We start from the raw sequence: 56,213 nt of genomic DNA, 5'->3' as shown, positions 1-56,213 counted from the left end.
TAAACGAAGTATGGAAGAATCATTACCCGAGTAATGAAACACTGAGCCTCCTCTAATAAAAGAGAAGCGGCACCGATATCGGAACCATCGTCGACTCCAGTAAAACAATCCCCGAAAGGATCCCCTGCACCAGAGCCTGCACCGATATCAGGAGTCTTCAATTCTCGAGCTTTCTTCAGCGCCTCCTCAGAAAAAGATGGAAGAGAAGGCGAATCACCCATTGCCATAGCCCCGAGCAAATTGCTCGGAGTACTCCGGTCGAGATTTTGGTCTTCGGGAACAACCCCGACAGGTACAGCCGCCATCGGCTCGGGAGCTCTGGCAGCCTCGATGGCCTTCGTAGACCGAACTACCAAAGCCGAGGAGCTATTTTCTTCTTCTTCTTCTTCTCTCAATCGTTGGACCGAGTCAATCGAAAGGGCAAATGTTTTTCTCTTCACCCTACGAGTTTTGGACTTGGGGTCCTCTGACCGAGAGGAAGATTTCGCTTCTTATCTTCCCCATGTTTAGGGACCAGGGACTTGTTTCTTTCCTCGCCACTCGAAGGCCTCAAAATGGCATCCCTAGTTACACCTGCACAAGAAAAAATCGGTAACGAATAGAACGCAAAGAATACTTCGAAGGAAACAAGAAGCAAACCTCACCATGGTTCTTGGCCTCCTATCTGCCTTTTGCCAAATCACGCCAAGCGCGCTCGGCGTAAGAGGAGGTCGAGGCCAACTTCCGAACCCAGTCCTCGAGGTCGGGCATCACTTGTGGCATCCAAGAGGCAGCTGAACATCAGGGAAGGACATCAGAAAAAATCGGAAAGCACCTGAAAAGTGAACAAAAATCACTTACGGTCAAAATTCCATTCCTCAGGGAACGACATCTTCTCCTCCGGAATGATATCACGGGTTCTCACTCGGATATAACGACCCATCCAACCTCGATCCTTGTCTTCATCGATGCTCGACATCAATGCCTTCGATGCCCGACGATAAAGTCTGATTAGTCCTCGAAAGATCTGAGGCTGATACAGTCGGATGAGGTGGTTCAGAGAAAAATCCAACCCTCCGGCTTTGATAGAGAAGAAGCACAATAAGATCACTATACGCTATAAAGAGGGATCGATTTGGCCAAGGGTGACTTGATACCTTTTGCAGAAATCAATAATCACCGGGTCGATGGGTCCCAGTGTGAAGGGATAAGTGTAAACACTTAAAAACCCCTCCACATAAGTGGTAACATCCTCGTCGGAAGACGGAATTTGCAGCACGACCTCGGAAGCCCAGTTGCAGTCTCTTCGGAAGGCCTCGAGGTGATCCTCCGTTATAGAGCATGTATACATCGATACGTGTTCACATCGATCCGGAACGGAGGAAGGGTTCTCCACCTTAAAATCGGTTTTCAAAATGCACGGGCCAGGAACATAGTCATGAACTGATGGCTCCACCGGCGCCTTATCATCAGACGACCGTGAGGAATAGGCTTTTTCCTTCTGAGGTACAGTTTTGGAAGTTTTTGCCATTGATTTGAAAGGAAAGAGTGCAAGGGAAGAAATAAACAACATCAAAATTCTGGTATGAACGGCCCTGTAGCAGCAAAGTAGAGAGGATAAATAGGAAAGTCTGGAGGAAGAGAAGGTGCAAAAATGGTAAAAGTTATGCGGAAAGATTATTTATAGACTAAGGCCTGACGATTCGGTATCAGCGGTGGCCGACCACCGTCTGACACACATTAAATGCCTCGGTAAAACCGAGCCGATGGGACAGCCATCACAAACGTCGAGATCGGATTCGATAGAAACGTCGGCATAAATTTGATCGAACCGCAGGAAAATCATATCGTTCCTCGCCACATCCTTTCCGAGAAACGAGGGACTATCTGTGTACAGTCAAAACCGATTCTCAGTCATAAAGAGCGGTTGAGACAATAACGTTTCAATCGAAGGGTATCCGCATGGTGAGCTCGGACGAATTCCAAAGTAGAGATGTCGAGCTTCGAGCCATAAGACCAATTAACCGCAAAACTCGATATCATTATCGAACCCGCATCCGGATCGGACTACAGGGTAACGACGACCGACATAGGCCCCGAATATCGATGCTCCAAGGCAGAACCGAGCTCGAACTAAGACTGGGGATTCGATCTAGCACCAAGCTTGAGTCAGTGCCAAGCTCGCAAGACAAGAGCCGTTACAACCGCACCAAGGGAGAGAATCTTGGCGAGAATCAAGGGAGAGACAAACCATCATGGGTTCTCCACTATATGTATTATTTTATGTTGTTACAAATAAAGTAGTGACCCTCTACTATAAAAGGGGAGATAGACTGCAATAGGGAGAGAGATTAAGATTTCATTGTGCTTGTTCTTCTAATATTTTCTAGTCTTCCCTTCCATCATTTTTCATTCTCACAGCAAAAATACCTGTATTGTCATTTTATATCAAAGAAATTTGCATACCCTTAGAACCATATCTAAATTTAATGTTATCCGAATTTTTGGGTAAACATTGAGTAATACTGCATTGCTTTTGCCAAGTCAAGGAACAGTTTTACTTTTGGCCTAAAAAACTTCAACTTGCTAAAATTTTATGTAGTTGAAAATAAGGTGTATATTTGTTTTGTGCCAAAAGAAGAAAGATAAAATAAGACTATAAATTTGAAAAATGGGAAGCTTATGCTTAAAGATATTTTCACAATGGATCCAACGCCAGAATATATCCTATTTGGTGTGACTAAGAGGGTGTTTGTTAAACTTATAAGGTGGTCAAATTAACTTATAAGCATTTTTTAGTTTATTTACGTGTTTGGTAAACACCCGAAGTGCTTATTTAAGTTATAAGTTGATTACCCCCAACTTATGATTTTTCAGCTTATAAGCACTTTTAGTTTGACCAAGACTTTTACTAGTTTATCCTTAATAATATTTTTTAATTCACATAATATTTTTGCCAAAATAAATTTTTTAATTTTCTTTTCATTCCATATTCGTTGTTCATCCTTTTTTTACAAAGAAACTTTTTAATTTATAATCTTTTGTAAAGTTTTTAAGGATATTTTAGTCGTTTTAACAAATGAATAACTTATCAGCACTTTTCTACCAAACATATCATCTGCTAATAATCAATTTCAACACATCTATCCAAACACATAAATGGTTATTTTAAAAATAAGTTTCAGCACTCCGTGCTTATCAGCTATGTACAATCAACTAATCCAAACATGCTCTAATTAGATTAGGGAGACTTAACTGTTTAAAGAAATTACTTATAACCTTTTATTTTATGGTGGAAAGATATAGACGAAGAAAAGAAGAAAAGTTATACGGGGTACATTTTGTTTCTTTATTAAGTTAGTTAACTAGGATTAAAAAAATTTATTTTAAAAAGCTTATACTTTTTAAATTTTATTTTATATAATAATTATGTAACTTTTAAAATATTTTATACTCATAAAAAATGGTACACGCGAAACGCGCGTATCCTAAGACTAGTAACACAAAGGAATGCCCTTTCATTGGAGTTGGGATGGAGAATCCAAGTTGGAATATTGCACAACTAAGGATGGACCTGAAGAATCTCCAAAAATTTGTGGAGCAAGTTAGGATAGAATTGTAGACGTTAAAGTTCAAGTTAGGATAGAATTTGTGGAGCAAGTTAGGATAGAACAGAATCCAAGTTGCTGCATTGGCAATAGAATTTTGTAGCTTTTACCGTATTAACGGCATGCCAAACTTTTACTGCTAACTTCAACTTCTTCTTATTTGCAAAAACCCTCTAAAAGGGTGGCTCAAGCCGATTCAAAACAAAAAATAGAGGTCAATTTTTTGTTCCTTTCATTTGTAATTGTAAGAAAGGAAGAAATAGAAGAGAAGAAAAGGAAAGAGAATAAAAATAAAGCAGAAAAAGAAAATATTAAGAAAAAATAAATAATTAGAAAAATAACAGCTGTGCAATCTCCCAATTTGTTTTAACTTACTTTGTATTACTCACGCGTTTGTGTAAATAGTATTTCTGCCACATCACCTCTGGGGGCATAATCAATATTATTTGAACAAGAATAAGAAGTTAAGAGGATGCCGGGTAACTGATTTTTTGGAATAAGTTTAGGGTAAAACTCATGTATTTCTACTTTATATTATACCATTAAAAATAACAATAAATGCGACCAAAGTTCCTATTTTTTCTTGGATAAGGAAATGGAAAAGTTGTCCACATCCCCAAACACAGGACAGGTTGAAATTCAAAAAATTCAAAATAGTAGTGACAGATCAGAACCAAAGTTCTCACCAAACATAGAATTAAGAGCCAAACAGATCATTTCTGCAATCTTCACTTTAAATTAATTTATTAATAAATGCTCCAACCAATAAGTACTCCTATAAAAAACAAGAAAAAAAAGCAATATATCTTCCTCTGTTGGCCCCCTCCTCTCCCAAACTTCAAATTTAGGGTTTTAACCCGACCCGTCAAATCCGGGTTTTGCATATCGTTGCCGGATCGTGCTCAACGCCGGCAATGTCGTCGGTGTCCGACGACTCCCCCTCCGATTCCATATTTCAACCTTTAAATGATCTTCAGGTAATTCGTCCAGTGTCGATTCGTTTTTCTTTTCAACTACATTTCGGTATTTCTTAATGTTGCTCTGATCATAGAAAAGATCGTAACTTTATTTGGTCTCTCTGATTTCTTAACTTGTATAGTGAATTACCAGCTGCATTGTTATTTCTTGGAGCTAGTTTAACTGTTTTAAGTCCCAGGGTTTAGATAATCCCACAATGAGACCAAATAGATAATTCGTATCAGTGGAAAACGTAGCTTGCAACAACAAAAAAACTTTTTTTTTATGACAATTCACTACCTACTACCTCTCACCAGCAGTTACCGTGTAACTCTGTCCACCAAGGCTTAGGCTTCGGTAGATGGGAAGAAATTAACTAGTGTTTGTTGGAAGCATAGTTGGGTAAATTGTACTTTTTCTACTCCTTTGCTTTTTTTCTCAACAAAAAAATGATTTTTGCCAGCTATACTTAATGGAAAGAAGTACTGCCAGCTATGTTTTTGATCTGTACGGGTTAGTTATTCTTTGTTTCACTTGTTGTATAAAGTCTGATGTTTTGACAGAGGCACTGCTACATTAAGAAGTTCATGATGAATTCAGAGTCTTTGTCAGTTCTAGTTTGGACCTGTAGAAGGGCTTGTAGTATAATTGTGAATCTTGCAGGAAAATTTTTAAGTATCTATATTTCTGATAGGAAAAATTGTATTTTTAATTCTTAATTCTTTGTTCATAGAGATAATAATGAGCGTATGGCCCTAATATAATAAATTCAATGGGCTCAACGTACAGCAATTTAATGGATGGTAACTTTTTCCAGTGTTTTAAAAGGCATGGACGCAAGGCGAGACGTTTTACTGATATGAGGCAAGGCATAGGCCTCAAGGCTCTGGGCGTAAGCCTCGTAGATCTTTAATTGTTAATATTTTATAAATTGATATAATAAAGATAAATATTAAAAGAAGGTAAAATTACATTAAAATTATAAAAATATCAAGAAAATATGAAATAAGTGAAAATGTATATAGAACTGCTTCATCTTAAAACGCTAATCATAATCAACAATTGACTAAAAAACTAATCAGAACTGCGTCATCTAAAAAAACTATTCAGACTTTGAAAAAAAATTGAGTAGAAAATTTTAAACTAACTTGAAAGAGCAAAAAAAAATTGAAAAGAGAAAGGCAATGAAAGAGCCTACCATCAGAAGCGTCGAACCGGAGCAAGTGATGGTAGATGATGCCATTTTGCTTTGGAGTTTGCAAATTGATCATTTTTCCTTTTACCCTGTAGAAGACAGAGAAAGGGCAAAAATTATGGCTAACAATAATAAATCTTTTGACTTTTATGTTCTTTTAACGTTTTAGGATTTAATAACAAGCTGACTCTTGTGGTTTTTTGTATTAAATTAAGGACTTATTCAGTAATTTTATGTCTAATTTGAAAGTTTTTCTGTGCTTATGCCCCAACCAAAAAAGAACTCGCCGACGCCTAAGCGTACGCTCGGAATAATGGGGCTTATGCCTCGCTATACTTTCGCCCCAGATCGCCCTGGTGTTTATTTACTACGCCCCGCCCCGGGACTCGCCTCAGAAACGCCTTGTAAAACACTTTTTGTTTGGATAAAGTAATGTCAATTTCATTAGAATTCAGTACCAAGTAGGTACTATAAAGAATACAAAAACAAGGGACTCACAGTCACAGATTTCAACTATGTCTTCATGCCATCCAAAAAATCGTGGGTGAATGGTACTTTAATCACTGATTGCGAAACTAGTTTTGAACACTTTCCTTTTTGGGGGGTCTGTTTTTGGTGGTTCTCTTATTTCATTTTGATTTTCACGCAGCAAAATGCGCATGTTCCTTTTATTGTGCTTCTTTAGTGCATTTACCCCTTTCCTCAGAGTGTTGTGTACTCGAGCACAATACTAGTAGTATGGGTGTGTCTATATATCTTGTTCTCTTAGTCTTTGAGATTTTCCAGAAACATTTAATTAAGACTTCTATTGCACTATTTGTTTGGTTGTGTCTAGAATTACTGCGTTTGGATCGCATAGGGTTTCCATACTTGAGTGCCTCTTAGCTAGTGTCTTGTGCTCGAGTGTTTTTGCTTATGTCGCATGTGGGAGGCTCTCGCCTATTTTGAGGAAGTGAAACCATTTATTGCATGTGCATTCCAATATTTGTTAATTGTTATTTCTCTTCCCGCACTTAATTCCTTTTTCCCTTTTTTTTATATACAAAATTGGAATGGTACATATCCAAATGGAGTGGAATGGTTGTTGAAGATTCATATGGCGAATGGGCTAGTTTGAGTTGAGGCATTGTTGATGTTACTGTAAAATTGAAAGATTATCGTTTAATGGGATCATACTTTCTTGACAGAATGTGCCACCTGAAGAAGCAACTGTAGAACCTGAGGAAGTATTATCAGTTATTAATTCTTTGAAGGAAAAAGTTGCTTCTGAACGTGCTGATTATATAAAGGTGCTCTTTCTTTTTCTTTATTTCAGTTTATTCCGCATTCTGCCCAATAATCAGTTCTGAATTTTGATTATAGGTACTTTACTATATTTGAACTAATGAGACCTGTTTTCTTCTCTTCGCAGAAAAGGGTAGACGGAAATACACAAAAGTTGGAGAATCTGACAAAGGATCTTTACAATTTGGCAACGGAGAGAAAATCTCTTGAAATCTTTGGTGCTGACAGAACAGTTGATCTACTATCGAAAAGGCAGAAGGATGCAATTGATATGCAAAATGGCATTGATACCAGTAATGGAGATGATGATAGCAATAGCTCTGAAGATGACGGATACGCCACTTCTGCAATTCTTTTAGGATCAAGTATTGCAGTCAAGAACGCCGTACGTCCCATTAAACTTCCAGAAGAGAAAAGAATACCTCCATATACTACATGGATTTTCTTGGATAGGTGTGTTAAGTTGTCTTGACAAAGTACACATCTGATGTTTAAGTTTAAACTTTGCTTCCTTAACAGCTTGTGGTTTCATGCATCCCAGCTATATTAATGAGGTTCCTCTAAAACTGTACATGCCTTGAGAATAGCTATTAATCATTATTCCTCGTCTTCGATTAGTTTGTTAACTTTTAATCTCATACCCAGAATAGGACTTTTTATCCAATGCTTGTATTCTGTAATGACAGCAAAGTAGAACCACCTATCCTCTTACTTATAAAAAAAAAAGGAACTGCCTATCCTCTTAATTTGTAGTCTATAGCAGCTTTTATCTTAATCTCTTGTATGATCTTAGATATAACTTTAATATCCTTTACTTCGGGACCATCTTCTTTATATTATTCCCACAGGCTATAGATCAGTGCAGTAGTGGATTTTAGTTGATGCCTGTGTTTCTGGATATGTGAACCTGATCTTAGTATGTCAATACTGATTAAGTGGTTATCTGTTGGATTTCGTTCCTCCCTCTTCACAGAGAACTTTGATATTGTTGTAAGTCAAAGAATTTTATTAACAAACACCAATTCGGTGTCCAAAAATATGTACAAGATGTGCGACTGTCTGAGTGATACACTTTCTTCCACCATGCTTGATCAACTACCCATGGTATTTTCTCTTTACACCAAAAGTACAAGTGAATATTTTAATGCTTCTACATCATTTCCACTATTATGAAACAACCTCCTATCCTGTTCGTTCCATATACTCCAAAAGAGACAAAGTGGTGTCACCTTCCATGTTGCCTTCTGCACAATCAACTTTGTTGATGTATCCTTGTTTTACATAGTAATTTGTACTTTGTATAGTCCCTTTATTCTTCGAAGTTGCCTGCCAGAAGGCAGAAGGCAGAATGGAGAAATTGATGCATGTCTTTTTGTGGGTTATTGCATTGATTTTCAGCTATAGGGCTGTCTCAAATGTCTTTTTCTCTTTTCCTTATTGTTTTATTTTTCTGTCCAAAGGAAGGAAATAACTGGGATTCTAAATGTTAAATTTCAAGTAACGACGTCCTTTCACCATTTTGATAGTTGTAGGTGTCAAAGTGTTCATTGTAGCTATTGGCAGTTACTTCTCTTCCTGATATTTTAATTTTTCTGGTCCTACATTGAGTTTTGCAGAAATCAGAGAATGACTGAGGATCAATCTGTGGTTGGTCGTAGAAGAATTTATTATGACCAGAATGGTGGAGAAACTTTAATTTGTAGTGATAGTGATGAAGAAGTACTTGAAGAAGAAGAAGAAAAGAAGGTGTTTGCAGAGTCCGAAGATTATATGCTGCGGTTGGTATAACTAAGCTACCTGAAGTCAATTGTGCCCTTTAGTAATTTCTTTTTCTTTCTGGTAGATGAAGAATCTTCTTCAGAGAAAACGTTTTCCACATGAAACAATGGTGTCATGTTTCTCTGAAGGATTAAGTATTCTTTAGCTAGGGGATTAGTACTAGATAGTTCCATTAATGTTTTCCTCCACTTTGGTTCAGTAGTATTCCCATAGGAAAGGTTTACCTGTCACATATGTCATAGCTATTTTGTTTTCTTTCTCCACTGTGATGCACTGTTCTTTAGGAAGTTTTCAGCTCCACGAGACATTTTCTGGTACCAGAAAGAGGTTGGAGATAAATTTAACACCCCTTATGTGGTAACCATGCATAAAACACATACTTTTTGATTGAAGTTCTCGAGGAATATTATACCTTGAGGACTAATATTTCCTTATCAAAAAAAAAATACATACTTTCCAGCCGTGTAGAGAAAGTTCAGACATTGGGCCTATGGAGCTTGCTAATTACTTTGAAGACAAGATCATCACAATCTGACTGTACTTAATCTTGAGGTGGCTTCCACCTTTTTAATCTCATGCTATCTCATGACAGTTGTATTAATTACTGTTAATGATGCCAAGTATGGGTGACCGTATTCTCTTAATTTATAAAGGCTGTGCAAAATTCTAAGCTTGTATTCTGTCTAAATCTATTGCAATTGTTTGATAATTCTCCCCAAACTTGAGCTAAGTCTTGTTTTTATGTATCCCTGAATGTAGAACTTGATCTAGATTTTTATGTCACGAATACGATGGTCAAAATAATGTATCTTTGTCTGCTTATTCGCAGAATGACTATCAAAGAAGTTGGCTTGTCCGACAGTGTGTTGGAATTGCTAGGACGGTGCTTGTCAAGAAAACCTAGTGACGTGAAGGTACACACTTGGTTTTGATATTTGTTACACTTTGTCATTAAGCATCCATTATCTAATAGAAACTGGTCATAGTGCGAACTCTGGTCCAGCTGTTTCCCATTTTTTGGTTTTTGCTGGCTTTACAGAGATAAAACACCATCAAACATTTATACAGGCAAGATATGAAGATCTTGTTAAGAGAGATAATGCAGGCACTTCAAAGAATGAGTACATGGAAAGTTCTTTAGATTTATATCTTGCCAAAGATCTTGATGCCGCTCTGGATTCTTTTGATAATCTATTTTGTCGTCGATGTCTTGTAAGTATATCTTTGGTTATTCCTCTTACTTTTTTTTTACCAAACTACCTCATAATATGTTATATCGAATCTTCTCTTCTCGCTGGTTTTTTTGGTTTCGTACTTCTTCCTACTTATAATATGTTTTCCTTCTCATTTTGCCCACACTGGCAGGTCTTTGATTGTAGATTACATGGATGTTCACAGGATCTTATTTTTCCTGTACGTTATTGGTCTTCCGACAGATGTTTCATTACCTTGGAACTGTATGTAATCGAAATGGGATGCTTATGATGTCTTTTTACATTAATTAGGCTGAAAAACAAATACCATGGTACTGCTCTAATGCAGATATGGAGCCCTGTGGTCCAAATTGCTACAGTCTGGTATCTTTCCTCTCTTCTATTGTACAATTTCTAGACATTTGAGAATCAATTTGGCTTCCTGCTTTTTCTTATGTCTTAAAAATCTTGCATTTCATATTAGGTATGCTGGTTTTTGTATCGCTTTTTTGGTCGTACTACCTCCAAATCTTATTTGCTTTTTTATTCACCTCAGGCTATAAAGTGCGAAAGTAATGCTACAGTGATCTGTCCTCAGAGCGCTACTCATGGCGAAAAACCTGTCCTGCCATCTGATGTTGCTAATAATACTCAGATGCCAGGTAGGAAGCATGTGTCAAGAAGATCAAAGTCTTCACAAGGTGAAGGTGCTCCATCAAATGCAAAAAACATCTCAGAGAGCAGTGATTCGGAGATTAGACCCATAAATAATGTCACTCCTAATGAGCACTCTTCACCTCCATTGAAAAGCAAATCTGACAGTAAAGATGGGAGCAACAAAAGGAACAGCAAGCGAATAGCTGAACATGTTCTAGTTGCCATTAAGAAAAGGCAGAAGAAAATGACAGCTTTAGAATCCGACTCTGTTGCAATTGGAAGTCTAGGTTCCAAAGATTCGAATCTTCACTCTATTTCACGGAAGGAAAATGAAGATGTGAGTCCATCTTCACAAAAAACACAATGTAATAGTGCTAAAAGGTCCAGGAGGAAAAACTCTCCAGTTCTGGACAGTAAAAATTCTTTGCAAGGAGAGGCTTTTGGTTGCCAATTGCTGGAAGCTACCAGTGACAAACCTGTGACAAATTGTGATTACTCGTCGAGGAAATATGAATATGTGGGTGAGAATAACTGCAAACAAGAAATAGATGGTGCTAAATCTTGGAGACCCATTGAAAAGGCTCTCTTTGAAAAGGGTCTAGAAATGTTTGGTAGAAGCAGGTTGGTAAACTCCAAAACTATGCTTTGCTATATATATCTCTGCTCTTGCTTATTTTGCTTCCATATAAGTGGGGATCTTTATAAGTTTTTGTGTTTTGTATTATAAGATGTGAAATCGTCACTGACACATTGCCTGCCTTCTGATTAAAAAAGAAAATGATGCTCAGCATATTAGTTAGATGCCTTGTGCTAGCTTTTGAAAAGCAAGCACACAAGTTGGCCTAGATACCACTGTTGTCAAAACAAGGGGAAAAAAGAAAAGCTGGCTTGGATAGCTTTCTTTGATGCTGTGGATTCCAATCCCGTTTTACAGTGCCTCCTAATTAATGAAAATGTAAGGTTTATTTATTTATTGTTACCCATTAGCCATCATACAAGTTCACCTGTCCAACTTGGTCATTTGTCAACTCACAACCTTGATCTGTGTACCAAGATATCAGACTGCTCAAAGCTCGCATAAAGCAAGCTTCTTGTCACTAATTTGCTATCCTTAAATGAGAGATAATGTAAATTTATCCTGGGGTCATTTGTTGTTTGTGCAGCATGAGAAGTATCATATCTACCCATAAGGCAGTGATTTTCTTCACTCTCTGAAATTAGAAACTTAGGGTATGGCGATTGGTCCAAACTTTATGAGATGAACTGCGTCAGCCTAAAATCTTTGACTGAGTCAGCCTAGAATCTTTGTACTAAGCGAACCGCCAGTTGAGTTGTTCAAACATTGAATATGAAAACCTACAGACGAACTCCTTTGTGTTTCATTGGTTGTGAAGATTAAATTTTTTTCCTTTGGGTGATAAATTTGAGTGCCTTTCTCATTTGTATCATTACACCTTTGATTTTAACCTGGACTATCAACTTTATTTGTTATACAGCTGTTTGATTGCTCGGAATCTCATGAATGGTTTGAAGACATGCTGGGAGGTTTTCAAGTATATGAACAATTCCGGGAATAAGCTATTCTCAGGAGCAGGTGATGGAATGAATGGTGGCCTTGAAGGTGGTTCCAACGATGGTCTGGATATCCTGGTCAGTGTTTACTTTTCTCAAAATTGTTCTGCTTAGGTGGGGGAAGTTGAATCATAGCCCACTTAGGTAAATCCTGTTGTGATAATAAATTCATAATATATTTTAGGGTAATGAACCTCGAAGAAGATCCAAATTTTTACGTAGAAGAGGCAGAGTTCGCCGATTAAAATACACATGGAAATCCGCTGGATATCATGCAATTAGGAAGCGGATTTCTGAGAGGAAGGATCAACCCTGTCGGCAGTATAATCCATGTGGCTGCCAAGGCCCTTGTGGAAAAGAATGTCCCTGCATTGTAAATGGGACCTGCTGTGAAAAATACTGTGGGTAAGTCAGCATTGTTCTCTTGAAATTCCTATGAGATTTTCTCATTGAACATTTGCTTCTTACTTATCAAAAAAGAAATTGCTATGACAACTGTGAAGCAGACACTGGGTTACCTTTTTTGAAATTCACAACCTCAGACTTTGTATCTTTTGCCATGCATCTCTTTGTTATTTCAGATTTAATGCTTTGATTAGCTAATGTTGCTTGACTGCTTTGCTAATTTTATTCCTAGATGCCCAAAGAGTTGCAAAAATAGGTTTCGTGGTTGTCATTGTGCCAAAAGTCAATGCAGAAGCCGTCAATGCCCTTGCTTTGCTGCAGGCAGGGAATGTGATCCTGATGTTTGTCGAAATTGTTGGATCAGGTGCGCTCTATCAGCCATGCTGTTATTTTCTGTTGCTTTCTAGTTCCTTTAAGCTGTTAATTTAGATTTGCAATACCATAGCAGAAACTGTTTCTAATCATCTTTAATAGTTTTTCTTCCTTGGTTGGATCGCCCATCTTTTGTATACCTGCCTTGGGTTAGTACTTGCTAATCATCTTGTTCCTTTCTAGAGGAAAGTGGTAGTGGAGTTCTTTTTTGTCCCAAATCTCACTATTTTTTTCCAAAGCCTTAATTCTACTTTTTTGGGTTGTGGGTATGCCAGTTGAAGGACTAAACCTTTTTGCATTAGCAATTATTACAAACTTAGCAGTAACTATTTTCAACTGCCAAGCTAAACCATGCAGATAATGATTGTCTTGTGCGGACTTCAACAATAGTCTTATCTTTCAAAATGAACAAAACTATATGTTTTAGCACTCATCTCTTTTCGCAAATAATTCACGTGCATGTTATTTGGCTTTCCCAGTTGTGGTGATGGAACTCTTGGGGTTCCTCCTCAAAGAGGTGATAGTCATGAATGCAGGAATATGAAGCTGCTTCTCAAACAGCAACAAAAGGTATTTATATTTGTTATTTCTTGAAATTGGTGAAATTTTACCACATAGACAAGTAATTATTACTGGGCTGGGTCTTCCTTTTTCTCCATAAAGAGGGTATCAATTTTTGAGTTGAAGTTTCTTATCCAATGGGTATACATTTTTTTGCTGGGTTCTATTACTGTCCTCTGTCCTCTATCTGGAAAAGATTTTTCTTTTGAGAATTTGTGTGCTCTTGAATTATATGAGTTCTTTCGTACTCTTTTATGTTCAACTTCTTCCCTGGCTAGATTGTTGAGTCAATTTTTAAGGATGTTTCTGGCTTGGTCCTAATTGACAAAAAGGCCCTTTAATTCGTTCTCTAGTAACTTGCTGTGACAGTCCACCCTAAATGAAAAAATCTTGTGGTATTCATTTTGAGGTGGACAATTATATTGCTATATTGCACATTATAGTTTAATGTATCATCTGAGCTTTTGCTGTAATCAGTCATCAAAAGGAAGCTGCTGCTTTCCTTCTCCTTTCCCACCTTCTCCGTGGTGTTCTAAGTTAAGAATGAAAGTTGTCAAATCTCAGTTCTAGGCTGATTGTGATGCCTTATATTCATCTACAGGTTCTTCTTGGTAGATCTGATGTTTCTGGCTGGGGAGCTTTCTTGAAGGTAAGATCTGACAACATGATGGGTTTACATAAAGTAGAAACATGTTTCTTGGGGCCTCATCTTTAAGCATTACTTTCAGAATACTGTTGGAAAGCATGAATACCTTGGGGAGTACACAGGTGAATTAATTTCACACCGTGAAGCTGACAAGCGTGGCAAGATTTATGATCGTGAAAATTCTTCATTTCTATTCAATCTAAATGATCAGGCATGAGACATGACACCCTCTATACTCCGCTATTTGTATTTTAGTCCGTAGAATTAATGGTCTCAGCCACCAACTCATACGAACAACTTATCTTTTTCCTGGTGCAGTTTGTGCTTGATGCTCATCGGAAGGGTGATAAACTAAAATTTGCAAATCATTCTCCTGTTCCAAATTGCTATGCTAAGGTACTTAAATATATATATAAAAACTTCAAGGCCATGATCGAATTCCTGTTTCTGCATTGCTGACTCAACTCTTCGATAGGTCATGATGGTGGCTGGAGATCACAGAGTTGGTATCTTTGCCAATGAAAGAATTTGCGCTGGAGAAGAACTCTTTTACGATTATCGTTATGAACCAGACAGTGCACCCGCGTGGGCAAGGAAGCCTGAGGCATCTGGTACTAGGAAAGAGGATGCTGCTCCTTCCAGTGGTCGTGCGAGGAAGCATACATAATTGAGCGTCTATTTAACTGATTTTTGATCCGTTAATATCATTCTTCTTTCCATAGACCTCGCTGATGACATGAGAATGAGATGGAGCTTCTAATCATTTTATTGCTGGAGAAACCATTGCAATCTCCATGGTAACTAATCATAGACTTTTTTTATTTTTGGACTAGGCCCTTCTCAGCTTTGAGTGTATTCAAGCGGGAAAATAATTACAGGCTTAGTAGTTTCAAAGTACATTGTTTCTCATGTAACATTTGTTCAATTATTTTCCCAAATCTTATTGGAATCTCGTAAAGTCAGGTGTTCCATCAGATTTCTTGCTGCGAAAGTAATTTTTGTTCTATTACATAAAACTTGGTGGCAACAGATTCCATTAAAAGTGGAACCCGTGATAATTAATATTGCCTACTTTCACATCTTATGTCATTGAAGTTCTTACATATCAACCTAACTGCTCTCTGCCTTCTTTTTCATGAGTTCACCCCAAACAGTGCACTTTTGAGTGCTCCATAGCTTAAAGATTGGATTCAGAAGTAGGAAAGCATCCTCCACTTCCAACCAAGAGGTTGTGAGTTCGAGTCACCCCAATAGCAAGGTGGGGAGTTCTTTGGAAATAGCTTCTCTACCCCAAGATAGGGGTAAGGTCTGCGTACACACTACCATCCCCAGACCCCACTAGTGGGATTATACTGGGTTGTTGTTGTTGTGGATTAAAAAAAACAGTTGGCTGATTTCGGAAAGGAGTAGTTTTACTGAATTACTTGGAATAGGTCATAGGTGGAAAGTTGAGTGGAGGCGCAAGTCTGTAAAGTAGAGTTTTCCTCGGTCTACTCTTTCGTATTTTAGAAGCGAGCAAAAGAAGTTGTTCTAATCTAAGCACGAACTACTATACTTATGGTTATGGATACTGATTTTACATTTGTCAGTCTGTTTGTGATAAACTTCTACAACTGAACAGTACAGATACTACACTATATCTTAGACAAAATTGACTTAGCATAAGTTGGTCAGATTTAAGACTCAATGTTATTGTATCCCTGCGTCTGAAGACTCTAAAAATAGGTTTAAGATTGCTTAATGAGAAAATGACACTACGGCTAATGAAATTTATCGAAATATTGAGCTTGCAACATAATTTTTCTGCTCATGAACATAAGAAAACTTGGTGTAGTTTTCATTTTTATCTGTACAATAGACGGGACTAGCCCGTGCTTGTTTGCATTATACCCTTTTTTTTTGTCCGATAAATACAGTTTTTCATCATACGGAGTTATAATATTCAGCTGAAGAACATGTACTTTTTACCATGTTAACAAAATAAAACATAATGTATTTGCCGTTCCAGCATCAAGATTATTGCTATTACTTTTCACAAGTCAACAATGGTTGTGCTGTCAAAGGAATAAAGGAATTCTAGCTCACGAATCCTCCTCCTTTCGTCTATCCACAATATCAACAAAACACGAGCCATTTCATTCTACATCATCAATAAGTTGCCCCAGTGCACACGAAAATAAGTCTAAATTTTATTACAAGAGAAAACACACTATTGGAATAGACTCTTCTCACTTTCAGCAGCGAAATTAAAAGAATTCACATCTAAAAGAAAGAAATTTCAACACAACTCAAAACCAAGTTATCATTATGCCTGATCACTTTTGAAAAATGCAAGTCAACAAATTGTGACAACACATGGAACACTAATTTATCGATTTACATGGCTGCAATTAGATCCACCTGTATTTCAACACCTATGAGAACAATAGCCCTCTTCAATGTCCTAACAAGCCGCTAACAACTATCCTTGCATTTAACATCTTAATACCCTATTAGAATAAGTAGCTATATTTTTTTATTTTTTTATGCAGGATGCCAAAAAAATAGTCATAGAGCAGACTTGAATTTTGCAAAAAGGTAGGTCTAAAAGGATCGCTGAACATGCTCAGTTCACATCAATGTATATATAGACTAACTAACTGGTAACTTGAAACGAGGCGTTGACCACTTTATATAAAAAGATAGACATCAAAAGCACCTATATGCGGCTAACACGGTGAGAAACAAAATCAAAAGAAGGCTTTAACCCCCCGCAATTTAGAACTGTAAAGTTCCTCCAGCTGGTTTACTAATAAAAGCAGAGTCCTTAAAAGTGTGATATATGGCTTCAATATTTTCCGCTTTAATGGAACCAGAAAGCACCTAATTAACTGCAATTCACAAAAGAAAACAATGGAAGCGATTAGGGAAATTTGTAGTAAAGCTATTACTACTAAATAGGAAAGACCGCCTGTGTTACAGTATAACTCAAACATAGGTGGAGGTAAAAATTTGGTTTTTTTTGTTCTTCAGGTAAGGATCAGCCTGACATGCCATATGAGAACGGTATATATGTGGAGCATTCTGGAATACGGGGTTAGGCAAGAATCAAGTTGACAAAGAAGTCACCTTTTTCAGAGTAAGGGGTTATGCAAGCCAAAAAGGACATCTTAATTGGATTAATAGGAAAGACTTTATCAAAATACAAGTCCATGAAGACTCTTGACTCGAGTAATGGAGTCTAACCTTGATTCCGAGACCTCAAAATGAAAAATACTTGTTTTTATCTATCCAACTTCTCAAAATTTGTCATCAGCTAGGAGGAAAAAACAGCCATAACCTGTATATTTTTCAACTTTTCTCTGATGTCCAGCAAAACCAAGCAATATACCACATGTTTTCACTTATCTAGTATCCTTCACTACAAGAGGAGTCGGAATTATCCCTCCAACAACCTCGTAATACCCGTCCTCACTTCCTCCAACCTCATCAAGCACCGACAATCTGAGGAAATATAGTTATTAGTATAGATTAGATTCTTTATTTTTTTTTTTTTGGGGGGGGGGGGGGGGGGGGGGAGAGAATACACAGTATAGTCGCTCCCAAAAATAATAGTAAGTAAAATATATATTTCTGGTACATTAATGTATAATATACATATTTTTTATATATTTGGCTAGCGGATGTAATTATTTTTGGCCGAACGGCCAAATGTGCGTGTTTCTCAAAAAATATTTTTAGCAACCATACTCATCTCGTGTCTTCTTATTTATAGAAGAATTGAGATCAATATGCACTGTGGACTTCTGCTCCTGTAATCTCCGAGAACTTGGTTAGAAATTATCATTATTCCTTTTCTTCTTCTTTCTTTAAATTTAGTCAATTTACTAGGTCTGGCAGTTACTATGACAGGAAAGAAAAGTTAGGAGCAGCATCGAACAGTGTGAGAATGGGATAACTAACCAGTTCCATTCTAATCTATGTAACCACTTCGTGCAGTTATAACCACTGAGCAGTTTACTGTGTAGGAGTAGTAAGAGCAAAAGTTGGACAGGAGCGGCACATACCACAGCTCCACAGACAATATTGTAGAAATCTGTTGGTATCTCGTTTTGAATAACAATGTCCATTTTAGGTGGAAAGTGTTCTGCTTTTATCTCGGAAACCTGTAAGATCAAAAGCCAAAGGACATAGCTTAGTTGTGTGGAGATTACATCACCACCTGGCAAATCTCCTATTACTTCCTCTTGCTGTAGTTCTGCCAACATATCAACTCACCAACCATAAAAGAAAAGCCAACATACTAATACTGACGCTAAAGCATGTCTTATCCTCTTACACATACTTGTTTTCAAGTACACGATCTCATTTTAGTCTAAGCAACTCAACTTTGAAAACAACAAAATACAAGTACCCAATGAGTCCCAATCATTCAGCAATGAACAGTAGTAGTATTATTACAGTAAAAGAATACCCCTAAGGTTTTCATATTCACATTGGATAAGACTTGTAGTTATCATGTAATTGACTACATAAAAGGAGTCACATATAGGCAGCTCAAACACATTATTCTTCTACGCAAACCAAGCAAAATCTAACAAATTGTCAGAACTTAATGCATAAGAGTATCACATAACAGAAATAAGGCAAGAATTTACAATCTTACAGTTAGTAGCTCATGTAAAATCGTAGTATCAGGCTATCAACGATTGAAATATTTTGTTATTTTAACTTTTAGTTTTCTTTCATTAGGCAATAATTTTAGTACAAACTGAATGCCAACTCAAACACAAAAACAAAGCAAGTATCAAAATGAGAATACATGGGCTATTAACACATTTTCTCACTTTCCATTGGGGAGCTTTATTTCTTTCCATAATCAGTAACCAATGAGGTACTGAAGTATTTCCATAAAAGGACAATATGGTACCTCAGAGAAACATTTCTGCTACTGTCTTTGATGCAATAGAAATGCATCTCGATTGTCAAATAACATTCAAACAAGAAAAAGAAAAGCAAGATAAATTTGAAACAGCAAAAACAGCCGTCTCCTGCTTGCCAAGCCTCTTCTATATATTAGTATTATATGAAATTCCGTTTTCCATTTAGAAAATTATTTACTTGAATTAATTTTTAGTTTCTATATGGCCAAGAATTTCTTGTTCAGGATTCTTTCTTCCTATTCTCTCATGAACCTGACTATCAAATCGAAAAACAAGGTGGCGTGATGAGAGAACTCAACAAGATATCACTTTACCAATGATTTGACAGATAGTTGATGTTTTGATATTCATATGAAGGAAAAGGTCATCCAGGAAAGACATTTGCATATTCCCAGAGTTTTAAGTAGCCTGAAGTGTTTCCAAGACTTCAATAATTCCAAGTGAAATTCATGATTGAACCACTAAAAACCTCAAATTTGACTTGGTTGGACAGCTTCTTAAAGTGTTCTATAGATACCACTATCAAAGTATTTCAGTGTACAAATACAGCAAACATCTTCCCTTGTCCTTAAAACAAGGTCCAACAAGGTTTATGTTGCAGCCACAACATTTAGGATTAAGAACAAGCGGAAAAAAAAACAATGAAGAGAAGTGAGAATTTCTTTCCTCATTTAACAATTTAACATAATGACCAAAGTGTAAATAAAGGGGTAAGCACACGAAAGAAAATTCAAATGTAACAGCATAAACTTCTCCAAAACAATATACAAGCGGTACATTTTTCCATGTTTAAATAGGCACCTCGTAAATTTCACAGTTGGAACTGACAAAGCAAAAAGGGGCAAAACAAAGGCAAATAGATAAGAATTAAAGCAATATAAACAGGAATTACTATATTGCTTTCAAGAAAACTCTCGTAGAATCGAGAATGAAGTTCCCTTCTATATATATGCATGATTTTAAGTTCATTCCATATGGGAATAGGCCGAAAGTCATATACATTCTCATTATGAGAAGGGGTCAATCGGTCCTATCTAAGCAGATACCATGTTTACATATGGTTCCTGGATCAAGTTTGATCTTCATAAGGTGTCTTTCACTTTGCATTGCCCTCCCTAACCGCAGTGCCCCCCTCCCAAAAAAAAAAAAAAAAAAAACAAACAACGTAAAGAAAAAAAAAATACAGGAGGAACAGCAAAATCCATACTCAGATATTGTAATGAAATGGAATATAACACAGGACAGTTCCCCACAACCAACACAAGCACACCTTATGAGGGATGATGCACAAAGTGAAGAGGAGTTGGAAAATTGATACGAAAAATGCTCAAAAAAATCAGTTGATCACATATGTAAGACATAAGAAAAACCAATTATGGTATACAAGAAACAAGCGAAACAGCTAAGAGGCAATGAAAAAGTTCAGTATCTAAAGAAACGACAATCAGCCAGTTAAATTGAAAAATTCATCTGCTTTGTGCCATGGTATCAGAAACAAAATTGCAGAGATCTCAAGCTCTGCACTGATCTTAATCTCTGCACCTTCAGCACTGACTATTAAACTGTGTCGCTTCTGTCCAATCTTTGCACTTTAACCTCTATGTGATAAAGAACAGCACCTGCCTCTCAGCTTTGCCCCTCTAATAATATTTGTCTGTCAAACAATGTCATGACTTCAGAATTTTCAGAAAATCTGTACATTTGATAAAAACATGAACTTATTTTCCGTATACATACTTTAAAAAGAAGCATGTCTAATGAAGATACATTTGGAATAAGTGCTACCGTATAAGATTAATTATGCAAAAATTTATTAATAATAACCTAAAGTGATATAGTAATAGCTTGATCTACAACCAAAGAGTTCACTATTGACACAACTCTTCTGGATTGAAAATCTGAGTCACAACATTGGACAGCACCATGTCAATTGGGAGTTCCTGAACTTCATTATGAAGCGGATGGGGTTTGGGGAAAGATGGAGGGGATGGATCAAGTTCTGTATTTCCTCGGTCAGATTCTCTGTCCTGGTTAATGGTAGCCCGTGTGGTTTCTTTGGCAGCTCCAGGGGGCTCAGGCAAGGTGACCCCCTATCCCCAATGCTATTCATTTTAGTGATGGATGCTCTGAGTAAAATGATGGATCGTGCGGCGAGTGGAGGCTTCTTGAGAGGATTCTCAGCTCCGATCGGGGTGCTTAGTGCCCGAAGAGTCTCTCATTTGCTTTTTGCGGATGACACCCTGGTTTTCTGTGATGCAGATATGGATCAGTTGACCTTCCTGAAACAGGTACTACAGTGATTTCAGATAGTATCAGGACTCAAAATCAACCTCGGCAAGTGTGAGATTTTCCCGGCGGGTGAGGTTGCTAACATTGATGCTTTGTCTCATGTTCTCGGATGTAAGTTGGGCTCTCTTCCCACTACTTACCTGGGTCTACCATTGGGCGCTTTGCAAAAGGATACTTCGGTTTGGAATCCAGTCATTGAAAGGGTTGAAAAACAATTAGCAGGCTGGCAGAAATGGTACTTGTCAAAAGGCGGTAAGGAAGTGCTTATCAAAAGCACTTTGTCGAGTATCCCTACCTATTACTTGTCCCTGTTGCAAGCACCTGTGAGCATCACAGAAAAACTGGAGCGGCTTCAAAGGAATTTTCTTTGGGATGCGGCAGATGGAACTAGAAAGTTTCATTTAGTGAATTGGCAGACAGTCACTTCCCCAAAGAAGTGAGGTGGACTTAGAGTAAAAGATCTCAGGGTATTCAACAGAGCTTTGCTGGGGAAGTGGCTGTGGAGATTCGGGGTAGAAGAGCATGCTCTATGGAGGGAGGTCATAGTAGAAAAGTACGATTCCACGGGAGGGGGTTGGAGGACCAAGGCAATCACAGCACCATTCGGGTGTGGCATGTGGAGGAACATCATGAAGAACTGGGAAGCTTTCTATGGCAACATCACTTACAGGGTGGGAGATGGAAGGAGAATCAGCTTTTGGAATCACAGGTCGTGTGGAGAGGACACTCTGAAGGTCTCTTTCCCCCACGTCTTCAGAGTTTCAAACCAGAAGGAATTGATGGTCCAACAGATTCGCAAGGAGCATGAAGGGGATAGTATGGGACCTCTCTTTTAGAAGGAACATGCAAGATTGGGAGATTGCGGAGCTCCAAAATTTGTTGGCACTCCTATACGGGCAAGACATGCCCCATCCATCTTGCGATTCTTAGAGATGGGGGTTGCGTGGCGATAGTTTGTTCACCGTAAAGTCCTTTTACCAGAGTATGTTGGTGAGAGAGGAGGCTACTTATCCATACTCATCGATCTGGATTCCTAAGGCGCCCACGAAGGTGTGCTTTTTTGCATGGCTAGCAGCGAGGGGAGTGATCTTGACAGCTGAAAATCTGCGAAAGAGAGGAATTACACATGTTAGTTGGTGCTACATGTGTAAAAGCTCAGGGGAAGAAGTTGGTCATCTCATGTTGCATTGTCCTGTGTCCTAGGGTTTGTGGAGAGCAATCCTGAATCATTTTGGTGTTCAATGGGTGACTGTAAAGGAAATGCTATATAGTTGGGCCGGTTTCCGTAGAAGAAGCAAGCAAAAGGCGTGGAAGTTCGCCCCGTTAGCTCTCATGTGGATAGTCTGGGGAGAGAGAAATAGGAGAGTTTTTGAGGGGATTGATTCTCCGTTTTCACATCTTAAGAATAGCCTTTTATCTTTGATCGCTTTTTGGTGCACACATATAGCCCCTACTTGTGTAGAAGATTGGGCGTCTTTTGAAGAGAATCATGTTCTGATGTAAATTCTCTACTTTTTTGTATACTTCTTGTATGCGGGAGTTTTTTCTCCCTTTTGATTAATACAATTTACCTTATCAAAAAAATATTAAGAAGAGAAATTTAAAGATCATCCTAATCCCAGCTTAATACAACATCTTATAGAGACCGTGAAGCTGGTTGTTACAGCAAGAATTGCAGTAGAGAAAAGAAAAGGAAAGCACTCAGAAAGAGCGAATGAAAGCTTAACTTTTTTTTATAAGAAGAATGAAAGCTTAACCTTTCCAACTTCTAAAACTTTTTAAATTTTAACCCAAAATTAAATGTCACTACATAATTCTGTTATTCTTTTCAGTTCTTTTAACATATGCAAGAGATTTCCCACAAGAAAAAATTTATGCAATAAACGTAAGTTTCTTTACCCATACCTAAAAGTAACTAGATGGTAGCTTCATTATCATGTTGTGATGCAGACTCGATGAATAGTGCTAGCGGCATACAATCTGTGAGAATGCATGGGAGAAAAATCTATTTATTAACAATGATACAATGAGCCCTATATTAATACATATTCTACTCCTACTACATAAGGGACTAGGACATATTCTACAACGACCTCTGCAAGTATAACTGCAATGAAACATATAAATAGAACAGGCCTTTGAAAGAATTGATTGAAATACGACAGTGGATAAGTCAAAACATAATGCACTCAAAACCAGTCTTTATGCTACATGTTTCTTCATAGTTCCAACAGGGATAGAAACATGACAGAAGAGTTGATAATTAAGTAAAGGAGTTACCTCATGAGCACCATTCTCTGGCATTTTGGAACATGCGCAACCAGGGACTTGGACCTTTCTTTTCAACATCCCAATTTTTAGGATACCATGGGAACTGCCACATCAAGAAACAGCGTTCTGGATGAGGCATTATCGCAAGATGTCGCCCATCTGGAGAACAAATTGCCGCCACACCCAAGGGAGAACCATTAAGATTGAAAGGATATATATCTGTTGGTCTGCCATCATCATCGCAATATTTCACTGGTGCCAAGTTGGAGCCAACAATATGATTGAAAACACTATCATCAGGGAAATAAGCTCTTCCTTCACCATGAGCAGCCCAAACGCCCAGTGTACTACCTTCCATACCTTTGAACATTATGGCCGGTGATTCTTCTATTGTCACACTCGTGAAGCGGCATTCAAATCTTCCAGACTCATTATGTACAAACCTAGGCTGTGATGGGTCCCCGCCGGCACCGAAAACACCTCCCACTTGGGGCCCCGGAACCCAACCCAACAGAGCCATAAGTTGGCACCCATTGCAAACTCCAAGGCTGAAAGTGTCTGGACGGTTATAAAATGCCTGAAATTGGTTTAAAAGAGGTTGATTAAAGCGAATGGACGCTGCCCAGCCTTTTGCAGAATCAAGCACGTCAGCATAACTAAAACCTCCAACAAACACAATTCCTCTAAATTCATCAAGCATGATGACTCCATTGAGAAGGTCTGACATTGCAACATCCCATGGCTCAAATCCAGCAGCATAAAAAGCTGCAGTCATTTCTCTATCACCATTGCTGCCTTCCTCACGAATAATTGCGACCTTTGGCTTTGAAACGGCAGTCATATACTTATCATCAGTAAATGTTGGTGTGAAGGATAGTTTCCAGGATGGTTCATGCCGATTCTTCAATCCTTCTTTTTCTAATTCTACACACGAAGCCAGTCTTTGGAGCTTTTCCAATTGAAAGCTGGTTTCTTCCCACATATCCCTGAGCACAGAAGTTTTGTCATTCAAATGAGTAACCCCGTCAACCCTCAATTCAACTATTGGAGATGAAGTAACTTGACCAATAATATTAGCTGAAACAGCACCACTGCAGAGCTTTTCCAGAACTAAATCCAAGTTCTTCCTGCTAACTTCAATGAGCAGGCCAAGCTCCTCTGCAAAAAGTGTTTGGGGTACACTACTCCCTAAAGAAGTTAAATCCAAGTGAATGCCACAGTTCCCTGCGAATGCCATTTCCAGAGCATTCACTAAAAGTCCCCCATCACTGATATCATGACCAGCAGATATCAGCTCATCAGAGATTAGATTCTGAACCTCATTAAAAACAGTCTTAAGATAAGATACGTCATCCAGATCAGGACTTTCGTCCCCAATTTGATCAAAAACCTGGGCAAGAGCAGATCCACCAAGTCGTCGTTTTCCTTTAGCCAAGTCAATATGAAGCAGTACACCATCATCTCCAAGCTTCAAGTCTGGCGTAACTGTCTTGGTTATATCAGGACACGTCACATAGGTACTGATGACTAGATTCCCTGGGGCTTTAACAACTTCCCCAGACGAGTGGGCTGCCATGGAAAGGCTGTCTTTTCCCCCGTCAATTGCAATTCCAAGTTCAATCATAGCTTCAGAAAGAGCAACAGCAGCGTCATACATTGCAGCTCCTTCACCATCTAGCTTTGCAGCATACATCCAATTCCCACTTGCTTTAACATCAGAAAGAGATGTAACTTTCGCCCAAACAAGATTTGTGAGTGCTTCTCCGACAGCCAGCCGTGCCATTGCTTTTGGATCCAAAAGACCTTTTATTGGCTGCTCCCCGATTGAGCATGCACCTCCAGTTAAGTCTGTATAAGTTTGAGCTATAACAGCAACATCAGCAAGAGGAATCTGCAGGGGACCCACAGTTTGCTGCTGTGCCACAAGGCCTGTGACACACCTGTCAACTTTAGTGGTCAAGAACCTTTTCGAACAAACAGAAGGGAGCCTCAGGACCCTCTTCAATGAATCTAAGACTGTTGTTGCAGGAGCAATATCAAGTGGTTCACGCAGATAGTTCATGCGACGAAATTCAAATGTCTTTTTAGGCATATCGCCAAGCACCTTCTCAAGCTCAAGATCCACTGCAGGTGGAGGAGGAGGCAATCCACTAGACCTGCATTTTTCAATTGTTTTTAGAATAAAAGATGGAGCTAGAATCGCTTACACACAAGTTTTGCATGCTAAAAATCAAAGCCTGAAATAAAAATTTAATCTTTATCCTCAAATTTTCAGCATAAGAAAAAAGATCAAATTTTGGTTCTTTCTCAATAAACAAACAACCAGATGCTTTTTAGCACAAAAATTGGACCAAGAATGCCATACATACCAGCATTGCACTGCAAAAACCAACACTCAGAAATAAATATTAATCTTTCTCCAAAATTTTCAGCATACAAAAAAAATATACAATTTTGACAACAAGAAAATAGCTTTGAGTTACTGCTTTAGCAAAATCAACAAATATCATGGCCAAAAATCAAAACTTGAAATAAATATTTATTCTTTCTTCCACAAATTTTCAGCATCCATAAAAAGATTCAGTTTTGAGCACCGCCAGTGAATGTGTTGGAACTTTTGGACAAAAGCTTAGTAGTGAGATATTCCTTTTTTTTAAAACTTAAATTACTCTTCTAAGAACAAATGCCTGATTAAAAATTTAATATAATTTATTATCATTAGTTTTAGGGCGGAATTGCCCCAGGGAATATACTGGGTATGTTGTTGTTGTTGTTGTTTTAGGGCGGAATTGACAGAGGTTTGTAATTTTGTGATAGATATCTAGTCAACTTAGGTAATAAAATTCATGATTGTTATTCTTTAAGAAATTAATTTTAGTTTTACTTTAAGGATGAGGGCAGTCCACCAGACCTGGTTTTTTCAATTGCCACGCTATCCTCCAGGACAATACGCCCTTCACCATTAATTGTTCCAATAACAGCCATGGAAACTCTTTCCCTCGCACAGATTGCTTGCAAAAGATCACGACTTTCAGGCTTCACTAGTATGGCATCTTGCTCCTGATATTCTGCACCCCAAATTTCCAGAACAGACATCGTGTGATCGCCAACTACAACTGCCCTTATATCAATTTTGGCGCCCTGTGGATGTATTATTTCCTTCACAACATTACAGTTTCCACCAGCACCCTGATCATGAATGCTTATGATCGGGTTGTTGTCCCCCATCTCAATGCAAGCACGAACAACCCGATACAACTTCTGTGCCATCTCAGCATCTCCACGCTGCACGGCGTTGAAGTCAAGCTCGGCATCATTCTGTCCACTGACCATGCTGGATGCAGCGCCACCTCCCATTCCAATACGATATGCTGGTCCTCCAATCTTAACTACCAACATACCAATCTCGGGTTCTCCCTTTGATAAGTGAAGGTGATCTATTTGCCCAATGCCAGCACTAAACATGATCGGCTTCAACCATTCCCTCCTCTCGCCACTTGGCAGTCTCATTCCAAACGTTCGACAATAACCCTGAATCAAAGGCTCCCCGAATTTGTTCCCATAGTCCGATGCTCCATTACTAGCATCAATAAGGATCTGCAGCGGTGAAGCCAAATTTGCTGGGTATGTGAAAGAAGGATCTTCCCAAGGAGCATATGAACCTTCAATATGAAGATTTCCAACACAATATCCGGCTGTAGATGCAACAACAAAAGAACCCCTTCCAGTAGCATGGGTATCCCGGATACGGCCGCCTGCACCTGTCTCGGCACCAGGATAAGGTGCCACCGCACAAGGGAAATTGTGGGTTTCTGCAGTAAACAAGATAGCTAGGTCACTGGTAATCATGACCAAGAAGCATGCCGAACCAGGCTTGATAGGTCGCAATTGCTTCACTCGAAACCCCTTGATAGCGCTGGAATTATCTTTGAAACCAATAACCGAATTGTTTGGATTTGCAAGCAAAGTGCTCTTGACGATCTGCATAAGAGTCTTATCCGCAGGTTGACCATCTATCACAAGTTTCCCTGTAAAGAACCAGTGCCTACTATGCTCGCTATTAGATTGAGCAATATCAAATAATTCCACATTAGTCGGGTTTCGCTTCATGTCATCCCTGAAAAGTTTGATGTAGTACTGTAAGTCTTGCTCATCAAAAGCCAAGCCCATTTTCTCATTAATTTCCTCCAATGCCTTTCGACCCCTTTCTATGACGGGTATATATCGAACCTCCTCTGGAACTATGCTTGTCTTGAAAGAATTAAGCTTCTCAACATAAACACACTCTGTCATCCGATCATGAACCATTGAAGCAAACTCATTAATTTGACTATCCAGAAGTGACCCGTCGACATATAATAAATACCTCCTAGAACGCTCCATTCTATTTATCTCTGTTAATCCGCATGCTTGGCAAATGGACACTGCATTAGCAGACCACGCCGTAGTGAAAGATAACCGTGGACCAACTTCAATGATATATGCATCTGGAATTTTCCTCTTCTCCTCATCGAGGAAACTCTCACTTCCCAAGTTCTCAGGTTCATAAGTTTCTCCTAAAACCCATTTAAGCACAGAAAGTTTCTCACTTGAAATATCTGAATTGAGCCCGATGTTGAAACACTGTTCTGTTTTCAAGCCAATTATCTGATTAGAGACCTTTGTCTGAACCAGCTTGAGAAGCTCAGCAGTGGCACTGTCCTGTAGAAATGGAACACGATATAAATGCATCACCTTCTCGGCAACCACCTGAACATCTTCATTAACGACGCTGCTGATATCCCTCGAAACCACAGCTCTAATCTTCGCCGGAATATGAGACCTTAAACTCAAATTCTTATGTGAATGCTTAACAGGGCTTTGTCTTGGAAGTGTACCCCAAAGCAAACGATTCGTCTGCTTACTGGAATGTCTGGGTAATGCTAGCTTTTGTCTATCAAAACCCTGCAATTTAAATAAATGTCAGAGTTAAAACAATTTACTCAACATCATTATACAGAACATATTCTAGAAAATAAAATCAGTAATAATCATACTTGTAAGAATTCTGTTGCAGTGATGTCCCAAGCAGATGTTGCCATTGCCAAAATTTGCTGCTGCTTCAATAGCAATAAATAAGAGGAAACAAATTATTTTTGAACCAAAAAAAAATAGACAAGAAACAAGTAAGCACGATAAATTTTTGGGATTATAAAAATCTAAACTTCTAAAAAAGTAACAGAATATAGGCGAGCTAAAGAAAACTCAAAATCAAATAACCCCAGAAAAAAATCAATTAAATACCCCACTCTAGAACAATATAAAAAATCAATTAAATACCCCACTCTAGAACAATATTTGTTACAAGGGAGTCCTTTACCCCAGTTTTGGTGTTTCCTTCAACACACGCAAAAAGCTTTTTAGCATAAAAACTGAGCTAGAATTAGAGTACACGCAAATTTGTGTGTGATAAAAATCAAAACTTGAAATACACATAAAATCCTTCTCCACAAATTTTCAGCAAAAAAGAAAAAAGAATCAATGTACCTTTAAGTTACGGTTTTAGCAAAATCAGCTAAAATTATGGCGAACGTGAGAGGGGAAAAGCCAACGTGAGAGAGAGTGTTGGCTAAAGCTTTGGACAAAAACCCTAGTACTGAAATATTCCTTTTTCTTTTTTCATTCTACTTTATTCGAAATATTATTCTAAATTAAAGATTGATATAGAGTCAACTTAAAATTTGATAATTGTTAATCTTTAGAAAAGTAGTAGTAGTTTATATTCTGTATAAAAAAATTATTCAGAAAATACCTTTTTTGCTTTATTTTAGATGATGGGCTAAACTGCAAAACAAAAAGATCCTAGACTTAAAAACTTGTCGGTCAATTCAAAAATTAAAAGACTGATTATTTTATTTCTTTCAATTACTTTTATTAATGGCATGAATTTTTTATTTCTCTTTTTTTTTTTTAAATCTTTTTTGTTCCCTGATCCTCATTAATGAAGTATTATATGATAAACAACATGGCGTAATACTTCTAAGTTCAAATTGTCTTTGTCCGTGGTGTATGCCTTTGTTGCCACAAACAATGAATAGAATTTTATTTTAACATTAACAATGATAACAAAAGATAAACTGAAACATACTTTATTTTATTATCATTTTGTTATTATCTTGTTTGTACAATTTTTGCTACTTAACATCTGGTAGAGAATAGAAAAAGTAGGGTCTTTGCTGAATTTAATTTGTGAGCAAGCCCAGTCTTTGTAATTAATGGAAGGGGAGACCAATCTCATACTGATTAATATTCATGACAAAAATCTAAATTTATTTAGCAATAAATTTAAATTTTATGATATTTTCATTTGCATGAGGTAGTGATAATCACGTTGCAAATTAACAAGTTGAGACTAATGATAGTTAAGTAATAAACTTATGTAGATATAATTTATCTGTACTAAGCAGATAAGATTGTGTTAAACTTATTAATGTAAAGATTCTTTTTAATAAATTTTACTTAAAATAGTATGTTAGTTATTATTTTTATCATATTATTAATTAATATATATCAAGATTTATTTATAATTATCTAATAAGTAACATGAATATATAAGTATATTATATGGATAAAACTTAAGCTCAAGACACTATTACTTTGGTGCAATCATGTCCGAATAAGTAAGAATATCCATGTGTTACAATTATAAAAGTGGGAAATATGAAGTAAGATGTTGATGTGCATTTTTGCCCTTAAAATGCATTATTTTACTTTAATGTACAAAAAGAATTAAAAATATTTTATAATAACTAATTTTTAAAATTTTGCAAGTTAAAAGAAAATATAAGTATTTAATAATAGTACAAAATAAGAAAATATTTTAACAACTATCTATTAGCATGACAGTTAAACTAATCTAAACTTTTAACGCATACAACTTATAACTTAAATAAGGCTCCTAAGTTCTAATAAGAAGTGAAGCTACAATATTAGGTACGAATTCCAACGAATACGGTAATTATTGTTTAGACCCTATATTTATCTTAGAAAATCCATTAAATATGATAAATATTTAATTATGAATCAGTAACTAAAGCACACTATGTATTCGATAGCAAGTAACATGCAAGCATAATTCTTTTGTCTACCAAAACCCTACAATTTAAATAAATATCAAAGTTAAACAATTTTCTCAACATCATTATATAAAACATATTATGAAAAAAAATCAGTAATAATCATATTTGTAAGAATTCTGTTGCAGTGATGCCTCAAGCAGATGTTGCCATTGCCAAAATCTGCTGCTAATAAATAAGAGGAAACAAATTATATTAGAACCAAAAAATAAAAAGACAAGATACAAGTTAGCACGATAAATTTTCGGAATTAGAAAAAAACCTTAACTTCTAATAATGTAACAGAATATATGCGAGCTAAAGAAAACTCAAAACCCCTAAGGAATTTTCCATTAAATAACCCAAGAATCAGTTTTGACAACGAGTACCTAGCCAATGTGAGAGAGGAGAAAATGGGAGAGAAGTTAAGGAGGAAGAGGAGTGATAGTTTGGCGAGGCTTTTGGACAAAAACCCTACTAGTGAGATATTGCCTTATCTTTTTATTTTTATTTTCCACTTTACCTTTTTTTTACTTTAATTATCCTAAGAATAAGTGCTCATTTTCTCACTCTTATAAATGAGTGATTGATATAGAGTCAACTAAGGTAACTTTAAGAGTAAAATTTGATGATTATTAATCTCTAGAAAACTTTAATTTTGTAATAATTATATCGAAATATTATTTGAAAATAATATTTTGCTTTCATTTTAGATGATGGGCAAAACAAAAAGATTGTAGACTTAGTAGGCGTTTGAACGTAAAAATTGTAATTTTTGAAAAAAAATAGTATTTGGAGTTAAGTTGAAAATAGTATTTGGAATTTGAAATTATGTTTGGACATGCATTTTACTTGAAAAACTATTGCAGTTTTATGAGTGAGAAAATAAATGTTTTTGAAAAAGTGGTCAAAACCTTTTTTCCAAGATTTTTTTAAAACTTGCTAAATTTCATGGACAAACACTTTTTTGAAAAAAAAATCGAAAAAAAAAAAAAAAAATCTATGGACAAACAGGTCCTTAAATACTTGTCTGTCAATTCAGAATTGAAAAACTGCTTATTTTATTTCTTCCAATTAATTTTATTAGAACTATTTTATTTAAAGAGAATTACATATAAGTACAACTCATACACATACATTGCGACCGGGTAGCCTATATACAGCTTTGCAAAACTGTAGCCCAGAAAAATAGGCCAAGATTCAAGTTCAACTTCAAATAGGTTCTCAAAGTCCCTCCTCAGTATTTTTTATTTATTTATCAAACTTCTAACTCAATTTCTAAATCAATAATTGTGACTCAACCATTATTTTAACAAATTAAATCTATTTGGGTGGTGAAAATTAGATTTTTAGATAATCCATCGTTGTTGCACAAGCTTAAATAAGTGAATTTAAAATTTGATTATGATTTTGTGAGAATTTGGAGTGGGTATTGTTTAGATTTGTTATAATTAATCTAAAAGACTGTCTACAAAATTTGAAGTCATTTAATAGAGATTTAGATTGATTTTGAACAAGAATTGCAACGGAAAGTTATAAAAGTTCATCGCAGATACATTTTGTAAGTGTATAAAAGTGTATAATAGTGTATAAGAGCTGTCAATACACACATACACACTAGTATATAACATTATACATTGTTATAAAAAAAAACTGACTTCGTCTTCTTTCTTGAGTCTTTGCGAAATTTAATTCAAATGTAGCTTAACTCTACTTCAATTCACTTCAAATTGAGATTTTGAACTCCTCTTAATATTTCCAACCGAATAGAATAACATCCAATGATGTTTTCAAACAAACCCAACAATACCTATTTCGAACTTAACCTCAAATTTCAGATCTAAGTTTTACGTTCAAATTTAAAATCTCATATATGATTCAAACATAAAGTTTTCAGTAATTTACTGTTTTTAAAAAAAAATCAATCAAGTGTTATATCTAACAATCTTGAACACCAACTATGGTGGTTTTCTAATTGTCTCCCTAAATACTTAATTATTAAGAAGAATTGTAAATATTAAATTTTTACATATCCTAGAATAAATATGCAAATGCTAAAATGAAAAAATTACGGGTTAATACAATTGAAAGAATAATGCTAGTAAAAATAGCCCATGTTTTACCTTCTCATTTGGTTTGACCCATCTTGTATATAACTTCAAATTTTATTTTCATCTTTTAGTCTAACATTAAAGACCCAATTCTTTCACACTCCATAACCCACGTAAGCTTCTTCATATATGAAAAAAATCCTCTTTATTCTTCTCGTTTTGCTTCTTTGATATTTACCTTCCCTTTTTCCCATTTACTTTCTAAATTTTTTGGTACAATCGTGTCCGAGTAAGTAAAGAATATCCATATGTTAAAATTATAAAAGTGGGAGGATATCAAGTAAAAGGTTGATATATCAAAATTCTCATATAAAGTTGATGTATGCATTTTTGCTCTTAAAATGCATTATTTGACTTTAATGTACACAAAGAATTAAAAATAATTTATGATAACTATTTGTCTAAATCTTGCAAGTTAAAAGAAAATATTTAGTAATTGATAATAATACAAAATAAAAAAATATTTTAACAACTATCTATTAGCATGATAATTAACCTAATCTAAACTTTTAACGCATACAACTTATAACGTAAATAAGACTCCTAAGTTCTAATAAGAGACGAAGCTACAATATTAGGTATGAATTCGAACAAATAATATAATAACTGCTTCGATAGCAAGTAACAACCAAATATAATTCTTTATTTCTAAACAACGAGGTTTCGAATTCCATATTCCCATATAAGTTTTTATTTTTTTATTTTTATTTTTTTCACGAGACTCTATCATGGATATCATGTGCGATAGACGAGATCCTAGTGCTATGATATCAAGTTGTCATGACCCAAATCCCATTATAGGCCGTGATGGCGCCCAACGCCATCATTAGGCAAGCCAAAAAATAAACCAACACAACAATATTTTATCCAAAATGCATTTAGAAACAATTGAGGAAATAAGGAGTAGAAATTGTTCGTTTTTATAGAAAGTATACATATTATTATTTTAAACGTTTGAATAAGGCAATAATTTAAACCAGAAGATCATAGCGGAATACAATCAAGAGTAAAATCTAAATCTCTCAAACCCGGTGTTACAAGTGCATGAGCATCTACTAGAACAAAACTAATACAACATCTGCCTGGAATGCAAAATAGACACGACAAAACAAATGAATATAATGGAGACTCTGTATGCTGCATATCGTAACATGGAATACAACTCACCGTAAAGTCCCCTCAACAATTGTGCACATGCGCCCAAATGACTACCAAAAGTATCTGTCTGAGTACCTGCACAATCAGTGCAGAAGTGTAGCATGAGTACTTAAATCAACGCGTACCCAATAAATATCTAGCCTAACCCTGGAGAAGTAGTGATGAGGGGTAGACATCGACACTTACTACTAGTCCAATAAATCTGTATAATAAATTATAAATAGATATAAAATACAACGGTAATGATGACGTAAGAAACTGTAACTAACATAATCCTCCAACATAATGACAATATAAATTCCTTAATTTAATGTGCTATCTCAAACAGATAAGAAATATCAAGTGTTGCCTCAAGCAGATAAGGAATATCATGTAAATGCAAAGTCTTAAATCAAAAGGGAAATCTCATGAATATTCGGACCCCTAGCAATATTACACACGAATTATGCCGAGGTCGTACGACCCGATCCATAATAGTCGTGTACATACACTACCGAGGTCGTACGGCATGATCCATAGATGCATCTCAAATATGTTGCCGAGGTCGTATGGCTCGATCCATAATGCTATTCAATAGCACTGTCAAGACGTTCGGTCTGATCCACAAGAAGAGAGGAAACTTATTGAATTACGAGCCACATATTTGCAATATCAGGACAAGAACATAAAGTAAGCATGACTTTTACCAACAATCAAGTATCCCACCAAACAACTCAAGGTAATGAGGTTCGACGTAACATGATCTTTAATCAAATTTCAATTACAAGTTTTAGGTAATTAAACTAACAAATTGAGTTCAAGTAATACAAATATTGTATGGTAAAGTCCCAAGTCTACCCGGACATAAACATGATTCTAGATACGTACGGACTCTCGTCACCAAGTGCATACATAGCTCCCACAAGAAGTAACACATAACAAATATAACACCTACGAAGTAGTTTTCCCCTCACAAGGTTAGACATGAGACTTACCTTGCTCCGAAATCCGATAACCGGCTCAAACATCTCAAACCAATGCCAAACGATCCGAAACTAGCCAAATAACGTGCAAACCAATCAAAATATACATAAATACTCGTAATTTAACAATTTATAAAAAAAATCAACTTCAATCTAAAAGTAAACAAAGTCAACCCCCAGGCCCACGCGTCCGAATTTCGAAATGTTTTGAAGATAAATACTATCCATAACACCACAAATTCAAATATATATTTTATTCCTAATTCCATGACCAATTTTGTAGTCAAAATCCAAGATTACCATTTCTAGGTTTTTCTTAAAAAATCCCCTTCAAAATCTCCCCAAAACAAGCTATAATGGAAGAAATAAGATGAAATGAGCCAAATCTCGATTTTGTAAACTTATACACTGCCCAGGCGACCCTTCATCGCGAACGCGGCGTGTCCCTCACGTTCACGAAGCACACCCAGCTCCAGCTCCAAAATCCATCTTCGCGAACGCGAGAAAAGGCTCGCGAACGCGATGCTCTACCAGGCGACCCTTCGCGAACGCGACCACGCCTACGCGAATGCGAAGGCCAGAATCTCCAGGCCCAACTTCCCTTCGCGAACACGATCCCTATATCGCGAATGCGTAGCACCACTGCCTAGACCTCCGCGGACGCGATTAATCTGAGAGTCGAATCCACTAGAACCATTATTGAGAGTCGCCCACTCTAATACAATCCAGATTATATAACCAAACAACTAGTGCTCCATTAGCACATGAACACTACAAAGAAGCAACCATATTAATTCTTTCCTTTGTACATCACATCCATAAGAAGTATAAAATCTAAGAAATTCCACAACTTTCACATAAGCCAATACGGTAAAATGTAGTGCATATTCAACAAATTCCCTGTTCGAATTACCCCTGACGTTCTCTTCCTCGGTCATAACTTGTCCACCAATGTACCGATAACCAGAAACTGCAAAGGTTCATAACCATGTGATCCAATCATAGACGGTAGGCTCCCTCACTTAGATTTTAGCCACACTCGCAAACTCCAAGGACCAACAATGACATCTCCTCCTAGCTACCATGATTCCACACCGTTACCCAGCCAAATTTCTCGCAAGCTCTTATTAAAATTTTGATAACATATCCCAAATTATCATCCCCAATGCACATTCGACCTCATAACAGCCGCACCATCTTCTTCAAGCGATCCAAGCCCACATCACAGTACTTTCCTCATGTTGGAATAGAAAGTAGAAATATTCATAGGAACTTTATCAAGAATCACGTGATCCCTAACCTTCTCACAGTAGATAGTTAACCTATGTAACCTCATACCGACATCCCCTAACGACATTGCCATAGTCACATCTACTATGAAATCAGTTAATTCTCATGGGTCCACACTTACCTGCCAATCGTAAGAATCCGTTCATTCCATTAACATCAACTGATGGTCCAACAATACGTTTGAAACTCGAAGTTGTATTGCATCCCAAAATGATAACCAAGCATTCCCATCCCTCTATATTCCAAGTAAACTCCTTTCCATCATATTCAAACTTCCTAAGTATAGAAACCACCATCTCAAATAAAATACATAGACTTAGTCTACTGCCCACCATGTTCCTTCTCATTCTTCGTTGCTAAAAATGCTGCCTCGAATTATGATCCATCTCTGTAACGCACGAACGAATAAAATACCACAACCTTCGAGCCTATTCGAGGATCATCTCCCTCGAATCATCGTCAATGAAGACACCGGTTCGACCCTGAGGCTGCCACATACCGCTATCTCTGATAAGCGCTTCTTAGGTACTACTTCACAACACCATGCCCCAAAGGCAAACAAATGAAGACCATCATACCGGTGAGCCTTAATGTGCTCAAACAAGGACGACAACACCATAACACAAACAAGAATTCCACCAAGTTCGGAAATATCAAGTCTAGCTACTCCGCCAACCAAAACCTGAACATCCATAGTCCACCTGCCTCTCATCCACTGGAAGTGCCGAATATCCCAATCCTCCTCCTCCCAAATCATTCATTGCCACGACACATAAGCAAGCACCCTACTATTCACACCAATACTGTGATAACAACTCATGACACTATTAGAAATTCGGTAAAAACCAATCAAGGTCGACCGACCAACTTTGGTCAGTCAAAAAACCGACCAAAAAATCGACCAAAGTTGGTCGGTTTTTCAAAAAAAAAATAATTTATTTTTTTACGAAACCGACCAACTTTGGTCGGTTTTCTTTGGCGCAAAAATACGGGAAACTATTTTTGTGTCCCGCGAAATTTATGTTTCAAGAAACCGACCAACTTTGGTCGGTTTTTCAATTAAAATAAATAAAAATTAATATTAAAAAAACCGACCAACTTTGGTCGGTAATTTTACTTTTTAATAAAACCGACCAACTTTGGTCGGTTATTTTCGTGCGAAAATATAATTAAAGAGTATAAATCAAATAAAAGAGAGTCTTAAAACAAAATGTATCAATGGTCTAGTGGTAGAATAGTATCCTGCCACAGTACAGACCCCGGTTTGATTCCCAGATGGTGAATCTTTTTATTACATAATTAAAATACCGACCAACTTTGGTTGGTATGCCTTTCCGACCACAAAAATACCGTCCACGTAAATGGTCGCGTTTTGGTCGGTTTTTGGCCATTACCGACCAACGTTGGTCGGTTTTTTTGGTCGGTTTTTACCGAATTTCTAGTAGTGTGATCATCACAATACACTGTGTATAACCTCGAAACCATAAGTGACACCAACACTGGACTGACACGACATAACATCCCTCCACAAGGCGACGATAATAGTCCGCCCGTATATGTAGGGAAAGACATCCTGCATTATATCTGTATCATCTCCACCAATCATAGGTGCCCAAGTGATACCGAGTGCTCGACATCGCGTAAGAATGAGTAGGATGTAAATGAAGACATAAGCTTCAATTAAATCAAATCGCACAATGAGGAATAAAGAAAAGGAAGTTCTCCTAACAACCTCATAGCCTCTCAAAGATAAGTACAAATGTCTCTGTACCGATCCGCAAGACTCTACTAGACTTGCTCATGACTCGTGAGACCTAAGTGAACCTAGTGCTCTAAGACCAAGCTCTAACGACCCAAATCCTACGATAGACCGTGATGGTGCCCAACTCTATCGTTAGGCAAGCCAACAGATAAATCAACGCATCAATATTTAATCCAAAATGTATTTTGAAATAATTAAGGAAATAAGGAGTGAAAATCGTTCGTTTTTATAGATACAGATATTATTATTTTAAATGTTTGAATAAAGGCAATAATATAAACTAGAAGATCATAGCGATATACAATCAAGAGTAAAATCTAAATCCCCAAAACCCGATATCACAAGTGCATGAGCATCTATTAGGAAATATAAAACTAATACAACATTTGTTTGGAATGTGAAATAGATAGGACAAAATAAAGGAATATAATGGAGACTCCGTATGCTGCGGACGTAACATGGAATGCAACTCGCCGTAAAGTCCCCTCAACAGCTGTGCCCATGTGCCCAAATAACTACCAAAAGTATCTGTTTGAGTACCTACACAATCAGTGCAGAAGTGTAGCATGAGTACGTAAATCATCACGTACACAACAAGTATCTAGCCTAACCCCGGAGAAGTAGTGACGAGGGGTCGACATCGACACTTACTAGTGGTCCAATAAATTAGTACAATAAATTATAAATAGATATGAAACACGACAGTAATAATGAGGTAAGAAACTATAACTAACATAATCCTCCAACATAATGACAGTATAAATTCATCAAATATCATGTGCTATCTCAAACAGATAAGAAATATCAAGTGTTTTCTCAAACAAATAAGGAATATCATGTAAATGCCAAGTCTCAAATCAAAAGAGAAATCTCATGAATATTCAAACTCTTAGCGATATTACGCACGAATTATGCCGAGGTCGTACGACCCGATCCATTATAGTCGTGTACATACACTGCCGAGGTCAAACGACCCGATATGTGGATGCATCTCAAATATAATGCCGAGGTCGTACAACCTGATCCATAATGCTATTACATAGAACTGCCAAGGCATTTGGCCCGATCCACAGGAAGAGAGGAACTTATCGAATTACAAGACACATATTTGCAACACCAGGACATGAACATAAACTAAGCACGACCTTTACCAACAATCAAGTATCCTGCCAAACAACTCAAGGTAATGAGGTTCGACCTAACATGATCTCTAATAAAATTCAATTATAAGTTTTAGGTAATTAAAATAATAAGTTGAGTTCAAGTAATAAAAATATTGCATGGTAAAGTCCTAAGTCTACATGTACATAAACATGATTCTAGCCAGGTACGGACTCTCGTCACCTCGTGCATACGTAGTTTCCACAACAAGTAGCATATAACAAATATAACACCTACATGGTAGTTTCCCCTCGCAAGGTTAGACATGAGACTTACCTTGCTCCGAAATCCGATAACAGACTCCAACACCTCTCTAACACCTCAAACCAATGTGAAACGACCCAAAACTAGTCAAACAACGTGCAAACCAATCAAAATATACTCAAATACTCATAATTTAACAATTTATAAAAATTTCCAACTCCACTCAAAAAGTCAACAAAGTCAACTCCCAGACCAACGTGTCCGGATTTAAAAAATTCCTGAAGATAAATACTACCCATAATATCACGAATTCAAATATATATTTTATTCCTAATTTCAAACCAATTTCGCGGTCAAAATCAAAGATTATCATTTCTAGGCTTTTCTTCAAAACTCCCATACTTTTCACAAATTTTCATGTTTAAATCCATATATAACCCATGTATTTAACTCACAATGTGTAGAAATCACTTACCTTATGATGAATGATAAAAAAGCCCCTTCAAAATCGTTTTAAAATTGGCTCCAATGGAAGAAATGAGCCAAATTGGCTCCAAGTCTAATCTATGTAGCTCTATACAAAAGTATGAAGATAATAAAGAAAGTCTCTAGGCGAGGGAGTATACGGGGACTCCGAAGATCTGCGGACGTAAGAAGTAGTACCTTGAAGTCTCCTAAAATCAGCAGCACGCACTAACCCCGAGGCTGATAGCTCGCACCTGGATCTGCACACAAAAATATGTGCATGGAAGGGCATGAGTACACCACAATGGTATCCAGTAAGTGCCAAGCCTAACCTCAGTCGAGTAGTGACGAGGTCAGGTCAAGGCCCTACCGGAGTAAATATAATAAATTAAACAGTAAAAGATATAAGTAAAATTTATGGTAACACCGTTAAAGAGATTCTCGAAAATTTAACAGTTAAGGGAACCCTCGGCTCAAAATAAGGTAAACACAGTGGGAAATCTCCCGGGATACTGTCCCGTAGTTCCAAATGAATATGCAGTACATGGGGGTCTCCCGGAATACGTCCGTAGTCCCAAAGTAAATATGCAGTGCTGGGGGATCTCCCGAAATATGTCCGTAGTCCCAAGGTAAATATGCAGTGCTGGGGGATCTCCCGAAATACGTCCGTAGTCCCAATTTAAATATGCAACGCAAGATGAAATGGCATGTATGCCATCGAGTTATACAGTTTATACTGAACACAGATAAGGAAAATAGGGATTTAACTAAGCATGGCGCACAAAATGTCAAATAGGCAGTTAAAATACGTAAGCATGCTTTTCTAGTCTAAACCAAACAATTAAACATATTAGTACAATTTAATAAGAGAAACAATTTATGATTTAAAAAGGATAAACAAGATTTTTGCAATAACATCCCATGTACGCACTCGGCACCTTACGTACACGACGCCCACACACCAAATAATATCAAGATATCCTAAGGGGAAAGTCCCCTACACAAGGTTAGGCAAGCCAGTTACCCTGAACCTCTCAAATCAACTCGATATCACATTCTTGCCACGAGTATCCGACTCCAAATGGCCCGAATCTATTCAAATTAATTGCATAATGTAATTATAACTACAAGTAACTAATTTAACTAATTAATTCGAAGGTAAAGCGTGAAATTAGGAAAAACGGCCAAAACGTCTCCCCGGACCCACGTCTTGAATCGGGTAAAAAATATAAATTATGAACACCCATTCACTCACGAGTTCACTCGAACAAAAATCATCTAAATCTGACGTCAAAATCCCATTCAAAATCTTAGATTTTCAATTGGGGAACCTTTTCCCCCATTTCCAAACTTTTACCCTCAAATTCCTTAATTAGACTAGAAAAACAACAATAGATTATTGTATTATGATCAAAATAGAGTTAGAATTCGTTACCCAATAGTTCTCCTTCAAAATCCCTCGAGAAATCGTCTCCCACCAAGCTCCAAGTCAAATTTTGTGTTATGAAATTTCAAACCATCGAAATCTCCTTTTCTGCCCAGCGATCTCCGCATCTGCGCTCATGAGGCCGCATCTGCTGTCGCGCACCTGCGGAAAAATCAACATAAGTGCGGAAGTCACTTATTGGGTTGGGTCCGCATCTGTGACCACTAGGCCGCATCTGCGAGTCCTCTTCTGCGGACGACCAGCTGCACCTGCGAGTCCAGCATGCCCTGTCCATTTTCGCATCTACGAACTCCCAAGCGCACCTGTGGACTCCCCTCCGCAGGTGCGAAAACATCAGAACCAGCAAGGCACCAGATATTTCCTAAGTCCAAATTTCTTCCCGTTAACCATCCGAAACACACCCGAGGTCCCCGTGACCTCAACCAAACATACCAACCAATCCTAAAACACCATACGAACTTAGTCGAGCCTTCAAACCACATCGAACAACACCAAAATCCTGAATTAAGCACGGATTCAAGCCTAAGAATTTAAAATTTTCCAAATTCTACAAATGATGCCGAACCACATCAAATCTAGTCCGAATGACCTCAAATTTTACACATAGGTCACAAATGACACTACAAACCTACAACCACTTTCAGAATTCTATCCCGAGCTTGATATCAAAATTTCCACTATCGGCCGAAATCGCCGAAAAACTAAATTTTACCAATTCAAGCCTAAATCTATTACAGACCTCCAAAACACATTCCGGACGCGCTCCTAACCCCAAAATCACTCAACGGAGCTAACAAAGTCGATGGAATTCCATTCCGGGTCCGTCTTTACACAGTTCCGACTACAGTTCAAAATCTAAGGCTTAAACTTACAACTAGGGACTAAGTGTCCCAAAACTCTCTGAATTCCATAACCAATCACTCCGGTAAGTCCCAAAAGTAGAAACAAATATGGGGAAAGCAAATATTAGGGGATATGGGCTCTAATTCTCAAAACAACCAGCCGGGTATAAAATAATCGTTCATCCTCGAACAAGTATAAAGACATACCTGAAACTGTAAAAAGATGAGGGTATTGGCTGCGCATATCCTGATCGGTCTCCCAAGTTGCCTCCTCAACCGGCTGACCTCTCCACTGGACCTTTACTGAAGCAATATTATTTGACCTGAGCTTCCTGACGTGCCTATCCAAAATGGCTATTGGCTCCTCAACATAAGATAGATCTTTGTCCAACTGGACTGAGCTAAAATCCAATACATGAGTCGGATCACCGTGATACTTCTGGATCATAGACATATGGAATACCGGGTGAAATCCTGCTAGGCTGGGAGGCAAGGCAAGCTCATAATCAACCTCCCCAACGTGCCGCAATATCTCAAAAGGACCAATGAATCTCGGGCTCAACTTGCCCTTCTTCCCAAACCTCATGACGCCCTTCATAGGCGATACCCGAAGCAAGACCCGCTTACCAACCATAAATGCCAAATCACGAATCTTACGGTCTGCATAACTCTTCTGCCCGGACTGGGCTGTGCGAAGTCTCTCCTGAATCACCTTCACCTTATCCAAGGCATCTTAGGCCAAATCTGTACCCAACAATCGGGCCTCGCCCGGCTCAAACCATCCCACTGGGGACCAGCACCGCCTACCATACAAAGCCTCATACGGTGCCATCTGAATGCTGGACTGGTAACTATTGTTGTAGGCAAACTCTTCAAGTGGCAAGTATTGGTCCCATGACCCTCCGAACTCCATCACACAGGCACAGAGCATATCCTGAAGAATCTGAATCGTGCGCTCTGACTTCCCGTCCATCTGAGGGTGAAAGGCTGTGCTTAACTCCACCATAGTACCCAACTCTTGTTGTACGTCTCTCCAAAACTGTGATGTGAACTGTGTACCTCTTTCTGAAATGATGTATACTAGAATACCATGAAGGCGGAAAATCTTTTTGATATAAATCTCAGCCAATCTCTCTGAAATGTATGTAGTCAATACTGGAATAAAATGGGCTAACTTGGTCAGCCGATCCATGATCACCCAAATAGCATCGAACTTTCTCAAAGTCCGAGGAAGTCCAACCACAAAGTCCATAGTGATCCGCTCCCACTTCCACTCTCGGATCTCTAACCTCTGAAGTAATCCACCCGGTCTCTGATGCTCATATTTAACCTGCTGACAGTTGAGACACTTGGCCCAAAACCCAACTATATCCTTTTTCATTCTTCTCCACCAATAGTATTGTCTCAAATCCTGGTACATCTTTGCGGCACCGGGATGAATGGAGTACCTCGAGCCGTGGGCCTCCTCGAGAATCAAATCCCGAAGTCTATCTATATTGGACACACAGATCCGGCCATGCATCCTCATCACACCGTCATCACCAATAGTCACATCTCTGGCATCACCTCGCCGAACCCTGTCCTAAAGAACTAGAAGATGAGGATCATCATACTGGCGCTCCCTGATATGGTCATAAAGAGAAGACCGAGAAACCACACAAGCTAATACCCGGCTAGGCTCTGAAATATCCAACCTCACAAACTGACTGGCTAAGGCCTGAACATCCAAGTCTAAGGGCCTCTCAGCTGCCGGACGATATGCCAAACTCCCCAAACTCTCTGCCTGGCGACTCTAGGCGTCTGCCACTATATTGGCCTTCCCCGGGTGGTATAATATAGTGATATCATAGTCTTTAAGTAGCTCCAACCACCTCTGCTGACACAAATTAAGGTCCTTCTTCCAGAACAAGTGATGCAAACTCCGGTGATCAGTGTAAATCTCACAGGGAACATCGTATAAATAATGACGCCAGATCTTCAGGGCGTGAACAATAGTTACTAACTCGAGATCATGAACCGGATAATTCTTCTCATGCACCTACAACTGTCTAGACGCGTAGGCAATCACCCTACCGTCCTGTATCAATACCGCTCCAAGGCCGATCCTCGAGGTATCAAAATAGATAGTGTAGGACCCCGAACCTGTAGGCAATACTAATACTGGGGCTATAGTCAAAGCTGTCTTGAGCTTCTGAAAGCTCTCCTCACACTCCTCGGTCCACCTGAACGGAGCACCCTTCTGGGTCAGCCTGGTCATATGTGATGCAATCGATGAAAATCCCCCCCATAAAACGACGGTAATACCCTACCAAACCAAGGAAACTACGGATCTCCGTAGCTGATGACGGTCTAGGCCAACTCTGCACTACCTCCACCTTCTTCGGATCTACCTTGATCCCATAACAAGACACTACGTGAACCAAGAATGCCACTAAATCAAGCCAGAATTCACGCTTAGAAAATGTTGCATACAATTTCTTCTCCCTCAAAGTCTGAAGCACGGTCATCAGGTGCTGCTCATGATCTTCCCGAGACCGGGATTATACCAGGATGTCATCAATAAACACAATGACGAAGGAATCAAGATAAGGCCGGAATACACTATGCATCAAATGCATAAAGGCTGTTGAGGCATTGGTCAACCCAAATGACATGACAAGAAACTCATAGTGACCATACTGGTCCTGAAAGCAGTCTTCGGGATATCCAGCTCCCGAATCTTCAACTGATGATAGACAGAACGCAAGTCAATCTTGGAAAACACCCTGGCCTCCAGCAACTGTTCAAATAAGTCATTAATACGAGGCAATGGATACCTTTTCTTCACTGTAACCTTGTTAAACTGCCGATAATCAATACACATACGCATAGAACCATCCTTCTTCTTCACAAATAAGACAGGAGCACCCCAAGGTGACACACTGGGCCGAATGAAGCCCTTATCAAGTAACTCCTGTAACTGCTCCTTCAACTCCTTTAATTTAGGAGGAGCCATACGATATGGAGTAATAGAGATGGACTGAGTGCCCGACAACAAATTAATGCCAAAATCAATATCTCTGTCGGGTGGCATGCCCGTAAGATCAGCTGGAAACACATCTGGAAAGTCCCTCACTACTGGAACTGACTAAACTGTAGGGGTATCAATAATGACATCCCTCACATAGGCCAAATACGCATCACACCCCTTCTCAACCATTCGCTGAGCCTTAAGGAATGAAACGACCCTGCGGGGAGTATACTCTAAGGTACCTCTCCACTCTTATCTCGGCAAGCCTAGCATAGCCAGCGTCACGATCTTAGCGTGACAATCAAGAATAGCATAATGGGGCGACAACCAGTCCATGCCTAAGATAACATCAAAATCTACCATACTGAATAATAACAAATCAGCTCTGGTCTCAAAACCATTAAGAGTAATCAAACACGACCGATATACGCGATCCACAATGAGAGAATCCCTCACGGGAGTAGATACATAAACATGGAAACTCAAAGAATCCCGAGATATCCCCAAATGTGGAGAAAAATAAGAAGACACATATGAGTACGTAAAGCCTGGGTCAAATAATACCGATTCATCCCTATGACAGACAAGGAGGATACCTATGATGACTGAATCTGAAGCAACGGCCTCTGAACGGGCTGGAAGGGCATAGTACCTGACCTGACCTCCCCCTCTAGGGAGACCTCGGCCTCCCCGACCTCCACCTCGAGCTGGCTGAGGAGGTGGGGTAGAAACTAGTGCTGGAAGAATGGCCAGAGGACCCGGTGGAGCACATGGAGGCTGATAAGTCGGTGGAGGTGCGCCCCTCCTGGCTCTGGGGAAATCTCTAACTAGGTGACGAGTGTCACCACACTCAAAACAACCTCTCGGAGGATGCGGTGGCTGAGTCTGACTAGACCTGGCCTACTGGACTGGCCGGTGATAGCACGTCGAGCAGGAGGCATACAGGATACTGGCAGTGCATAATAGGGCTCCTGAGGTCTAGGAGGAGCTGGGATACTGCTGGCTGCTGGAAGAGCTGAATGAAAAGGGCGATTGACAAAACCCCTACCATAGCGTGTTGCTGGTGCACGAGCTCCTGAGTAATGACCGGTCTCTCAAGACCTCTTGGACTCTCTCTCCTCTCTGTCCCAGGCGAACATGCCCTCCACTCTCCTGGCAATTCTCACTGCCTACTAATAAGTGATGTCCATCTCCAACTCCCTGGCCATACTGGTCCGAATACTGGAGTGGAGTCCCTCAATGAAGCGACGAACCCTCTCTCTGACTGTAGCAAACAGAGTCGGTGCATGGCGAGCTAACTCACTGAAACATACTGCATACTCTGACACAGTCATAGCACCCTGACGCAACTCCTCAAACTCTGTGCATCAAGAATCCTTGAGGCTCTGAGGAACATACTAACATATGAACATCTCTGAAAACTGAGTCCAAGTGAGTGAGGCTGGCTCGTCCGGACTACTCAGCTCATAGGCACGCCACCATTGATATGATGCTCCCCTCAGCTGGAAAGTGGTGAAAGAAACCCCACTCGTCTCCACAATGCCCATAGTGCGGAGAATACGATGACACTCCTCAGGAAAACCCAGAGCATCATTTGAAGCTAGTCCGCTGAAAGTAGGTGGGTGGTTCTTCTTGTACCTCTCAAGTCTGAGCTGCTCTACCTCAGAAGCAGCTACCCTGATCTCATGCCGAACTGGAGCCACTGGGGGCATAGGAATATACCCTTAGGCCTGATCAACCTGGAACCTCTGCTCAGGAGTGCGGGCTGCGGGAGTCTGTGCCCCTCCCCCGACCTGAGATATAGCGGGAGCTATCGAAAATAGTCCAGCCTGAGCTAGAGTGCTGAACATGCTCAAGAACTGAGCTAAAGTCTCGTGGAGAACTGGAGTAGCAATAGGGATCTTCGGCGCTGGCCCTCCAATTGGAGTTGCTGGGGGCTCCACTGATGCATCTCTCGCAGGTGCTCGGGCTGCACCACGTGGTCGTCCTCTACCCCGACCCCGGCCTCTAGCGGCTCTGGCGGGGGGCTCGGGTGCATGATCGTCGGTCCTCTCAGTACGGGTCCTCACCATATGTGAGAAAGAATAGAATAAAATCTTAGAATTTGTTTTTTTTTGGGTGTCAATAACTCGCACGATAAGGAAATCAAAGAAATGTGATTGTTCTTAACAGTTACATAGCCTCCCGAAGATAAGTACGGATGCCTCCGCACCGATCCGCGAGACTCTAATAAATCGGCTTATGACTCGCGACTCCTACGAACCTAGTGCTCTGATACCAACTTGTCACGACCCAAATTAACCCTAAGGTGTCGTGATGGCACCTAATCTTTACGACTAGGTAAGCCTAATATTGCAAAAAATATAAAGAAAACACAACATTTTAAAGATAAACATCATATTATAAATAGCCAAGAGGAGTATCACTCGGCATATACAAAATAATTTTCCAAGACCCGGAATATCACTAAGTCACAAGCTGCTATAATCTATATAGCTCTATACAAAAGTCTGAAGATAATAAAGAAAGTCTCTAGGCGAGGGAGTAGAAAGGGACTCCGAAGATCTGCGCACTAACCCCGAGGCTGATAGCTCGCACCTGGATTTGCACACGAAATCATGTGAGGGAAAGGGCATGAGTACACCACAATGGTACCCAGTAAGTGCCAAGCCTAACCTTGGTCGAGTAATGACGAGGTCAGGTCAAGGCCCTACCGAAGTAAATATAATAAATTAAATAGTAAAAGATATAAGTAAAATTTATGGTAAACCATTAAAGAGATTCTAAAAAATTTAACAGTTAAGGGAACCCTCATCTCAAAACAAGGTAAACACATTGGGAAATCTCCCAGGATACCGTCCCGTAGTTTTGAATGAATATGCAGTAGATGAGGATCTCCCGAAATACGTTCGTAGTCCCAAAGTAAATATGCAGTGTTGGGGGATCTCCCGGAATACGTCCGTAGTCCCAAAGTAAATATGCAGTGCTAGGGGATCTCCCGGAATACGTTCGTAGTCCCAAAGTAAATATGCAGTGCTGAGGGATCTCCCGGAATACGTTCGTAATCCCAAAGTAAATATGCAAGACATGGGGATCTCCCGGAATACGTCCGTAGTCCCAATTTAAATATGCAACGCAAGATGAAATGGCAGGTATGTCATTGAGTTATACAGTTTATACTGAACACAGATAAGGGAAATAGGGATTTAACTAAGCATGGCGCACAAAATGTCAAATAGGCAGTTAAAACATATAAGCATGCTTTTCTAGTCTAAACTAAATAATTAAACATATTATTACAATTTAATAAGAGAAACAATTTATGATTTAAAAAGGATAAACATGATTTTTGCAATAACAGCCTGTGTACGTACTCGTCACCTCACGTACACGGTGCCCACATACCAAATAATATCAAGATATCTTAAGGGGAAAGTCCCCAACACAAGGTTATACAAGCCACTTACCTCGAACCGCTCAAATCAACTCGATATCAAAATAGAGTTAGAATTCGTTACCCTATAGTTCTCCTTCAAAATCCCTCGAGAAATCGTCTCCCACCGAGATCCAAATCAAATTATGTTATGAAATTTCAAACCCTCAAATTTCCCTTTTTTGCCCAGCGATCTCCGCATCTGCGCTCATGGACCGCATCTGCTGTCTCGCACCTGCGGAAAAATCAACGCAGGTGCGGAAGTCACTTATTGGACTGGGTTCGCATCTATGACCACTGGCCGCATCTGCGAGTCCTCTTCAGCGGACGGCCAGACGCACTTATGAGCCTAGCTTGCCCTATCCATTTCCGTATCTACAAACTCCTAAGCGCACCTACAAATTCGCACCTGCGGACTTCCATCCGCAGGTGCAAAAACACCAGAACCAGCAAGGCACCGGATTTTTCCTAAGTTCAAATTTCTTCCCATTAAGCATCTGAAACACACCCGAGGCCCCCGGGACCTCAACCAAACATACCAACCAATCCTACAACACCATACGAACTTAGTCGAGCCTTCAAACCACATGTAACAACACAAAATCCTGAATTAAGCACGTATTCAAGCCTAAGAATTTAAAATTTTCCAAATTCTACAAACGACGCCGAATCACATCAAATCTAGTCCGAATGAACTCAAATTTTACACACAGGTCACAAATGACACTACGAACCTACAATCACTTTTGGAATTCTATTCCGAGCTCGATATCAAAATTTCCACTATCGGTTGAAATTGCCGAAAAACTAACTTTTGCCAATTCAAGCCTAAATCTACTACAGACCTCCAAAACACATTTAGGACGCGCTCCTAACCCCAAAATCACTCAACGGAGATAACAGAGTTAAAGAAATTCTATTCTGGATCCATCTTCACACAGGTCTGACTACGGTCCAAATTCTAAGGCTTAAACTCACAACTAGGGACTAAGTATCCCAAAACTCTCTAAATTCCATAACCAATTACTCCGGAAAGTCCCAAAAGTAGAAACAAATATGGGGAAAGCAGATATTAGGGGATCAAGGCTCTAGTTCTCAAAATGACCGGCCGGGTCGTTATATATACACTGCACAAGCGACCCTTCATCACGAACGCGGTATGTCTCTCGCGTTTGTGAAGCACACCCAGCTCTTGCTCCAAAATATTTCTTCGCGAACACCAGAAAAGGCTCGCAAATGCGATGATCTACCAGGCGACCCTTCATGAATGCGACCTCTCGTACGTGATCGCAAAGGCCAGAATCTCCAGGCCCAACATCCCCTTCACGAACACGACCCCTATATTGTGAATGCGTAGCACCACTGCCCAGACCTTAGCGAACGTGATTGTAACGACCATGCCAATCGTTGTGTGTATTGTATCCATGTTCCCCTATTTATCGCTTCTTCTATATTTATTTGTGGTTATGTGACTTTCGGGGGTGGTTGGATTTGTTTCAGAAAGGTTCAGAGTGAATTGGGACACTTAGTTCCAAGGTTGGAAGCTTATGTTGAAAGAGTTGACCCGAGTTTGATTTTTATGTAGACATCTCCAAAATAGATTTTTGATGGTTCCAATGGTTTTGTAGGGTGATTTTGGATTTAGGAGTACGTCCAGATATTAATTTGGAGGCTTGTAGGCCATTTTGGCTTTAATTGGCGAAAGTTGAAAAGTTGAAGGTTTGGAAGGTTGAGAGGTTTGACCGAGAGTTGACTTTATTGATAATGGGCTCGGATTTTTGTTTTGGGAATATTAATAGGTCTGTGGTTCCATTTGAGACTAGTGTGAAAAATTTGAGGTCATTCGGAGTTGATTTGATATGGTTCAGCATTAGTTTTAGAAGTTGGAAGTTCATTAGTTTCATTAGGCTTGAATTGGGGTGCGATTCATGATTTTGATATTGTTTGATGTGATTTGAGGCTTTGACTAAGTTTGTATCATGTTTTTGGACCTGTTGGTATGTTTGTATGGTGTCCCGGGGACCTCGAGTGTGATTAGAATTGAAATCGAATTGAGGTTTGGACTTAGAGAAATGTTGTTAGTTTCAGTTCTGGTGTAACCGCACTTGCGAGGTTTTGGGCCATAGGTGTGGAGCCACAGAAGCGGCCATTTATGCGTAGGTGCGAAGATTTGAGGAGGCTGCCTGGGAACGTAGGGGTGAAAGGACTCCGCATCTACGAGACCACAGAAGCAAAAATAGGGCGCAAGAGCAAGGTCGAAGGTGTGACGTGGTGCTCGTAGAAGCGGGTTCTGTGTTGGGCAACAAGTTCTACAGAAGCGAAGGAGCTAGCACATATGCGCCTCCATATGTGCGAAGTCATGTTCTGCATATGCGAAAGGTAGGGACTTAAAGTAAAGTTCGCAGGTGCGAGTGTTTGACTGCAGATGTGTGCCTCCATATCTTTTGGAATAGTTTTCTATAGCTATTATTTATGGAATTAAGTTGCTTTGGCTAGATTCGAGTCACCCGAAGGCCGATTTACGTGGCAAGGGTTTGTTGGAGTATTGTGTTGCACGCTTTGAGGTAAGTAACATTTCTAAATTTGGAATTGAGAGTAACTATCCCTGGAAAACATGTTATTAGTGTTGTATTGGGGTGACACACATGCAAGGTGACGGGTGTGTGGGCATGCACCGTGAAAATCATGATTCAGGTTGATTTTTGTATTGTGTTGCTATCTAGTCTTGCTTTATTCGTGTAATTTTCACTTGGTAGAGTAAATGAACTGTGATTCATGCTAGATATCATGCTAAGGCTATGTGCTTATTTGGTTGAGACCTATTGAGGCTATTTTTGTTGTTTTGAGTTACCTGTTTTAACTGTATTTATGCACTCAGTCATGGTTCTCCATTTGCATATCATATCTCAACCTCTACTCGTCATTCATGGTTGCATCGCATGATATCATTGTTGTTCCTTATGTGAAGTTGTTGGGTTGAATGATATGAGATTGTGAGCCTTTGAGACTTGAGAGATTGATGACTGAGGTGGGCCTTAGAGCCGTGTTGAGAGTAGTATTGTGGATCAGGCTGCACGTCGCAACATGCTATATTAGCTTTATAACTATTATGTGGATCGCGATGCACACCGCAACATGCCTTGTTGTCTTTATGTTAGCTCTTGGGCAGGATCCGCCCCTCCGGAGTCTAACATACCAGCAGTGAGCACATGCACATTGATATATATATATATATATATATATATATATATATATATATATATATATATATATATATATATATATATATACACGTGCTTTGGTGAGGGGCAATAATGCTAGACTCCCGTACAGTGCTGAGTGATTGTGTGTGTGATGAGTGGGTAATTTGGAAGCCATGTTGAGTATTTCTGGGAGTGTGAGTACTTGGGGATATTACTGGGAAATCATTCATTTGACATGTATATCTGACATGTAGGCATATGGATGTACCATTCCCCATGCTATATGTAGTTGACATGTTCCTATAAGTGTTAGGCTTTAATTGTTGATCTTGAAAGCATGTCTAAATTTTCTGTAACATGAACGAGCTGATTATGATAATTTCACTAAGTTGTTTATTGATTTTGTCATTATATTGGACTCTGACTGTATTCTTCTGAGTTCGTCACTGCTTTCAGCCCAAGGGTAGTTCTGTTACTTATTGAGTACAAGGGGTCGGTTGTACTCGTACTACACTTTGTACTTCGTGTGCAGATCCAGACACATCTAGACGTGGTGATTGCTAGATCTATGCTAGTACCTACTTGGAGGCTTCAAGGTAGCTGCTTTGGCATCCGCAGACCTTGACTCTCTTTCTTTTTATTTCCTTCAGTACCATTTTATTACTCAGACAATTGTACTAGAGTTTTGGTTTATGTTGATACTTAGTAGTGTGCATGTACTCGTTAACACCAAATTTTGGGGTGGTTGTAGTAGTATTTCAGTTATTTGTATCAGATATTCATGAGATTTACGTTGTTGAGTTTATTAAAACATGTTTATTCAAATGATTAGCTGCTATGTGATTGTCGGCTTGCCTAGCAAGTGCGTTAGGTGCCATCATGACAGGTTGAGATTTTGGGTCGTGACAAGTTGGTATCAGAGCACTAGGTTGCTTAGGTCTAACGAGTCATGAGCAGGTTAAGTAGAGTCTTGCGGATTGGTACATAGACGTTTGTACTTATCTTTGAGAGGCTACCAAACCGTTAGGAAACTTCACTTTCTTGAATTCTTATTGCGCGAATTTGTTAATTCCGGAATCTGAACTTCTACTCTTCTGTTCTCTCACAGATGGTGAGGACACGTACAAACAGATCAGGCAGACGTCCACCAGTACCACCAACTAGGGTCGTGAGAGGCCGGGGCTGCGGTAGAGTTCGAGTTGCGGCTCGTACTACAGCTAGAGCAACACCTGTGGAGCCACCAGTTGCTCCAGCTGAGGAGAAGATACCTAATTTTGTTGAGCCGGTGGGACCAGCTCAGGCACCAACAATGCCCATTGTGATCCCAGGACTTCAGGAGACTTTAGCCTAGATTTTGATTGTATTTACAAGCTTTGCTCAGGCTATTTCGATTCCAGCTGCACCAGCCACTTCACAGGTCGCGGGAGGTGCCTAGACTCCCGTCGCCCGTACTCCAGAGAAGATAGCTTAGGGATTCCAAACACCGGGGGTACTACTAGCCTAGTTGGTTGATGCTGCTCAGGTCGAAGTTGCCCCACCCATGATAGAAGATGAGCAGACTAGAGCGGTTTGGAAGGCTTAAGCTTCCAAAGTTCATTGGGGCAAAGTCAGAGGATGCTTTGGATTTTATAGACAAGTGCCAGCGACTCCTTCGCACAACGAGTATCTTGGATAAGGGGTTGCATTTACTATATTTTAGCTGGCAAGGGAGACCTACAGATGGTGGAAGGCTTATGTGTTGCACAGGCCAGCCGGCGCAACACCACTTACATGACATGAGTTCTCAGTTTTCTTCTTAGAGAAGTTTGTTCCCTTGTCTCACAAAGAGGAGTTGCGTAGGCAGTTTGAGCACCTACGCCAAGAGGGTATGATAGTGACCAGTATGAGATGAGGTTTGTAGATCTGGCTCTTCATGTAGTCTGGTGGGTTCCCACAGAGAGAGAGGGGATCAAGAGGTTCATTGATGGCCTCAACTATGGCTTATGCTTCATTTTGGCTTGAGAGGCCGAGACAAATGTTAGGTTTGACTAGGTGGTCGAGATTGCTAGGCGCTTGGAGTTAGTTCGCAGGCTTGGGCGTGAGGATAGGGAGGGGAAAAGGCCCCATATTTCAGGTAGTTTCATTGGTACCTCATCTGAAGGCCAATCACATCACAACATGGGTCGTCCTTATAGGCCCGCTTAGATGGCTCATATGGTTCATCGTGGTGCATCAGCTTGTCATTGTTCATATAGTACTCGTCCGGGTTAGTTATATTTTAGTTCCCTCCTAGCTTAGAGTTCATATCGTGCACCATAAGTTCAGGGTTCGTCAGTACTAGGTTCTTCTAGTGGCTATTCTAGTTCTCAGGGACTGGTTCAAGCCCTGCCGCCATCTTTGGATCGAGGTTGCTTCGACTGTAGAGAGTTGTGGCATTTGAGGAGGTATTGCCCCCATCTTATGGGAGGTCCAGTTCAGCAGAGAGGACATGCTATGACTTCTGCACCAATTACTTCACCACCCTCTCAGTTAGCTTGGGGTGGGACTTAGGCAGTTCGAGGCCATCCTAGAGGGGGAGGTCGATCAGGTGGTGGTCAAGATCGATGTTATGCTTTTCCCGCCAGGCCAGAGGCAATTACTTCAGACGCAATAATCACATGTATTGTTTTAGTGTGCCACAGAGATACTTCAGTCTTTATTGACCCTGGTTCCACTTATTCATATGTATCATTGTACTTTGCTCGTTATTCGGATATGCTCTATGATTCCTTAGTTATGCATGTTCATGTATCTACACCGGTGGGTGATTCAATTATTGTGGACTATGTGTATCAGTTGTGTGTGGTGATAATTGGAGGGTTGGAGAAAAGAGTTGATCTTTTACTGCTTAGCAATGTTGATTTTGACGTGATTTTAGACATGGATTGGTTGTCACTATGTCATGCTATTCTGGATTGTCACGCTAAGACCGTGACATCGACGATGCCAGAATTGCCTAGAGGGTTGAGTGGAGAGGTTCCTTGGATTATGTTCCCACTAGAGTGATTTCATACTTGAAGGCTCAACGGATGGTTGAGAAGGGATGTTTGGCATATTCGGCCTTTATATGGGATGTTAGTATTGATATTCTTACCATTTGAGTCTGTTTCGGTAGTGAAAGACCTTTCGAATATGTTTTCTAAAAACCTGCCGGGCATGACACCCGATATGGACATTGATTTTGGTATTGACCTAGTGCTGGGCACTCAACCCATCTCTATTCCTCCGTATCATATGGCACCAGCAGATTTAAAGGAATTGAAAGAACAACTTTAGAAGTTGCTTGATAAGGGATTCATTAGGCCTAGTGTTTCGCCTTGGAGTGCACCAGTTCTGTTTGTAAAGAAGAAGGATGGTACTATGCGAATGTGCATTGATTACAGGCAGTTGAACAAAGTTACAATTAAGAACAAATATCCACTACCGCGCATTGATGATTTATTTGACCAACTTCAGGGAGCTAAAGTGTTTTCGAAGATTGATTTGAGGTCTTGGTATCATCAACTAAAAATTCGGGATTCTGATATTCTGAAGACAACATTCAGGTGCCGCTATGGTCACTGCGAGTTTCTTGTGATGTCTTTTGGGCTGACCAATGAATCAACAACATTTATGCACCTAATAAATAATGTATTCCAGCCATATATCGATTCATTTGTCATCGTATTCATTGACGACATCTTGGTGTATTTGCGCATCCATGAGGTTCATGAGCAACATCTGAGGATTGTACTCCAGACATTGAGGGAGAAGAAGCTATATGCTAAATTCTCCAAGTGTGAGTTTTCGCTTGATTTTGTGGAGTTCTTGGGGCTCGTAGTGTCCTTTGAGGGGATCAAGGTAGATCCGAAGAATATTGAGGCAGTTCAGAGTTGGCCCAGACCATCTTCAGCTACTGAGATTTAGAGTGTTTTTGGCTTGGCCGACTATTATCGTCATTTTATGGATGGTTTCTCATCTATTACTGCACCTTTGACTAGATTGACCTAGAAGGGTGCCCCATTCATGTGGTCTGATGAGTGTGAGGAGAGCTTTCAGAAGATCAAGACTGCCTTGACCATAACTCCAGTTTTAGTTTTGCCGTCAGCATTGAGTCATATATAGTTTATTGTGATGCTTCGTGGATTGGCATCGGGTGTGTCTTGATACATGAGGGTAGGGTGATTGCGTATGCTTCGCGACAACTGAAGCTTCATGAGAAGAACTACCCCGTTCATGATTTACAGTTTGCGGCCATTGTACACGCATTGAAAATTTACACTATCTTTACGGCGTGTCTTACAAGGTATTCACAGATCATCTAAGCCTACAACACTTGTTTAAGCAAAAGGACCTAAAATTGAGGCAATGAAGGTGGTTAGAG

The 56,213-nt window shown here is 39.1% G+C and overlaps 3 protein-coding genes across 18 annotated transcripts; 2 read left to right on the top strand and 1 right to left on the bottom strand.

The window, feature by feature from the left end:
• Window positions 1–4,286: 4,286 nt before the first annotated feature.
• Window positions 4,287–15,177, top strand: LOC104120407 (histone-lysine N-methyltransferase CLF-like). The gene is made up of 17 exons (XM_009632164.4): window positions 4,287–4,564; window positions 6,927–7,028; window positions 7,151–7,476; window positions 8,640–8,801; window positions 9,632–9,716; window positions 9,871–10,014; window positions 10,168–10,215; window positions 10,308–10,379; window positions 10,552–11,273; window positions 12,149–12,302; window positions 12,409–12,629; window positions 12,862–12,993; window positions 13,481–13,571; window positions 14,164–14,211; window positions 14,291–14,419; window positions 14,527–14,604; window positions 14,684–15,177. The coding sequence occupies exons 1-17, from the start codon at window positions 4,502–4,504 to the stop codon at window positions 14,873–14,875; spliced, it is 2,769 nt and encodes a 922-aa protein (XP_009630459.1). The 5' UTR covers window positions 4,287–4,501; the 3' UTR covers window positions 14,876–15,177.
• A 1,596-nt stretch (window positions 15,178–16,773) lies between these two features.
• On the bottom strand, window positions 16,774–31,257 carry LOC104120405 (probable phosphoribosylformylglycinamidine synthase, chloroplastic/mitochondrial). 16 transcript variants are annotated; one of them, XR_011410957.1, is made up of 8 exons: window positions 29,217–29,364; window positions 28,727–28,786; window positions 26,602–28,634; window positions 23,700–25,846; window positions 23,325–23,399; window positions 20,673–20,784; window positions 18,255–18,353; window positions 16,774–17,691 (listed from the first exon to the last, which is right to left on the bottom strand). XR_011410957.1 is itself a non-coding variant. In XM_070185690.1 (6 exons), exons 3-5 carry the CDS (start codon window positions 28,769–28,771, stop codon window positions 23,701–23,703), a joined length of 4,224 nt encoding a protein of 1,407 aa, XP_070041791.1. In that variant the 5' UTR covers window positions 28,772–28,786; window positions 29,217–29,300; window positions 31,239–31,257; the 3' UTR covers window positions 20,424–20,784; window position 23,700. The 16 variants fall into 16 exon arrangements, 6 of the variants coding, with proteins under 6 accessions (XP_070041791.1, XP_070041792.1, XP_070041793.1 ...); XR_011410959.1 differs by lacking the exon at window positions 23,325–23,399 and having other exon boundaries at window positions 16,774–17,078; window positions 20,673–20,823; XR_011410958.1 differs by lacking the exon at window positions 23,325–23,399 and having other exon boundaries at window positions 20,673–20,768.
• On the top strand, window positions 21,092–21,859 carry LOC104120408 (uncharacterized). Its single transcript, XM_009632165.2, has 2 exons — window positions 21,092–21,418; window positions 21,536–21,859. Exons 1-2 carry the CDS (start codon window positions 21,092–21,094, stop codon window positions 21,857–21,859), a joined length of 651 nt encoding a protein of 216 aa, XP_009630460.2.
• Window positions 31,258–56,213: the final 24,956 nt, after the last annotated feature.

The sequence above is a fragment of the Nicotiana tomentosiformis genome, chromosome 9 (assembly GCF_000390325.3).
Source record: "Nicotiana tomentosiformis chromosome 9, ASM39032v3, whole genome shotgun sequence".
NCBI lineage: Eukaryota > Viridiplantae > Streptophyta > Magnoliopsida > Solanales > Solanaceae > Nicotiana > Nicotiana tomentosiformis.
Note: the sequence above shows the minus strand (reverse complement) of the source record. Positions and strands in the feature narration are given on the sequence as shown.

What these genes read in the sequence shown, in the direction of transcription:
- LOC104120407 (XM_009632164.4), top strand. Translation starts at nt 4,502, where the DNA reads ATGTCGTCGGTGTCCGACGACTCCCCCTCCGATTCCATATTTCAACCT. An exon ending in CACAGGATCTTATTTTTCCT is followed by an intron (nt 10,216 to 10,307) that starts GTACGTTATTGG and finishes TACATTAATTAG; the next exon opens with GCTGAAAAACAAATACCATG. An exon ending in ACGATGGTCTGGATATCCTG is followed by an intron (nt 12,303 to 12,408) that starts GTCAGTGTTTAC and finishes AATATATTTTAG; the next exon opens with GGTAATGAACCTCGAAGAAG.
- LOC104120408 (XM_009632165.2), top strand. Translation starts at nt 21,092, where the DNA reads ATGGGGTTTGGGGAAAGATGGAGGGGATGGATCAAGTTCTGTATTTCC. An exon ending in AGTTGACCTTCCTGAAACAG is followed by an intron (nt 21,419 to 21,535) that starts GTACTACAGTGA and finishes CTCGGATGTAAG; the next exon opens with TTGGGCTCTCTTCCCACTAC.
- LOC104120405 (XM_070185690.1), bottom strand. Translation starts at nt 28,771, where the DNA reads ATGGCAACATCTGCTTGGGACATCACTGCAACAGAATTCTTACAA. An exon ending in CTGCAACAGAATTCTTACAA is followed by an intron (nt 28,635 to 28,726) that starts GTATGATTATTA and finishes TTTAAATTGCAG; the next exon opens with GGTTTTGATAGACAAAAGCT. An exon ending in GTGGCAATTGAAAAAACCAG is followed by an intron (nt 25,847 to 26,601) that starts GTCTGGTGGACT and finishes TGAAAAATGCAG; the next exon opens with GTCTAGTGGATTGCCTCCTC.